At 36.6% G+C, this 72,089-nt stretch overlaps 5 protein-coding genes and 2 long non-coding RNA genes across 8 annotated transcripts in view; 1 reads left to right on the top strand and 6 right to left on the bottom strand.

Moving 5' to 3' along the window:
• Positions 1-1,988: 1,988 nt before the first annotated feature.
• LOC115968514 (alpha-L-fucosidase 2-like) lies at positions 1,989-10,736 on the bottom strand. The gene is made up of 10 exons (XM_031087921.1): positions 10,336-10,736; positions 9,248-9,393; positions 7,743-8,647; positions 7,249-7,381; positions 6,589-6,747; positions 5,329-5,553; positions 5,145-5,246; positions 4,884-5,019; positions 3,257-3,452; positions 1,989-2,541 (listed from the first exon to the last, which is right to left on the bottom strand). The coding sequence occupies exons 1-10, from the start codon at positions 10,541-10,543 to the stop codon at positions 2,238-2,240; spliced, it is 2,514 nt and encodes an 837-aa protein (XP_030943781.1). The 5' UTR covers positions 10,544-10,736; the 3' UTR covers positions 1,989-2,237.
• A 417-nt stretch (positions 10,737-11,153) lies between these two features.
• LOC115969139 lies at positions 11,154-13,772 on the top strand. Its single transcript, XR_004086875.1, has 2 exons — positions 11,154-11,576; positions 13,431-13,772. It is a non-coding gene; the product is annotated as an uncharacterized LOC115969139 (long non-coding RNA).
• Positions 13,773-14,151: 379 nt separating this feature from the next.
• Positions 14,152-16,159, bottom strand: LOC115969213. Its single transcript, XR_004086890.1, has 2 exons — positions 15,798-16,159; positions 14,152-14,710 (listed from the first exon to the last, which is right to left on the bottom strand). It is a non-coding gene; the product is annotated as an uncharacterized LOC115969213 (long non-coding RNA).
• A 27,679-nt stretch (positions 16,160-43,838) lies between these two features.
• Positions 43,839-45,472, bottom strand: LOC115967370 (probable polyamine transporter At3g13620). Its single transcript, XM_031086450.1, has one exon. The coding sequence runs from the start codon at positions 45,446-45,448 to the stop codon at positions 43,982-43,984; it is 1,467 nt and encodes a 488-aa protein (XP_030942310.1). The 5' UTR covers positions 45,449-45,472; the 3' UTR covers positions 43,839-43,981.
• A 7,991-nt stretch (positions 45,473-53,463) lies between these two features.
• LOC115966738 lies at positions 53,464-54,879 on the bottom strand. Its single transcript, XM_031085908.1, has one exon. It carries the CDS (start codon positions 54,877-54,879, stop codon positions 53,464-53,466), a length of 1,416 nt encoding a protein of 471 aa, XP_030941768.1.
• Positions 54,880-55,806: 927 nt separating this feature from the next.
• Positions 55,807-61,612, bottom strand: LOC115967517. Of its 2 annotated transcripts, none has more exons than XM_031086628.1 (4): positions 61,543-61,612; positions 61,276-61,347; positions 56,873-57,024; positions 55,807-56,783 (listed from the first exon to the last, which is right to left on the bottom strand). In XM_031086628.1, the coding sequence occupies exons 3-4, from the start codon at positions 57,008-57,010 to the stop codon at positions 56,355-56,357; spliced, it is 567 nt and encodes a 188-aa protein (XP_030942488.1). In that variant the 5' UTR covers positions 57,011-57,024; positions 61,276-61,347; positions 61,543-61,612; the 3' UTR covers positions 55,807-56,354. The 2 variants fall into 2 exon arrangements, with proteins under 2 accessions (XP_030942488.1, XP_030942487.1); XM_031086627.1 differs by having other exon boundaries at positions 56,873-57,504.
• An 8,944-nt stretch (positions 61,613-70,556) lies between these two features.
• LOC115967927 overlaps positions 70,557-72,089 on the bottom strand; it is a 2,009-nt gene continuing 476 nt past the window's right edge. Inside the window, exon 2 of the mRNA XM_031087085.1 lies at positions 70,557-70,733. Within this exon, the coding sequence (XP_030942945.1) occupies positions 70,569-70,733 (165 nt within the window). The 3' untranslated portion in view covers positions 70,557-70,568. The remainder of the gene's footprint in view (positions 70,734-72,089) is intronic.

Here is a 72,089-nt window from a genome sequence, read left to right on the forward strand (position 1 = left end):
CTCTTTGCTTCTATATTTTGTTTTCTCCTTTTTTTTTTTTGGGGGGGGGGGGGGGAGGTTCTTGTCTCTAACCCATGGCCATGGCCGAAAGCTCACTTTTTGTCAGGGTTTGTGGTTGTGGTGGTGGTGGGGCTTTCGATTTGGTGTTTGTGGGATATGGGTTTGTTTTGAATTGTGTTTTGGGTTATGGAGGACGTAGTGGTTGTGCGGTGGTGGCTGTTGGTTGTTGGCAGCTGTGTGGTGGTTGTGATAGTGATTTACCTACATTGTGTTTGGTGAGTTGTAAATATTATTTTATTTTATGAGATTTTGTAAATATTATTTTAATGTGTTGTATATATTATTTTAAGAGAAATGTTATGTCCACAACATTTTCATAATATTTTTATAACAAATTATAGGTAGTTAGTTGTTATTGGTTCAAATTTGAACTTAACACTAAGATTATTTTTTTTATCTCAACAATAACAATTAGTAACAACTTGTCACTTAAGATTTGTTGTAAAAATGTTGTAAAAATATTGTGGACATATCATTTCTCTTATTTTAATGTATAGAATTGAAAAACAGAACATGTGATGTATGGTGTATTATAAAATGGTGTGTTAAAATTAATAAAATAACTTTTTGATGTGTCAAAATGACATTTTTATGGAATACTAGATGGGTAGTTAGTGTGATTTGAATAGCTTGATGACTTTGTGGGTAGTTAGTGTTTGGCAAGGTTTCATTTGCACCTATAAACATGCAAAATGCAAAATGCTAAAAAAGAAGAAGAAGAAAAGAAAATCTTTGTGCTAGTTGGAGAATGGATGTGGAACACTGTATGGTGGAAATCATTGTAAGCATTAGATCGGGCTCATTCTCCCTACGCCAAGCAGGTTACTTTTATTAAAGAAATAAATTACAAAATTTTCTTATAGTTTTGGTTAGCTTCAAATTAAACTATAAGTTTTAAAAATTATCATATACTATAAAACGCACTAAACTGCATCGTGTACACCCCTAACTTCAACGAAAGAACTTATCAGAGTCAAGGATGGAATGGATTGGATGTTAGATAACCTTTATTTTTGGATGAAAGTGATCGTGGATAAACATGTTAGCGTGGCTTACCAAAAGTTGGCATCAATCTGGAAAGGGGTGTGCGGTGAGCAGGTTACTATTTAGTCCTCGTTCATGGTCTTGATCTGTTTCTTAACCAAAATTTGGCATGGAAATGCATCACTATTACACTACCAGTTCCTTTCCTTTTTTTTTTTTTTTTTTTTTTTTTTTTTATTTTTATTTTTTTTATTTTTTTTTATTTTTTAAATTCATTATTATTATTATTAATCATTAATCATTATACACAACTTAATTGTACACAGCTTACATTAATTGGCATATAAACAAGTAGCTGGTGATTGATGAAGGTATAAATCCACTTGGACCTTCCATTTGTATGCTTTAAATTTCCACTGCAGGACCACCTAACTCAGCCAATTTTTCTTTTTCTTTCATCTGAATGAGGCTCCTCACTATATATAGGAGAATTATACACAGTTAAGGGTTGGAATTTCGATACCCTAAATGAAGTTTATAAACTCATAACAAATAATACAGATTAATGAAAATGTAATCATTTTGTGAGTTTTTATTTTTTATTTTTTTTAATCACCTAGTAATCTTGTGATGGGCATCAAAACGTGCAATTTCTTTGATTTTTGGTTATTTCAGATAACAATGATTTTATTAAGGAACGAATTGAAATTTTTTTAAAAAATCCAAGATTTTAATGCAAACTTGTAAAAAATAATTAGGATTGAATTGAAATCACCCAATCTAAGTAACTAAATTTTGCAATATTTATATCCTTATATGCAGATTAATACATGCAAAATAGCATGTTTTGCATAAGCATGCTAATCAGAGAGAGAGAGAGAGAGAGAGAGAGAGAGAGAGAGAGAGAGAGAGAGAGAGAGAGAGCGAGATAGCCAATAATTAAGTAATGCTTATAATCAGATGCTTGTATAATTCCGCATGAAATTGTTATCATCAACAACAAAGATTCTCTCACTTCTATCAATCAAATTAAACCAACTCACAATGATCCAGACCAAAAAAAATGAAAGAGAAAGACTGAAAAAGAAATACAAAGGAATTAATCTGTAGAATTATTGCGCTATAAAATCAATGCTATAATGACATCAATTTGATCTTAAAAAGAAAAAGAAAAAGAAAAAGCCTCTTGCTTCTCAGAGTGAGTATGTCTTCACGCATTTTAATTGCCTATTGAATGTGTAAACCCTGCCGGATGATATACTTGCCTTGATTGTAGTTCCTCTATAATGTAATATTTGAAGAGAATTCTGGTCCTTCGACCAAAGGCCAACTTCGTGAAGATCTCCTTCCTGCCAGCAGATGTTGACTGTCACCCCACCACGTGCCTTCAATCCTTTTACGCAACCATTCGCCCATTTATCCCGGGGAAGAGCAGGAAGTAAGTATAGATCCTTCATGGTGCTCTGGACAAGCATTTCTGCTACTGCTGCCGAAAAGCTAACACCAAAATTACAGAATTGTCAATCATAAATACTATTCTTACTTGCGAGGAAGCTTTTAGTATACTTGGCATAAATATCAAGTGCAAATAAGGGTGTCACTAAAAAAAAAAAAAAAAATGATTAACCACCAATTACCATTATGATGATTTTTAATAGTTGGTATTCGATTCAGAATTCAGATGCCTGTGCAAGGTGAAAAACAAATGTAGGCTTCAAGCCTTATTTGCCTTGAGTACATAATTACTCAGGCACATAACTTTGACTTGAATATCCTGTTCAACTCCAAAATTGAAGTTTCTTCATAGTGAGACTGTTTATTAAACAGTCTGTTTAACGGGTTAAAAGTTTTAGTAAATGATCCTGTTATTTATTTAAATTGGCGGTAGGGCCACATTAAATAATATATACGTACAGATTGGAAATCACACATGCTCAAATTTAAGATTCTTGCTTATTAGTTCACAATTAAGAGATGCATAAATAATCTGCAAAGATACAGGTTGAAAAGCCTCATGTCCCGATAAGTGAATGTTTTTGATAATTCCTTGATTAGTAAATTTACTGCATCTGAACACCTACTTCTGAATTGATAAGTAAAAGTCCCATAATATTAAGGAAAGAAATTATCAGTTAGAGATGGAATTGATCACAGATAACCTTGTTTTTCGTTGGATTAAATGATCATAGTCAAACATGTTAGTGTGGCTTACGCAAAGTTGGCATCAATCTGGAAAGGTGGGTGTGCAGTGAACAAGTTACTATATAGTCCTCCTTCGTAGTCACTTTCATGATCTGGGTCTACCAAGTTAAATAAATGCTTAACCATCCTATATGCATGCTCACTGTTGTGAAGACGAGCCCATAATGCAGTTTTCCATGTAGTTGACCATCCTGGACCGTCCTCTCCTGTTTCATATTATGAGAATATAAACAATGCTACTATGAGATTATTATTCAAGGAATATTATACTTAATGAAGTTCAAAAACCTTGAAAATTCACATACAAACATATAACAAACTAAAGTACATAAAAAAAATTACAATTTGGCTAACTGATAAAATGAACTCTTGAGAGAAGTGATATTTTATTAAGGACAATCGGTTTACACTAATTGGCCTACGCTGGCTTGTCACAATTAGTTGACCATTGCTATAGTCCTATTATATTAATTTCAGCATGTGTCTGTTGTATTGCATTTATCAAAAAAATCTTTGCAGTTTGAAATTTACATACTGCTATCAACATAGATTGTTATAACTTGCTATTTATTTTTATTTTTTCAACTTTGCAATGGAAAGACCAGCTCTTGTTTTCTATTTTCCTATTTTTACTTATTTTAGGTTTTCTTAATGCCAAAGGAAGGTATACTCCTTGTCAAAGAAGTAATATTATATTTCTTGTTCACCATGAAACAGGAATTGGAGCTTTATATATATATAGGCAATCTTATTAAGAGTTTTGTGGCTTTGGTGCAAGAGATTCTTCAATCTGGGCATATGAGAAGACTCTCATACCAACTTTGGTTTGAGGGGAGAGGGAATGAAAGGAAAGATGATGAGAGAATCAGAGCAAGGAACAGATATCCATTGTTTGGTTGAGGTGAATTGGGTTGGAGGAAAGGATAAGGGGATTCATTTTCCTCCCAAGCTCTTTCCTCCCAAATTGAGAAAAATGGGAGAGAATATAGAGAGTGGGACCTGCCAATAGGCTATTTTTCTTTCTCTTTCCTCCTTACAAGCCAAACACTTGAAAGGAAAATTTCTTTTGTTTCTTTTCCCTTCCCTCTCCTCTCCCCTCCTCCCCCCTCCTCCCTTTCCTTTTTTTCCCTTCCCCCCTGTTTTCACCAAAGGGGGTTAGAAAAACACAAGTGGGTTTCTTTGAAGTGAAGTAGAGAGTTTGTCTATTGTTTGAGTGAGAGAGCAACATCGAATGTATTGATGTTTTTGGCTCTTGAGAGTGTTAAGTTGTGTTTTGGTATTTGAGAGTTAGTGTTGGGTATATTGGAATTTTGGTCAGTTTGTGTTCGTGAATCATGATGGGTTTTGAGTGTATTTTTGTTGTGTGAATCTATGATTTTTATTTGTGAGATTTGTTTGAGTGTGTTTGTAATTTATATCACTAATAATGGATTTTGGTTGGCATTGTCCATGGATTAGGCATGGAGGTGGCCAAAGCAAGTCAAATATTATTGTATCGTGTATATCTTCATATTTTTATTTGTGTGAATCCGCTTCCACTGACCTCAAATTCCAACAAACTAAAATCAGAGCTTCCACCACCAAAAGTCATAACAACTTGAATTTGACATTTAAACGGTCAATTATCACATACAAACCTCTTTTATAGAGAGTATTATCAGCAGCTTTACATAAGTCTGGAGTTTTCTCAACAGTGATTGTATGCCCTGGAAAGAGGCCAAAAAGGTGTGAGACGTGTCTATGATGTGGATCTGGGTCCTGAAAATCTAGTGCCTACGGTAAAATAAAGGCAATTTGTAAGCCCATAAAGAATTCAGATATTCCAGAGCATAGAATAAGACATACTAGCATATAACACCTTCCACAATAATTTGAGAAATTAAATTCAAGATGAGTACCCATTCCATAATGGAACCATCTCTAGCAATTTTTGTTGGTAATAGCCTAGGTTGAGCCGCAAGAACTTTTTTAATGAGATCATCCTCAGTTTTACCTAAAACCTGTTTGTCAGGAATAATTAGTAAATAGAGTTTACAAAGATAAAATATTAGGACAGATTTGGCCAGCACATAAGAGCTTCACCTCAGCAGCAGAAACAATTGCAGAGAAAACTTCTTTTATGATTGAGATGTCCATGGTTGATGAGTAGCTCACACTGGCAGGCTTACCATCTGGAGCAATAAACATGTGCTCTGGAGAAGTTGATGGGTTGGTTTCCAGATAGCCTCCGGGGCCTTCAATCAACCAATCCAACAGAAAGGATGCACATCCTTCCAACAAAGGATATGCCTTATTTTTTAGAAAATCCTAATTAAGCAGAAAACATTAGCAATCATATTTAGACTAGATATTTTGTGTCAGATATTACAACCAATGTAGAGAAAAAGTCATATACAAGTATAGGTAGAAAAAACATTTGAATTGTATCAATATCTCAAGGCTTTTGATTCCTCTTTTTTTAATTAGCCTACCTTAGAACAATAGATATTAAGTCAACCATCTTCAACTAGGCAACAACAGCAATTTATACGCTGTACCTCTTATCCTGACTCTTATGAATTGAGAGTTGAATTAGTCTCTACTTCCCTCATAATCCATACCATCTCTACAGAAATTATTTTCTGAAAGTGTGATTTTCTTTTATAAAAAGGAGCACCAGTTCTAGTTTCCAATGATTAGAGTACAATAACAGAAGATTCCAAGGCTATACAGACATTCTATTCTAGTTCGGAAACATTTCCGATCCACTCAAACCCTTCAAAAGATTTTGCAATTTATTTTATTAAGTAAAGAAAATTATTGAATCAATCAGAATGACACTTAGAGTGTGTTTGGGAATAGCTTTTAGCATTAGCTTTTAACTTTTACCTTTTAACTTTTAGCTTTTATGTACAACTTTTTAAAACCTCACTTTTTCCTGCATTTTCTCACTTTTTCAAAAATTTTCAAGGTATAAGTATACTTTAACACAGTTTTAGTAAAAAGCTAAATAAGCTGTTCTCAAATAGATAGTACACAAGCTGTGTAGTTTAGATGGCTATAGCCTACAGCATCAAGAAAAATTACAGCAATCAATAAAATCTAAGAAGTATAATGGGGGTGAGTGATGACATGGTAATACTGCCATCCAGTCAAACAAAACCCATAAAAGGATCATCCAAAAATGTTATAATTGATTACTGAAGGGCTTTGCTAAGTGGGAAGATTTCACTTAAAAAGTTATAGACATGTTTGTTTCTACAATATTTCAAATGCATGTGAGAGCTGTATGATGTCCCTCTCATAATGGACAAACTTCACTCCATTAGCCATAAACAATTGATGGATAAATTAGGAACTTACTTTGTCCATTTTGTACGTATAATGTTCCCAGAGATGGGTACAAAGCCATGCTCCTCCCATTGGCCACAAAGCCCACACAGCCTCACCTCGATCTGGTGATGTTTTCGCCCATATGTCAGACACTTGATGGACAACCCAACCGCTTGCTTCATAATTCACCTGTAATATTCAGCAACTATATAAGCAAAGACACACTTAGAGCAGGTAGAAAAGATAGAAACCCATTCAGCAAAAAGAGAAAAAGATAGAAAAATCAACTGTCATAATTAACATGGAGGTCATCAAGAGTCTAGATTGCTACAGAGATCATGCTGGTTTTAAGATATTGATGCTTCATGTATGTGCACCACCACAATCATATTAACATGATACAAAGAATAATAAAACCAAATTGCATCAGAAAATAAACAGTCCCCTTCCTTCTTCAGGGTAATCCAAGGCTCTCAAACTGTTTCAATAATTTACCTAAAGGCTCAATACTCCAACTCAAAATGTCACAGCATCAATTGATCTTTCAATAATGCTTTTTAATGGAACAATATTGGTTCAAATTAAGGTGAATGTCATCCAATAAAAGTTGGCATAAAAATAAAAGTTGATACAAAAAAATAAAATAAACCATTCAAAATTACTGTACACTGGAAAGGTGATTAATCTTACTTTTGCAGTTTTACTTCCATTGACTGACAGAGAGGAAATGTAATCAAACAAGGGTTCCTGGCACTCACTAAGGTTGCAAGGAAGGGAAGGCCAATAATTCATTTGAAGATTTATGTTCAAGTGAGGAGCACCGCTGAACAGAAAAGAAAGGAGTCAAATAAGTAATTGTCCAAATCAAGCAAATAGCCACAAGAATTGAAAATTATCACATTATATGTTTATGAGCTATCACTGAGAAGGTGCAGCTTAGCCATGCCATGTGTTTAATTTACGTCCATATAAACATGTCCATATAATTAAAATATAAAAAAAATAGGAAGGGGAGGAGGAAAGACGGATAATATTCTAGGAAGATACACTTTTATCACAATATTTTTGATTCTTGCCTATGTTCGTTACAGAGCCTAATGTTCTATACTTTTGGAAAATTAATACAGTATGACTTGGGGAAGGGGGAAGCACATGCGCACACACACACGCAGATGAATACATACTCCCATGCAGGCTCAATATCCTTGTTCCATATACCCTGCAGGTTTGCCACCTGAGTTCCAGGCCGTGAACAAGAAATAAGAAGATATCGCCCATACTGAAATAAAAGCTCTACCAAGGAAGGATCTTCATCAGTTTGAAAATTTTTCACCCTCTCTGAAGTTGAAATTTTCTCATGTTCACTCTCCTTGAAATCTGAATTTGTTACCAAGGACACAACTTTCTCTGTCTTCAAAAGGTTATTTCCTAAAATGCTCTTGGAGCTTTTTGAAAGCTGCAATGAGACACGATGGAAAAGATTCTGATAGTCATCCAAATGATGTGCATAAAGTTGAGAGTATGACAAATTTTTTATTGACTCTAATTTATTGAGAGACTCTGAAGTAGGATCCTTCTTAGAATCTGAAGGCTTAGTAAATGGCCCATCGAATGAAGATGAAGCCACCAGAAGCAATACAGCCCAATCTGAACCTTCCACCCTCAACTTATTGTCTTCCAAAACCTGTATCACCCCCTTGCTGTCACTAATCTGTAAATCAAGAACTGAAGAAAACTGAATTCCTTTAGGATTGTCATTTGCATTTGCTTTAGGGGGGGTCCTTTTACCAGGACAACTTCCTTCCATTATTATCTGATTTTTGCCATGCACATGTGAATTATGATGCATCTTGCTGTCTAAAGACACTGTAAATGACAGTGATCCTGATTTGCTTGTAGAAATCTTTGCCACAATCACTTGATCTGGTTTAGATACAAAATGTTCCCTCAAAAATTCTACACCATCCACAGAATATTTTACCCTTACTGTTGCAGTATCCAAGTCCAGCTCTCTGTGGTATGTTTCTTCAGCATACTTAAGATGTGATTCATCAAATTCAAGCTTGATGTCCCCAAGAAGTTGGTAAACCTTCATCAGCAAAATATAACAATTAGGATGTAAATCCAATAATTAAGTTTAATTTTTTAGTAACATAGAGAAGCTCATCTTCTCAAGTATCATTGGTAATAGAAATCTTGCCCCCACACAGGCTAATAAGTTGTGCAGAATAACTAATATTTTTAGATAATGTATCACATAACATATCTAAGGTCACCATCAAGAGGTAAGGCACATTACTTTGGTTAAAGTTAACTACACGGTTTGCCAGGGTTTTATTCACCTGCATGAGGCACTGTATGATTAGTAAAAGCCAAATGCATTAGGCAAGCAAGAAATGCCTAGCACCCAGACGACCCAAACTTTCATTTTCAGCAATTGAGTATGTTTCAGCTTTCACCACCCATTTGGGCAGTATAGAAACCTCAATTACAAAATAGGTTTTTCTTTGGTTGGACAGATTGCATACCCACTACTGACTAGCAACACAAAGGTTCATATGGCTTGTTTTACAAAATAGAATAGGCCAGACAACTCCAAAAGTTCAATCAAGTCAAAATATGTTCTTTCATATCAATTGAGCAACATAAATGATGAAGAAACAGAAAGCATCAAATGTAATTTACATACATCAGAAGGAGCTCCTGACAACTTGACTGCTGCTGCAGTGGCTTCAACATACTGACCATTATTGACTAGTTTTCTGACCTGAGTTAATGCCTCTGGAGCATTTGGGTTGGTATAGTTCCCTGGATTCCCAGTCCAAAGCGTGTCCTCTACATAAGAATTGAAATAGCCATTAATGTAGATGCAAATCATTCTACCTCACTTGTTCCATTTGGTTTCCACTAAAATATATGAAAAAGAAAAGAAATCTCCGTCTAGATTTCCAGACCACTTATTGTCTAAAGCCAATAAAAAATGAACCAGCGATTTTTGTAATTTAGAAACCTTAACAAGCAGAAAATTTTTATTCCCCCCTCTTTGCCTAAGGAATCTGAGCAACCTAAGACAGAGTTACATGACTGATCATACATATAAACTTATCAAAAACTATCCCTAAACCAGGTTGAATCAAAGAAGTGAATTCTAATTCAAGAAAAACATCACCTAAATCCACCAAAATTCAATCTCAGAGACTAAGTTGAGTGCACCAAGGTCTTGGTTAAACCAAGAACAAATCTTTCATTTCAAATCTGATCACTCCAAAGCATTTCAAGCCTCTTTGGTGTCAAATGATTGTATCATATCCACTGGTTAGTGGATTAGAAAGGTAATAACATGAACAAGTCAAAATGTCAAACCTTGGATCTTCAAAATAATGAAGAAGAAAAAGAAAAGTATAGATGTCATCACTGAAATCATTCCAAGCAGTTCATTTTGTTATTCAGAAAAAAGTACAGAACAAAAATATTATAAATAACTAAATATTAAATCTTACTACGCACCAAACCAAAAACTAAAATCTCATTCACTAATCAACAAAAGCACAAAGCAAACAACAAAATGTTCCACTCAAGCCCCTAATCAATTTCTTTCCTAATTTGAGTTTCTTCTTCAAGACCCAGAATTCTCTTTTCGTTTCTTTCTTTTCCCAACAATCAAACAAATAAAATCCCTACATTTTTTCCCCTCATTTCTTATACATTGGTATCAAAATTCAACTAACAGTTCATAGAAACACAAGGGAATTATGTGGCATTGGTTTGATTGTTTACCATTAAGCTGGAGAGTTTCTTCTTTGACGCCACCCCACACCATGGCTCCAAGGCGGCCATTCCCAATGGGAATTGCATCGGTCCAATGCTTTGCTGGCCCTGAAAACGTAAGCTTCAAAGGCTTAGAACTCTCAGTATCCACTAAACTCGGATTCCACAGGTCCCTCTCTGTAGGTGGCCGCACCATAACCCAATCACCATCCTCCATTACCTCAACAATCAAAACCCCACAAAAAGTACAAAGAAGAAAGAAGGAAAGAAGCTTTGTTATGCGTGTGTTATTGTGTTACAGTGTGTGTGCAGCTTCTTTACACTACCAGTCTGTGTGAGCTGTGGGAGAGAGTAAAGAAGATGATGGGGGTAGTTTGGTTTGTAAAATAGAGAGAGAGAGAGAGAGAGAGAGAGAGAAGGCATTGGCTTTGAATATCACATGTCGTGTAGTACTGTAGTAAAGTAGGAGGGCCTGCTTCCAAAAAAAAAAAAGTAAGAGGGGCCCACATAACACGGCATTTTGCTCTGTAAACGGAAAGTTTGGAGCTTTCTGAATATGTGAACGTGAATGTCGGGGTGACATGACATCATTTTTTCCTACATAGATATTGTTGTCCTCACTTTTTCTAGTTTCTAGTTTCTACTATCTTTTTTTGTTTTTGTTTTTGTTTGTCAAGGCTTTTGCCTTTTGGCCCAATTGAGAGGCGGTGAATAAAATATTAAAAAAAAAAGATCCCAGGTAAAATAATAATACTATATGAACAATTGAGCTTTTTTATGGATAGGGATCCTCTCCATTTCTATTTGAAATGGAGAGTGTCCAGTTTATGGTCAGGATCCGTTTGAAATAAATCTAAGGTCTAAAGCATGCCACGTCAATTAAAACCCAACTGACTTAACTCAGCAAGTTCAACCGGGGTTAGCTGTAAAGGTTAACTCTTCTCTCTGCCTTTCAGCTACCCAAACGAACAAAAAACTCTCTCTTTCTTCAGATCTTTCTCTACCCAAAATTCAAAAACTCTCTCACACCATTGCTCAATCTCCATGGCTACAGCTAGCAGCCACTGCGTCCCACACCTCAACTATGAAATAATGGTGGAACGTTCTCGAAACCCTTGGATATGAAGAAGGATCTCAGATTTTCAGAGAAAGAAGAGGATCGGTGTAAGGAAGTGGAAGAAGAAGAAGAAGATGGATCGCTCGACCGCCTTCTGCTCGTCCAGTCCGATCTCTCCTCTCTCGTCCATCAGGTAACTACTCTCTCTCTCCCCTTGCGATCTGTTTGTTTCTCGAGAAAATGATTTCGAAGAACAAGGATTGCATCTTGCTCTGTGTATTTTTCAATCTCGATGAAAAATTTGCTCAGTCTTTGTTTCATTCGGCTTTTGCAAGTTTGATAGGATTTGTATTTGAGTCTCTCTCTCTCTCTCTCTCTGTGTCTGTGTCAGCTTTTGTGTTTGTTTGCTCCTTTTCTAAATTTGGATTGACTATGCAGATGGGTATTTTGCTGGTGGATAATATATTTTGTTTCTTGTAGTTCATTTTAAAGATATAAACTGTGGCTCTTGATAGGTAATGAGGTACAGTGTTTGTGAGCTTAGAATAATGATTCTTGATTTGTTACGCACAACTAGCTTTCTAAGCTATATTGCTACTCACACTCTTATTTGCTATTTTTGGGCATGAGCTAATTCTTGGTCAGAGTTTATTTAACAGCTTATGTGACATGACTGATGTTATGGCTGGATTGCTATGCTCTCACCATAATGTTGTTGCATTGATCCTGACAAGTATATTGACCTGCTATTTAGAAACTATTCAGGTTCATAGCTTGGACATTTGACAATTTATGCTTTATTTTGAACCATGCTCGGTCCAGTTGCATATCATCTCCTAACTACCTATAGGCATTAGGAATCTACTTGAGGCTATATACACACACACACATTTTACTTCCTCTTTCTTTACTTACTACCTTGTGCCTTAAGACTCAAAACTATATCATTGCGGGACATTGGTTGTTATTGCACCTGACAGCCAAAATAATATTCCTTTCTTTTCTTCCCTTTTGCTAACAAAAGGTTTCTTAGAAACGTATTAATTAATATCTTCCAACATGTATATTATGTGTGGATAAGTGTTCTGTCTCAATTACATTTCTCTTTTTGGGTACATTTCATTAGAGCTGTTTTGTTTTGTAATTTATGATTATAGTTTATAGGGCACTTACATATGTAATAGTTTGGGTGATTATAGTTTATAGGGCACTTACATATGAACATGTAAGAATCTAATACTATCAGGGAAGAACAAAAACAGAGAGCAAGAGAGCAAGAAAGATGAAGAATTTCTGATTGTATTATTCTGAATGATTCTGTACATCAAGATTACATTTATACAAGAAAAATTAAGTTAACTGACTTGCTAAGCACTAAGTAACTAAGCACATTATATGGGACTTGTGTGAGATTTAGTTACAGATGGTTGTTGCATGTGTGAACACTAAGAAGATAAATAAATAAACAAAAAACGACTTGCAGCTTTGCTATATGTACAAAATACTTTCTGTCGTATAGCCTGTGCTTCCTCTCTTCTAATGCTTGTAGCTGGTTCACCTTCTTGCTTTTATGTGTTGAACTTTGACAGAACACATTCCATTGCTACAGGAATAATCAAGTGCATAGACCTGCAAAATCTGAAATAATTCTTGATGAAAATGTCCATATTGATTATGTAGCCTAAGTTCAAAGTGTTGATGCATAGACCCGCAAAATTTGAAAGAATGTTTGAAATTTTGGTGATGCTATTTTTCTTTTAATAAAAAATTGTCAAATATTTCTAGTTGAACTTTAATTCTTCTGGAGCATTTCTATGTTATATAGATATGGTATTCATTTATTAACTTTAATTCTACTTGGGCATTTCTATGTTATACAAATATGGTACTAATTTAGACAATAAAGCAGAAATTGCAGTTGGATTTGGGCACAATTGAGCTTATGAACAAGAGTTTGTTTATGCACTTTTTTATTTTCCATTTATTGTTGAAAAGGGTTCTATGGAGTAATAACTAATACCTATGTCTCTTGTTTTCTTATTAACAGGATAAAATATTAGCCTCTGCTGCAATGAAGTTCAATGGATCTTGCCAGAAAAATGTTTTGAAGCTTTCCATGAAGCATTGAAGCCATGTATCTTGCTGTCAATAGGCTAATTTTTCAGTATCAATGAAACACTGAATGTATTCTTTAGTTTTGACACTTACAAGTTTTCATGTTCATTTACAAAAACTTTTACATGGATTTAGAGTACAAACCAAGAAGAATGTAATAAAATATAGTTATTCTTTTATTAATATTGGTTTGAGAATGTAATAAAATGTAATTGATTGTGTGCCTTTTATTTCTAATTTCTTGTAATGCTTCAAATTGAACAATTTTGATGAACAATTTTGATGATGCCTGTACGGTCACAAATTGATGGAAGAGTTTGATCCAAAAATAAACAAAGCTTTATTAAAGTGTACACTTTGATTACAAGGCTATTATTTCACTCAAAATGAACCTAAAAATACGCACATTCATGGAACCTAAAAATTACATTCACAAATTCTACAAGGATATAAGTTGAAGTCGAAGTGTAATGAATAAGATCATGCCTAAGCAAAATACTTCCATTCAAAACAATTTTTGAATCATACAAGTGTTGAAGATTGTTAAAAGCTTGACTGTTGAAGAAAGTAATGGCAAGAATTGGAGAATGGAAAGAATGAGATGTTGGTTACTTCGAGGGTAACCACCTCCAACAGAGTAAGAACAAGAAAGATAAAGAAAGGAGAGTAACTGAATTGATTCCAAACTTGTTTATTATCATCCCAAAATTGGGGGTTATATACAATTATAATCTCAGTAATACCAAATGTAAAACTACCTAACTAACTCTCACTATCTGATCACTTACTAAGCTTCACATCATGCACCTGCACTGCACATGCCTCAATATAGCCAAGTACACGCACCCTTTATCACCACAACACGCACACCTCATCACACTACTAGGCACCACCCACACATTACTAAGCACAGCACACACACTACCTTAACAAAGTTTCTACATATATCCAAAACATATATTTTTCTACAAGATTTCACCAGAATGGTAGAACTTGTATAAAGAACTTATACAAGAGTGAGAACATGTGGTCTACACTAACAAAAAAACAATCTAAAATTTAGCACTAATCCCCCTCCACCTCCAGCAACTGCATTTTCTCGCTCTTGGTGGTAGAAAAATTTGCTCATAAGGACCGCCATTGTATAACCATTCACCAACGGAAGCAGCTTCCCATATTGGGTATAGCATCCATTTAATCATGCCATTCAACCTAACAAAATAACAAAGAGTGATTTCAATGATAAACATGTATCAAAATTTCAAACTAACAGCAGGCACAGGTGAAGCTATAAGATCACTATCACTACTAAATATGTAAATTTGTTGAGGGTTTAGCTTAGGAACTTCCATATTAAGAACTCAGCTAAAAGACCAAAATTAAAAGTGAAACTATGAAATACAAAGCAGATCATATAGTCTGAATGTTCAAGAGATACTTTTAATTTCTTCGTAATCAATGACAAAATATAATAGCTGCATAGCCCAAATTTAATGGGGGCAATCAGACAATAACAAATGTATTTTGCATTAAGGAGAAGCAAAGATGAGATATTCACCTACTAAAAAAAAAAAAGGCGCCGAAGCAAAATTACACTCCAATAACTGAAAAGGGGACCAAGGCAAGCTCCAAGGTATTTAGTGGCAAATGCAGGTGAAAATTTTTTGGCATGAATTTGATTTCAAGACAAGCCAATTAAATTCACAGTATGCTTAACTGTTTAAAGCTTCTGTGTTGGACAAAAACAAGAAATCAAGGAAAGAAAAAAATTCAAAAAAAGAAATTATTTATAGCAAAAAACGAAAAAAAAAAAAAAAATTTAAAGGAGGAAATCTTTGACAAAGAAATCAAGAAAGGAGGGAAAAAACTTTTTGATAAGCAAATAAGAGTGTGAGTAGCAATATAGCTTAGAAAGCTAGTTGTGCGTAACAAATCAAGAATCATTATTCTAAGCTCACAAACACTGTACCTCATTACCTATCAAGAGCCACAGTTTATATCTTTAAAATGAACTACAAGAAACAAAATATATTATCCACCAGCAAAATACCCATCTGCATAGTCAATCCAAATTTAGAAAAGGAGCAAACAAACACAAAAGCTGACACAGACACAGAGAGAGAGAGAGAGAGAGACTCAAATACAAATCCTATCAAACTTGCAAAAGCCGAATGAAACAAAGACTGAGCAAATTTTTCATCGAGATTGAAAAATACACAGAGCAAGATGCAATCCTTGTTCTTCGAAATCATTTTCTCGAGAAACAAACAGATCGCAAGGGGAGAGAGAGAGTAGTTACCTGATGGACGAGAGAGGAGAGATCGGACTGGACGAGCAGAAGGCGGTCGAGCGATCCATCTTCTTCTTCTTCTTCCACTTCCTTACACCGATCCTCTTCTTTCTCTGAAAATCTGAGATCCTTCTTCATATCCAAGGGTTTCGAGAACGTTCCACCATTATTTCATAGTTGAGGTGTGGGACGCAGTGGCTGCTAGCTGTAGCCATGGAGATTGAGCAATGGTGTGAGAGAGTTTTTGAATTTTGGGTAGAGAAAGATCTGAAGAAAGAGAGAGTTTTTTGTTCGTTTGGGTAGCTGAAAGGCAGAGAGAAGAGTTAACCTTTACAGCTAACCCCGGTTGAACTTGCTGAGTTAAGTCAGTTGGGTTTTAATTGACGTGGCATGCTTTAGACCTTAGATTTATTTCAAACGGATCCTGACCATAAACTGGACACTCTCCATTTCAAATAGAAATGGAGAGGATCCGGATCCCTTTTTTATGTGATTGATATCCCTTGGGGACTGTGTTGTGTTAAACAAGAAAGAATTGGTTAATAATAAAATTTTACGATATCGTGTCAGCAATCAGGGGGGGAATTAAGATTATTTTAAAATATAAAATGTGGAGCGTAATATGGGTTTAGCTGTTATCGGCTTGATTAACAACTCTGACTAACTTCTTGTGAGAACCTCTTATTTCTGATTGCAAAAACTTCTTGAAGACCTTTCCTAATATTTAGTTTGAACACACATTCAGTAAAAGACAATTAAAATGCGAATGCTTTATCTAAACTTGGAGTACCTGTAATTTTGTTATTTTTGATCATATCCTGAATAAAAGAGGAAGTTTGTTGTAATTAATAGATTTGTGGCCGTATAACTGTTTTTATGTTATGCCTATTTGACCATTTCTACCAAAAGAATATGGGTTTACAGTTGGGGGAGAAGCTTCCATTAATGGAAAGGAATGCATTTTATTAAAGGACACACAATAATTAACAATTTTTGAAAAAAAAAATTTCTTGGGAACTAAAAAAATATTGACAACTTTTTTAATTTTCGAAAAAATATTTCTAATAGAGCACACATTAACCGAATCTTTTATTAAATTTGTTTTATCATTTATGATTTCAAATTTTCATTTGAATGTAAAGGGGAGGGGGGGCCAACACGATGAGGTAAATAGCCCACAAAAGCTTTAAGCCCATCCTTCAACTTTTAAAGGGCAGAATCTCACTCCTTATCTACCTCCTTTGTATGTTACAACTTACACGTATGAAGGGAAAAGTATATGGTAAGTTAGGAAGCACATAAGATTTCAAAAGGAAGCAAAGTATCTGAAAATTGGATTTGCTATGTCTATGCCCCAAGGGGCAAGAGTCACCCTTAATTAAAGAAAGAAATTTGTCATTTTTGAATATTCGTAAGACATAGTGCCCTTCCATTGTCTTTGAGCTCACATGCCAAAACCATCCCCTATCTTCTCGTTTATAAAATGAAGAGAGCAAAATGTAATCTACCTTAATGGTTAGTTTTGAAGCGTTTGGGTTCGTATGTCGTATTCGAGAGACAAGCTCGAAACTCATGTTAGTCCAAGAGAAACTGATGGCTACTATCACACTTTGATAAGTCAAGACCCCCCAAAAAGAGACCATGAAACACAAAGGAAAGAGTAGTATAAATTTAACCGTAAAATAAAAGAAAAAAAAAATGTATCCAATAATAGGGTTAAAATGAAATAAAATAGATGCAACAGTTATTGTAATTGTGCATTTAACTCAATAAGTAATACAAATTTAACAGTTACAAAATTTATTGTTAGATTTATGATTAAGTGATTATTTATCTTTTATTTTTAGAAGCAAATTTATCGTTTTTTAATAACTTAAAATTTTGGAAGAATCAGTAAGTTAATATGATATTATGATGAATAAGATAGTATTCATTTTGTGACTTTGTCATGTGAGTTGTGAGTGTCTTGGTGTTAATTTTGATGATGTTTTAGATGATTTTGTATGTCTCTTGGCCCTTAAGAAGGTAGGAAAAGATGTGGGCCTTTTCCTTTGGGCATTGAGCCTGTACATACACTTGTTCCTAGGCCTCAAAAGGTTAGTCAGCAAAGGTTAGCCCATTTGGTCTGTCCTCCCAAAGAGCGTAAAAGGTGGCAACTACTAGGGTAGTAAGGTGTAGTCAGAATTGGATCACGTTCAACAGCTAACAGAGAAAGGGGAACTTATCCAACATTTCCTTAAAAACATTAAAAATATTATATTTTTTAACACACCAAAAAATTACTTTTATCTATTTTAACATAGTATTTAACATTAGAGCATAGCATTAGGTGTTAAAAAAAATGCTATTTTGACATATCGAAAAGTTATTTTATCTATTTTAACACATTACTTTACAATATACCATGCATTAAATTTTCTATTTTAAAATTACAACACAGTAAAATAATCTTAAACAAACCTCTCATTTATATTAAAATATTAACAAAAACAAATATGTTGAGTATATGGGGACTCATGAGAGAGAGAGAGAGAGAGAGAGAGAGAGAGAGAGAGAGAGAGAGGAGAGAGAGAGAGAGAGAGAGAGAGAGAGAGAGAGAGAGAGAGAGAGAGAATAAAAAAAACCAAATATGCTTAGCACATCTTAGCGTACACTCTTATTATTAGAATGGTATTGTAGCAAATGCCAAAATTATTTGGCATTTGACATATCTCATGAAGGTTATTTTTTGTGTTTGGTGTGCTAAATGCTATATGTAGGGATAAAGGCCCAAAATCATAAATTGAGAATTGAGCTTTGAGCTTTGTTCGAGGAGGTTGAATGGTTCGAGGACGGACAAATAGTTATGAGGGGTTCCACTTTAAAGTCTCATAAGTAAGGAATGAATGGAAGGTGGTCCGAGGAAGAACTCCTCCTCGGATATGATGAATGCAGCTCAAGTATGTATTCCAGTAATTAGAGTGACCCTCCAAAAAGCTCCAATGATAGAGACGTGCCTCATGAATATACGAGAAGGAAGGAAATCCAAAAATATCTACGGGAAAGCTGCTACCACCACATTAAATGCACTGTAGCTACTTTTCTGACCGCATTTATGTGGAAAAGACCCCTGAACAGTACTGTCTTGATTACCACCACTCACAGAAAGCTAAAGAGGGTGTTTGATGGGACAAGCACTCAAGTAAGGGCTCAAATGATCAACAAGTGTAGGATCAAGATGATCTCAAAGGAGCTATATAATGTGAAGGACCCTTTATGAGAAAAGAATCGAAAAATTCATCAGAGAGAACATTGTAGCAATCTAAATTGCACTTGTACCCAATTGTGATTAATTTATAAAAGTGAGACCTCCTCGGACTGTAAGTCCCTTGATATCAGAATCTCTTATTTGTGTTTGATTGTCATTTAATTCAGTACTAGCCGTTGTCCAACTCACTAAGGCCTAGTTCTTTAACACACTCTCTACAAATTCATTGTACAGGGCTCACTAAGCCAAGATCATACAACTTAGACTTGGGCTATGAAATGGGTCCTTACAATTGGCTCCGTTTGTGGGAAGAACTTGTGTGATAGTAAGTACGACATTTAACTATAGTAGGATCAGGTCCCCATCAGAAAGAATCCATGGGTTCCAGGTGACAGGATGACTTCCTTAACCTTGAATGCAAGCGAGATCAAGAAGGTAGCACACACACCACACATACTGGTAAAAGTCATTCTCGAGTTGGGACCCATTTCAAGAGCAAAACAAAAAAAGTCATGCAACAGGAGATTGACAATTTAAAGAAGAAGCTACGCCATGCACAACGAAAACGAACCCCTTCCAGTTCTGACGTCTCCTCCGATGACGAAGAGGATGCTAGTTACAGGCAAAAGTCAAGAACTCCACCAAGCGAGTCTTTCTCCTACAATGAAGAGCACCACCACAAGCGAAGATATAAGAGCCCGCCCCGTAAAGGCTTGGGAAACATCGCTACGAGCAAGGCGTTGAATCAAATCTCCAAATCACCTTTCACACGCAAGGTAGAGAGGGCAAAACTTCCTCGGCGATTCCATCAGCCCACGTTCACCATTTACAATAGTCGAATGGACCCTGTGGAACATGTGAGCTAGTTTAACCAGAGGATGACTGTCCACTCTAAGGATGAGGCTTTGATGTGCAAAGTATTTCCCTCCAGCTTGGGACCTGTGGTGATGAAATGGTTTGATGGTCTGAGGGCCAATTCCATAGATTCCTTTAAAGAGCTCACGCAGGCCTTTGGCTTTCGTTTTATCACGTGTAGTAGGGTACCTCAACCCTTGGACTCACTACTATCCTTATCTATGTGAGAGGGTGAGACTTGAAAACATACTCGAAAAAATATTGGGAGATATACAATGAGATAAATGGTGACTTTGATGACGTGACCATCAGTACTTTTAAGGTCGGCCTCCCTGCCAAGCACAGTTTAAGGAAGTCTCTGACTGGCAAACTTGTTACCAGTGTAATCCAACTCATGGACCGGATTGATAAGTACAATAGGGTTGAGGAAGACCAACAGTAGGGGAAAGATAAAGCGAAGGTTGTCCCTTAAGAGAGAAGGGATTTCAGGTCAGACTGATTCAATAATAACTGACCTCAGAGAGATTTCGCTGGATAATCAGGGTCTGCCAACACCCAGACGGTTAATGCTGTATTCTAAGAATTGGTGCATCAAGTTCTGGAGAAGATTAAGAATGAGCCATTCTTCAAATGGCCGAACAAGATGGCTGGAAACCCCATGAGGCGCAAACAAAGCCTTTATTGCCAATACCATCATGACCAAGGACACACTACGAAGGATTGCAGGAATTTGTGAAACCATTTGGACCAGCTGGTCCGAGAAGGAAAGTTGAAGCAAATGTTGCACCATTCTAGCGGCCAGGCGGAGTAGACAGGTTCGGATCTTCGGAGAAATGTTTCTTCAAGACCTCCTCTAGGAACGATCAATGTCATCTTTGCTGCTCTCTGTAGGACCGGTTCTTGTCCCTCCAGAGTGATGTCTGTGGCTCGGTTGTCCATCGAGGACAACAATTCGGAGTCAAAAAGAGCCAGAATAGAAATCCAGCCGATTTTGGGATTCTCAGACTAGGATAAGATCGGAACCATCCAACCATATAATGATACTTTGGTGATCACACTCAAGATAGGGGGTATGATGTGAAGAGATTGTTGATAGACCAAGGCAGTGCTGTTGAGATTATGTACCCCGACCTATACAAGGGGCTGAATTTGAAACTCGAGGACCTAATGGCCTATAATTCCCTTCTAGTAAGTTTCGAGGGGAAGACTGTTATTCCAAGAGGCCAAATTAGACTACCCATACAAATCAGTTCAGAAGTGGTGGAGGTGTATTTCATTGTGGTGGACACTTATTCACCCTACACAGCTATTGTGGCCAGACCTTGGCTTTATGTCTTAGGAGCCGTCTCTTCTACCCTGCACCAGAAAGTGAAATATCCGTCAGAGGGTCAGGTTAAAGAGATTATGGGAAGTTAGTCCATGGTTAGGCAGTGCATGGTGGCTACCATCTTACATCGACCTGAAGCTGAGTCTCGGCCTCTACTAAAAGGGGCTTATAGCAATCAAAGACTCCAGTGTTGCCCGATAATGGATCAACCGAGGAAGTGAAATGCAAAGATCTAGAAAAGGTTGTTGTTGGCGATGATCCGGAGAAATTCTTTCAAGTTGGTTTCTAGCTACCTCCCTGAGAGAGGGAAGAATGAATTGAGTTCCTTAGAAAAAATGTTGATGTATTCGCATAGAGTGCTTATGAAGCTCCGGGGGTGGACCCAAACTTCATTTGCCACCATTTGAATGTCAATCCATCTGTTACCCCCAAAAATCAACCTCTTCGGTGTTCATCTAGAGACCATTCTGATGTTGTCAAAGATGAGGTGACGAAGCTTAAGCAGGCAGGAGTTATTAAGGAAGTTTTCTACCCTGAGTGGCTGGCCAATATTGTGGTAGTAAAGAAAAAGAATAAGGAATGACGAGTATGTGTGGATTTCACAGATTTAAACAAGACTTGCCCAAAAGATCCCTTCCCTATGCCTCGAATAGACCAGCTGGTAGATGCCATTATAGGCCATCCTCGGATAAGCTTCTTAGATTCCTTTCAAAGGATACCATCAAATACCACTAGCCCTGGATGATCAAGAGAAAACAGCTTTTGTCATTCCTATTGGAAATTACCATTACAATGTGATACCTTTTGGCTTGAAAAATGCAGGATCCACCTATTAAAGGATGATGACTAAGATGTTTGAACCATAGTTGGGCAAGAGTATTGAGGTCTATATAGATGACATGGTGGTGAAAAGTAAGGTAGTGTCTGAGCATGTGGGAGACCTCAGAAACATTTTTGAAATTCTGAGTAAACACAAGCTACGCCTTAACGCTTCCAAGTGCTCTTTTGGTGTGGGATCAGGCAAGTTTTTGGGTTATATGGTGACTTACCGGGGAATCGAGGTTAATCCTGACTAGATTAAGGTGATAAACAGTCTACAACCACCTCGAAATCCTAAAGAAGTTCAGAAGCTAACCGGAATGACTGCTGCCTTGAACCAGTTTATCTTTCGGTCAGTGGATAGATGCAGACCCTTCTTCCTGTTAATGAATAAATGGAAGGGATTTGAATGGACCAAGAAGTGTGCTTTGGCCTTCCAGCAGCTTAAGGAATATCTCTCTCATCCACCTATCATGTCCAGTCCTAAGATGGATGAAGTTCTATTTGCTGATATTGCTGTGACCCCTCATGCTATGAGCTTGGTCTTGATTCAAGTTGATAGCGGCATACAAAGGCCGGTTTATTATGCGAGTAGGTCGCTGCATGAGGCCGAGATTCGTTATCTGCCATTAGAGAAGGCCGTTTTGGCTGTAGTACACGCTACACGTAAACTCCCCCATTATTTCCAAGCACATAAAGTTGTTGTCCTAACTCAGCTTCCGCTCAGAGCTCTACTTCGAAATGCTGATTATACGGGAAAGATTGCCAAATGGGGTACGATCTTAGGGGCCTTTGACATCAAATACATGCTCCGTACCTCCGTCAAGGGCCAAGTCCTCGCAGATTTGGTGGCCGAGTTCACTGAAGCCCCATTTGAGAATAAGATAGAAGCACAACACATGGATGAAAAATCGGTTGGTTCAATTACCTCGCAAGAACCTTTGTACTGGAAGGTGTATATTGATGGAGCGGCAAACCAAAGGGAATTCGGAGTGGGGCTAGTTCTGATCTCACATGAGAAGCTCACCATTGAGAAATCATTAAGATTGGGCTTCTCGGCTACAAATAATGAGACTGAATATGAAGTTTTGTTGGAAGGATGTTCATGGTTCAAAGGATGGGAGGAAAGACAGTAAAGATGTTCTATGACTCAAGACTAGTCGTCGGCCAGGTGAAAGGCGAACTAGAAGCAAGAGATGAGAAAATGCAAGGGTATTTAAGTCAAGTTAGGAATTTACAATCAAGATTTGAATCCTTCAGCCTACTGTACGTCCCTAGAAGTGGAAACACATATGTTGATTCCCTAGCCATGCTTGCAACCTCCTCGGCGTAGAACTTACCTCGGGTTATCCTTATAGAAGACTTGTGCAAACCCACAGAGGTAAAGGGAAAGGTGGTTCATGTTCACCAAGTCAGAGTAGGGCCTAGTTGGATGGATCCCATAGTACTATTTTTGAGAGATGACATCTTGCCAGAGGATAAAACAGAAGATGACAAAATACGGAGAAAAGCACCTCGTTTCTGGCTATCTGATGACCAAAAATTATACAAGCGCTATTTTTCTGGGCCGTATCTACTCTATGTTCACCTTGAGGTATCAGAGTTACTCCTTGAGGAATTACATTAAGGGATTTATGGAAGCCATACAGGAGGCAGATCTTTATCTCACAGAGCCATCATTCAGGGCTATTGGTGGCCAAATATGCAAAAAGAAGCGCAAGAATATGTGAGGAAATATGATTAATGCCAAAGATTTGCACAGAATATACATCAACCAGGAGGAGTCCTTAACCCCCTATCCCCTTGGCCATTTGCTTAATGGGGCTTAGATATCATTGGCCATTTCCTTAAAGCCGCAGAAAACAAGAGGTATTTGCTGGTCGACATGGACTACTTTACTAAATGGGTTGAAACTGAGCTCTTGGCGAATATCAAAGACATGGACACCAAGAAATTTGTCTGGAAAAACATTGTTACTCGGTTCGGGGTTCCTCACATCCTCATCTCGGACAATGGCCTTCAATTTGATAGCAAATCTTTTAGAAGATATTGCTGTGATTTGGGAATTACGAATAGATATTCTACACCAGCTTATCCCCAAGGGAATGGACAAGCCGAGGCTGTTAACAAGGTCATAGTGAATGGACTCAAGAAGAGGTTGGATGATGCGAAGGAAAAATAGGTGGAAGAGCTGCCACATGTCCTGTAGATGTATCAAACCACACCTCGCAAGTCAACGGGGGAGACTCCCTTTTCAATGACCAATGGAGCCAAGGCTATTATTCCTTTAGAAAATGGCTTCCCAACGCTAAAGACCAGCTCATTCAGTCCGATTAGTAACAAAGAGTTACTAGAAAAGAGCTTAGATTTTATTGAAGATAGAAGAGAAAGTGCAATGGTTCAATTAGCATACTACCAACACAAACTCAAATAAGGTTATGATGCCAATATAAAGTTAAGGCCCTTAGTGCTTGGTGACTTGGTATTGAGAAAGGTTCTGGGTATTGCAAAGAACCCAACATAGGGAAAGTTAGGGTCCAATTGGGAAGGACTATATCGCATCACCTCAGTGGCTAGTATAGGGGCATATTTTCTAGAAGACTTAGATGAGCATGTAATATTGCACCATTGGAATGTAAATAACCTGAAAATGTATTATTATTAATGAAAGTTTCTTTTGTCAATATGTTCATTTGTTGTATAAAGGCATTATACTTCCCATTGTTCAATCTTTATAACTGTTAAACAGATCCTAAGTTATGTCAGGTCTCTCGGACCACATACTTGGGTGAAATTAATACTCAATGACATCTTTATAAGTGTTAAACAGATCCTAAGTTATGTAAGGTCTCTCGAACCGCATACTTGGGTGAAATTAACACTCAATGGCATCTTTATAAGTGTTAAACAAATCCTAAGTTATGTTAGGTCTCTCAGACCACATACTTGTGTAAAATTAACACTCAATGACATATTTATAAGTGTTAAACAGATCCTAAGTCATGTCAGGTCTCTCGGACCACATACTTGGGTGAAATTAACACTTAATGACATTTTTATAAGTGTTAAACGGATCTTAAGTCATGTCAGGTCTCTCGTACCACATACTTGGGTGAAATTAATACTCAACGACATCTTTTTAAGTGTTAAACAGATCCTAAGTTATGTCAGGTCTCTCGAACCACATACTTGGGTGAAATTAACATTCAATATCTGATCCCTCAGACCACATACTTAAGGAAAATCAATACTTGATGGTATATTGCTAAGTATTAATATTGGGGTACTTATTTATTTTTCACTAAGTGTTAAACAGATCCTAAATTATGTCAGGTCTCTCGGACCACATACTTGGGTGAAATTAACATTCAATGACATCTTTATAAGTGTTAAACAGATCCTAAGTCATGTCAGGTCTTTCGGACCACATACTTGGGTGAAATTAACACTCAATGACATCTTTATAAGTGTTAAATAGATCCTAAGTCATGTTAGGTCTCTCGGACCGCATACTTGGGTGAAATTAACACTCAACGGCATTTTTATTAGTGTTAAACAGATCCTAAGTTATGTCAAGTCTCTCAGACTACATACTTGGGTAAAATTAACATTCAATATCTAATCCCTCAGATCACATACTTAAGGGAAATTAATAGTTGATGGTATATTGCTAAATATTAATATTGGGGTACTAATTTATTTTTCACTAAGTGTTAAACAGATCCTAAGTTATGTTAGGTCTCTCGGATCACATACTTGGGTGAAATTAACACTCAATGACATCTTTATAAGTGTTAAATAGATCCTAAATCATGTCAGGTCTCTCGGACCACATACTTAGGTGAAATTAACACTCAATGACATCTTTATAAATGTTAAACAGATCCTAAGTCATGTTAGGTCTCTCGGACCACATACTTGGGTGAAAGTAACACTCAACGACATCTTTATAAGTGTTAAACAGATCCTAAGTTATGTCAGGTCTCTTGGACCACATACTTGGGTGAAATTAACATTCAATATCTGATCCCCCAAACCACATACTTAAAGGAAATCAATACTTGATGGTATATTGCTAAGTATTAATAAAGGGTACTTATTTATTTTTCACTAAGTGTTAAACAGATCCTAAGTTATGTTAGGTCTCTCGGACCACATACTTGGGTGAAATTAACACTCAATGACATCTTTATAAGTGTTAAATAGATCCTAAATCATGTCAGGTCTCTCAGACCACATACTTGGGTGAAATTAACACTCAATGACATCTTTATAAATGTTAAACAGATTCTAAGTCATGTCAGGTCTCTCGGACCACATACTTGTGTGAAATTAACATTTAATATCTGATCCCCCAAACCACATACTTAAGGGAAATCAATACTTGATGGTATATTGCTAAGTATTAATAAAGGGTACTTATTTATTTTTCACTAAGTGTTAAGTAGATCCTAAGTTATGTCAGGTCTTTCGAACCACATATTTTGGTGAAATTAACACTCAATGGCATCTTTATAAGTGTTAAACAGATCCTAAGTCATGTTAGGTCTCTCGGACCACATACTTGAGTGAAATTAACACTCAATGACATTTTTATAAGTGTTAAACGGATCCTAAGTCATGTCAGGTCTCTCGGACCACATACTTGGGTAAAATTAACACTCAACGACATCTTTATAAGTGTTAAACAGATCCTAAGTTTTGTTAGGTCTCTTGGACCACATATTTGGGTGAAATTAACATTCAATATCTGATCCGCCAAACCACATACTTAAGGGAAATCAATACTTGATGGTATATTGCTAAGTATTAATACTGGGGTACTTATTTATTTTTCACTAAGTGTTAAAACAGATCTAGGATTATATCTAAACTCCTCGGATAGCTGGCTTTGTGCAAGCTAAAGTCCTTAATTATTTACCCAAGTGTTGGGCAGAATGAAGAGTACTTATCTTTATTAGATTCAGCCTTTATGATAGAAGGATCAGGTTACAGTGCAAATATGGGGTAAATTTCTTTGTTGCTGGCACTTAGTCAAATCAATTAAGCTGGTGGCAGGGTATTGCTGTTAGTTTCTATTAAAGTTAGAGTGGCAACAATTCAACCTTATTTGCAATAATATTAAACTTGAAAGCATATAAAGTAGAGACATACGAAGTAGAAAGAAAAGTCTGTTCATTAGTCAAAGGAAAATGCATTACAAGTGGTGGCTAAAGCCATAAGAAAAGAAAACAAAAAAGACAATAATAAAGAAAAATTGTACAACTACTTCTTTGCTGGTCGAGGGCCCTCTTCGGAATCAGCTACCTTCAGCTTGCCACCCTCAGCCTGAGATTTGAGCTCTGTGTCCTTGACCTGGGAGACCAGATCCCTGATTGTAAGGGCATCCTTGGAGGGCTTGGCCTTTATTGGAGGCTGAGCCTTCTCACCTACTCCAAGAGGGAGAGCTTGGGTGGTAGGGAGTTGCTTAGAAGGAGGGACCATATCTGAAATTTCTCGAATATCCTCCGGGAAGAAGATATCCTCGACCCTCCTCAGCTCGGAGTCTGCAGGGACTCCCGCCCGGTCCATCGCTACTCCTCATGACTCAGTGCAGTAGTCCCTGCACATTACGGCCACCTCCTCTGCCAATCGGGTCTCCGTGTCCTGCACCCCACGTTCGTAGGATGCCTTCACCGCGGCCTCAGCGGCTTCCCTGGCCACCTAAGCCGTATCCTTGGTTTTCTACAGCTCCACCTTAAAATCCAAAACAGTTTTTTTTTTGGTGGCCAGGTTTATCTCGGTAATGTGTAGCTTTTGGCGTTGATCCTCAAACTACCTCTCCGTGGTCTTTAGGCCTGCCTCGGTGCTTAGCTGAGCCTTGTCTGCCTCCTTCAACTTCTCGGACAGCTGGGCGTGCTCTTCTTTAAGGGCTTCAAGAGCCTTCTCAAACTCAAAACGGGAGTGGGCCTCAGTTTTAACCTCATTATGAGCGTTCCTAACCCACTCCTCGGCCACATAAACTTGTTGAGTGATCTACATGATAATAGCAAAGTGATCAAATATATGCATATGAATAAATTTGAATCCTAGCGTTAAACTCAAAAGGCTATTGACTGACTTACCATGGCGAGGTCCCTCTTCAATGACATGAAAAGGTCAAGTTGCCTAGTACGCCTGAGGCCTTCCATGTCTCGGGAGAGAAGAAGAGGTTGCTCTAGGGCCTCGGCGAGGATGGTGGCATACCCCCTTTGGGACTTTTAGATTGTGGCATCCCAAGGAATGGGAGCACCCTCCACCTCTAGCCGAAGGGCCCAGAAGCGCTGCCCTTGGTGCACTTCAGCTTCATCCCGACTCTCCATTGATTTGGCCATTTTGTCCTTGGGATCCTTAGCCTTCTTTTGTTGCTTAGCCCCCTTTTGAAGCGCCACCTCACCTTCCTCCAGATCCTCAACTGTCCTTTTCTTCCTTCAGTTTGGATTGGCCTTCAGTCCGAAATCAGTAGGGGGTGGGGGAGGAGGAAAAGGAAGACTGGGAGGAACATAGGTCTTGAGAACTTCTTTTGAAGTTGACCCCTTGTTCCTGTTCGCCAGCAAACCCTTTAAGCCGGTCCTTGGCTTCAAGTCCATGCCTTCTTCCTCAACTTTTGAACTAGTATCAATCCGAGCAACAATTAACTTCGAAGAATAAGCTGTCGAAAATCTGTCGGACTCGTGTTCAGAATCCGAGAGCTCCACAGGCTTTTCTGGCGCTCCTTTTACCTCTTCGAAGTGAAATCGATCGATTTCGACGTCGAGGAAGTGACGAGAAGAGGCGACGTCGAGGAAGTGACGATAAGAGGCTGACTCCTCTCTCAAAGCAGCTAAATGTTGAGGAACTCGTTGAAGAGGCAACTCAACAGGAGGAACATCTCTCTGAGCCAAAAAAACCAGGCTTGGAGACGTCTATCTAAGCTAGCCTAGAGTCACTAGCCCTTATTACTTGACCAATGTCCTGATATATGCGTAAGATAGGCTTGTACTCTAATATCAGATAAACGGCTCGGAGTTGCCCGTCCTTGCTTATGAATATTTCAGACCGCAGCAGTTTATTAAGACCTAGTGCGTTGACAAAGCTAAGCCTCGGAGCAATATGATTTTTATTTGCAAAAAAACCCGAGAAGAAAATGTTGGTTAGATCAGTAAAAACCACTATCTGAGGAGAGGAAGTGCTAAGCACGATTATAAGGAAAACTTAGAAGACTAAAGTCCCTGCCAAGGGACCTAATCCTATGGTACCCCACTTGGTGTTCTCGCCCGAATTGGGCAATGAAGACCGTCGTGCCACTCTCCGGAGACGACCAAATAATTGTCTTTCAAGCCCTTGTTGGACTTAGGAAGACAGGATATTAGTCTAACCACTTCAGACCAGGACTTGAGGTAATATCCCGCACTGGCAAGGGAATGACATTCGTACATGTGAACGACATCGTGCCACGTGAGTCCTAAGTTCATCTGGTCATTCAAAGCATCTACGCTCCCTAAAACTTTAAACATGTTGGGGGCGCACTGATGGGGGCACAACCGGTGGTTAAGTAGGTAGTCTCTGGTTATCCTACCCATGGGGAGTGTCATTCCTCCCTCAATAAAGGCGATCATTGGAATGACAACTTCACCCTCCTCTCTATTGGTAAGTATTCGGTCTGGGGAACAATATTGTAACCCCACTCCCTGTGGGATATGGTCTTTGGCCCTAAAATCCTCCATGCCAACCAGAGAGTGAACTAGATGTTTAAACCTACCCATTTGAACAAACTAAAAAGACGCGAAAGAAATTTTTTGGAAAGAAAGAAGGTCGAGGAGTTGGCCTAGGAGAAGAAGAAGAATTTAAAGAACTAGAAACTTAAGGGAGTAAGTACTGGTATTAGTCCTTGAAATCTTAAAAAAAAAAGGGTTTTCAAAGATCTCTTGAAGAAAAAAGGGTAGTACAGTTTGGAAGCTTAGAAAGCGTTGTGAGCTTAAGTATTTGGAACCTCTAAAAGCTTGAAGACTTGTGAAATGAGAGAAGATTTCCCTCAAACTTTATATAGGGGATGAAATTGAGTGGGAGTTATCCTGCTCAAAATTATAGGGAAAATATCAACCATTGGATTGGCGCCTCACCGTTGGATGCGGGGAACATAACGTTGCCTGGAGCAATTAACGACGCCTCGTGGGCTAGGAAGAGTCAGTAGTGTTAGGTTCTAAAGACTTAGGTTTTTATGTATTTAGAATTCTAATGTGTATTGTTGGTAAAACATGATCAAAACAATAGGTTTAGTTGTGTTTAGACTTGCTCAAAGTTGTATCTTTTATGTAAAGTTGGAATCGAGCTGATGTAGAAGTTACTATGCATTTCGGCCTGGCTCGATCGATCGAAGCTTAGGCTCGATCAATCGAATCTTGGGCAGAATGTGTTTTTTTGCAGAATTCCAACTCAGCCCTAGTTTGTTTAAAACGTTTAGGGTTTCCTAATTTGTCCTAAGTATAAAAGGCAAACCCTAGCCACGTTTTAGTGTTGCTCATATTGCTGTTTGTGTAAATCTCTTGTGAGATCTAGAGGAGCTTTCCTTTACACAAACTTAGGGTTTTTAAGGAGGAGATATTATCTACACCTTAATGATCAATTCAGTTGCTGCCATTGAAACTTAAAGAAACACAAGCAGGTGTGCTTGTATCTGGTGGTGAATCCAAGAAAGAAGGAGTCCGTGGATTCAGAGCTTGCACGTGGTTGTGTCAGTAAGTTCTACTGGTGGGTAGCAATAAAAAGTCAAGCGTAAGGGCTTGTAAGTCTTATTGTATGAACTTCAATTCTTTCAAGATAGTGGATTTAGGTTTACCTTGAGGATAGCTAGGTTAAATCCTCCCCAGGTTTTTATCGGTTTGGTTTCCTGAGTGATCATATCATTGTCTTATTTATTTTCTACTACCATGCATGATATGATTGTTTGATTGTGATAACCTAGACTTGGAATTTGGACTAAGTAATAACTTGGCCAATTAACTAGGTTAATCCAATTGTGTTTTAAGGGGTCTAAAAACCATCAAGTGGTATCAGAGCAGGTTGCTCTTTTATTGTTGATCTTTTGATCACTGAGCTGATCCTTGACCTCTGTTGTCATGGTACACGGACACTCTCTTGTTATTCCTCCTCACTTTGATGAGAATAATTATGCTTATTGGAAAGTAAGGATGAAAAAATTCCTAAAATCGATTGATGAGAGAGTCTAGAACTCCGTTGAATACGGATGGGAGAAGCCCACTACTCCTGTTAGTGAGTGGCAAACTTCTCAAAAAGAAGCAGTCGCGTTCAATAGCAAGACTATGAATGCTATCTTTAACGCTGTTTCTATGGAGGAATTTAAGAGAATCTCTAATGTTGAGATTGCTCATATTGCTTGGAATATCCTCCAGACTGTGCATGAAGGCACAAAGGCTGTCAAAATCAATAAATTGCAGCAGTTAACTTCAAAATTTGAAAGCATTAGGATGTCTGATGATGAATTTTTTGATGAATTCTATGCTAAACTGAATGATATTGTTAATTCTGCTTTTAACTTGGGTGAAATCTATGATCAACCTAAAATTGTTAGGAAGATTCTTAGATCATTAACTGAAGACTTTAGACCCAAGGTGACTGCCATTACTGAGAGCAAGGATGTGGACTCCATCCCTATTGATGAACTTGTAGGATCTCTTCAATTCTATGAGTTGGACCTACCTAAAACTAACAAATCCAAATCAATGGCACTTAAGTCAATTGATGATGTTGAGGTTGGTGGATTTGATGATGAGCTCTCTGTTATAGAGATTGCTTACCTTGCCAAGAACTTTAGAAACTTTCTCAGGAATAGTAACAGAAAGGCAAGAGGTATGAACACTGCTGAACCTAGAAACTTTAGAAAGAATGATCCCACTAAGGTTAACAATAATGATAAACCTAGAGAAAAAGTAGGTCAATCTTCAAGTAATTCTATGGGTCCTCAGTGTTTTGGATGTCAGGGGTATGGTCACATGAAATTTGAATGTCTTACCTATTTGAAGTCTAAGGGTAAGACTATGACTGTAACCCTTAGTGATGGTGAAGTTTCTGATGATGAGTCTGGATGTGACAAGGATGGAAACTTCATTACTTTCACTGCTATTGCTGTAGTCAATGAGAGCATATTGCTAAAGAGAACCCTTCTGATGGGGAACTTTCTAAAGATGCAGATCTTCAAGAGGCTTACAATAAACTTTGCGAAGTTGTTGCAAAGGATGCTATGAATGTTGAACTTGGCCTGAAGAAAATTGAATTTCTTGAGCTTGATAAGAAGAATTTGCTTGTAAAATTGTTTGATGCTAATGAACTTTTGAACAATGTGAAAACTGAGAATATGCTATTGCTTGATAAAATTAAATCCTTGGAACTTGATTTATCTGTTACTAGATCTGCTAGTTCTAAACTTGATCAAATGCTGAGTGTTCAAAAGTCTCCTTCTGACAAATCTAGATTAGGTTTTTTTGAAAGCATCTCTGTGTCTACTCCCCATTCCACAAACTTTGTCCCTTCATCTTCTTCTGAACCTTCTGTGAGTGAGATTATGAGTGAAACTGTCAAACCCCCTATGAGTGAGGTTGTCAAACCCATAGAAGTTTCACCATCTAGAAAGATTAGGGTTGATCTGAAAGAGTCTAAACCTAAGCAGCCTACCCTTTCTAAGGACAAATTACATGATAAGCCTACATGGGTTTGTCATTTTTGTGGAAAGTCTGGACACATTCGTCCAAACTATTACAAGCTGAAAGCTGCTAAGAGAGCAAACAAACCAAAAGTACCTGTACCTCAAGCAGAAGATCCTATGGTACTCATTGGTGAATTGGTAAAGGCTTTAAACCTTTATTCCAATCCTGGAGTTGGAAACCACTCTAATGTGAATACGAACTCCAATGCTCGTGGTGCATCTAAAAGATTTTGGATGCAAAAGACTCGAACTAATTGAGTCTTTCTGACATGGTCCTTGTGCTTCATTGCTTTACCCTTTGTGACCATTTTTTTTCGGTTTTTTTTTTTTTTTTTTTTTTTTTTTTTTTTTTTTTTTTTTTTTTCTAGGATTTGCATTGCATAGCATTCATGCATTTCATTCTAGGTGTTTTTTTTAATAATAAAAAAAAAAGGGAGAAAAAGGAAGCAAATTGTGTTTTGCACTAGTTTCTTGGTTTTGAGAATAAGGTTGGTCAATTTATTTTCACATAACATGTCTTTTGTACCTTGTTTAGCCTTGATGAGCTTACTTATTGCACTTTACTAGTTGAAACTTTGTAGTGCATGTTGTGTGGGAAAAATGTTTATGATTTTGATCACTTTGTCTTGATCTTGAAGTCACATGTTATTTGACTGTCAGATTTGAACTTTTAGAGAAAGACATAAATAACCATTTCACTACTGTTCACTAGCCAATCATGAATACCTTAGTGCATATCGTAAGATTTTGTGCTCGAAAAGTGTAGCGCATGCACAAAAAGAACATAAGGTGTAGCCTCGGTTTAATTACTTAATGCTTAAAATTGGTGTGTACTATTAGGCCTGATGCCAAATCACATAATTAAAATTGATGTGTACATTATTCTGGCTTTTTAATAAGTTTCTGAATAAATTAAAATTGGTATGTATATGATGAGGAAAAATTCAAGAAACTTCCATGATTGCAAGGTTATGTTCTAGGAGATGTGGGAGTTATATGATGTAACTCTTTAGGTGATAGTCTCTTTTAAATTTTATGTGATGAATTTTGTAGACTTTGTGATTGATTGCTTTTACATATCACCTCACATGTATTTCAAGCTTTTGCTAGTTGCACACACTACACGAGTTACTCTTTGCTAAACATTGTACATGTTATTGTGTGTGTTTTTGGTCTGACCAACCAAGTTTGCAAATACTTTGAATTTTGTGCAAAATTGATTTGATAATTGAAAGTTTATGGAGAATGTAAGAAATTTTAAATTTGGGAAATTTGGGCTTCAATTCTTGTTTTTGAAAATCATATCATCACGTACTCATGCATTGTGATTCCTATATTTCTATGCTTTGAGTTGTTTTCAAAACTTTTTCAAAAACTGTGTTTTTTCTCAAAAATTTTGTGAGTCTCTGTCTGTTTTGATTGATCGAAATTTAAAAAAAAAAATTTATGTGAGCCTCTGTTTGTTTCAATCGATCGAACTTAATATTTCGATCAATCGAAAATCGTATGGGAAGTTTTTTAAAAACTGATTTTCAGTTGAGACAAACACCTTTTCAAAAAGTTGTTTTCTTTTTCTCTGTCCATACGACTTGGTCAAGGCTCAATCTCAAATTTTTGTCGTTTTCGTCCATCCTTTTTGCAAGGATTCTCTCTCCCTAAGCCGGTATGTCTTTTTTACCCTTCCTTTTGCATTGTTTTTCACATTTTCATGCATTAATCTCATGGTTTTTGGGTAATTTTCAAACTATGCACTATTTGGGATTTTTGATTAATCAAGCCTTGTTTTATGAATTTGATCAATGGGTTTTGTTGCTACAATGATATATTCATGATCTATGTTGGTTAATTTGATAAATTTGGGGTTTTATGAAAAATAAAAAATTCTAGGGCTTGTATTGAATCCGAATTAGGGCTTTTTGTTCATATTGGTTCAATTGATGAAATTGGCTTGTTGAATTGATGTAATTGGTCATTATTTTCTGAAATCTATCTTGTATGATGATCAATTCGTCAATTTCTTACAAATTGATCAAGTGGTTTTTCAAAATTTTGGGTTTTTTTGTTAGAAACTCTATGCTCAAGCCAAATTTGTGAACTTGAACTTAATTGCACTGCATTAGGTCATGCATCACTACATTTAATTTGTTCATGCATCATATAGATTTTTGTTCTATATTTTTTTGTGCTAACTTGCAGTCTGCCCTTTGGTTTTTTGTTTTTTTTTGCTTGCTTTGTGTCTTGGTCCTTATCCTAGCACTATGCCTAGGAAAACTAGAGCCCATAGGATCCCCTCCACTTCCTCTGAGTCTCCCTCTAGGAGTGAGGTGTTTAGGAATGACAAAAGCAGAGAGGCCTTTGAGAAACTGAACAGTAGGCGTAAGATTTGGGCTGAGTGTTCTGTGATTTTAGATGAAATTGATCTGGCCATTAGGGCTAACTTTGAGTCTAGAGGTTGGTTGTCCCTATTAGAGATAGATTATCCACCCCTGACCGCCCTGATTAGAGAGTTCTTTTCGAATTTCTCTTGCCACGTCTATGATTCCAACACTCTTGTTAGGAGTTGGATACGAGGTGTTGAGTTCACCATTACTCCTCGGGTAGTGGCTGAAGCTCTTGGGGTTTCGGTTGTTCGGGAGCTTGACTATCCCTATGATGAGTCTCCACCTTTAGATGTTGTCATGTCATACATCACTGGGTCTTCTATCCAGTGGGGTTCTGATCCTCGGATCACGTCTGCTGAGCTTACCGAGATTGCCTATCTTTTCTTTAGGATAGTGTGTCATTCTTTGTGGCCTATTTCTCATCTCCACACCATCCCTCTAGAGCGATATGTGTTTTTGTACGCTTTTGTTTCTGGTGCGTCTATCAGTTTCTCTCATCTATTCCTTTGTTCTTTGAACGAGGTTCATAGGAGTTCTGCCGTAGGGCATGCGCTTATCCATCCTATTTTCATTCGTAGGATTTTGTTGTTTCTTGGTTTAGATGGTTTTCCTTCTGGTGAGCCTGTTTATGTTGTTGCTCCCATAGGTTCCACATTTCTTAGGTAGAGGGTTGCTCACTTGAGAGTTAATCCTTCGCGTCTTAGAGGTACGTCATCTGGTGCTGTTCCCCCTCCTCCCTCTTCTACAAGTGCTGATGCTGCTGAGGCGTCTAGTGCTGTTGATGTTGATGTTCCTCCATCGACTACTTCGGATGATTTGAACATTCGATGTACGTTGGATCATGTCTTGACTGTTCAGGTGGTTCATGGACAGATTTTGGTGGACGTGCTCGATGAGATCTGTGCTTTGCGCGCAGAGTTGGCACAGTTTAGACGATCTTCACTGCCACCTCCTTTTTGATGATGGATTTTGATTGCCCTTTGGCATTCCGTCACAAAAAGGGGGAGTACATATTTGAGCTCTTGTAGAGTTTTGTTTTTAGGGGGAGAGTATTTTTGTTGGTTGGAGCTTGTGGAGTTTAGATTGTATCTAGGTGTTTCACATTGTATTTTATCTTTTTTAGCTTTTGCCATACTTTTGTTGGGTTATTCATGTTAGGGGGAGTTACTTTTATTGCTTTATATGTTACTTGTTTTCAACTACTTATTGATTTATATTTATGAGTTATTCATTGATATATGTCTTTATTGTGTGTTGTTTGAAATCTAGAATTTAATTTGTTTACTTGTATTTTCCACACATGTGGTTATGCATTTTGTTTAGTGTTTCAGGAAATATACAGGTTGATTCAATTGAGTTGCTATCTACACTTGCAACTGATGGATAGTAGTTAGGATTGAGTTTGTTTTATGAGCATTTGTTTTGTAAAGGGCTTTTCTTTGTAAACTTTGAGCTTCTAGTTATGTTTTGTCACGGATTGCCAAATGGGGAGTTTGTTAGGTTCTAAAAACTTAGATTTTTATGTATTTAGAACTCTAATGTGTATTGTTGGCAAACCATGATCAAAACAATATGTTTAGTTGTGTTTAGATTTGCTCAAAGTTGTATCTTTTATGTAAAGTTGATGCAGAAGTTACTATGCATTTCGACCTGGCTCAATCGATCGAAGCTTAGGCTCGATCGATCGAATCTCGGGCAGAATGTGTTTTTCTACAGAATTCCAACTCAGCCCTAATTTGTTGAAAATGTTTAGGATTTTCTAATTTGTCCTAAGTATAAAAGGCAAACCCTAACCACGTTTTAGTGTTGCTCATATTGCTGTTTGTGTAAATCTCTTGTGAGATCTAGAAGAGTTTTCTTTTACACAAACTTAGGGTTTTCAAGGAGGAGATATTATCTACACCTTGATGATCAATTCAGTTGCTGCCATTGAAGCTTAAAGAAACACAAGCAGGTGTGCTTGTATTTGGTGGTGAATCCAAGAAAGAAGGAGTCCGTGGATTCGGAGCTTGCTTGTGGTCGTGTCAATAAGTTTTACTGGTGGGTAGCAATAAGAAGTCAAGCGTGGGAGCTTGTAAGTCTTATTGTATGAACTTCGATTCTTTCAAGATAGTGGATTCAGGTTTACCTTGAGGATAGCTAGGTTAAATCCTCCCCAGGTTTTTACTGGTTTGGTTTCCTGGGTGATCATATCATTGTCTTATTTATTTTCTACTGCTATGCATGATATGATTGTTTGATTGTGATAACCTAGACTTGGAATTTGGACTAAGTAACAACTTGGCTAATTAACTAGGTTAATCCAATTGTGTTTTAAGGGGTCTAAAAACCATCAAGTAGCAATTATGGGATGCGCAAAACAGTAAATTCACATGTGTGAGCCAGAGAAATAAATGGTCTCGTCTCTTAAAAATCAAAACCCCACTTTTTCTCCTCGGATGAGAGGGAAAAACTGGAGTTTTGAGGGGCTATTGTAGGGATAAGGGCCCAAAATCATAAATTGGGCTTTGGGCTTTGTCCGAGGGAGTTGAATGGTCCGAGGAGGGACAAATTGTTATAAGGGGTTCCAATTTAAAGTTTCATGAGTAAGGAATGAATGGAAGGTGGTTCGAGGAGGAACTCCTCATCGGATATGATGAATGCAACTCAAGTATGTATTCCAACAATTAGAGTGACCCTCTAAGAAGCTCCAGTGATAGTGACCCTCCAAGAAGCTCCAGTGATAGTGACATGCCTCATGAACATACAAGAAGGAAAGAAACCAAAAATATCTACGGAAAAGCTGCTACCACCACATTAGATGGACTGCAGCTACTTTTCTGGTTGCAGTTATGTGGAGAAGACCTCTGAACAGTACTGTCTTGGTTACCACCACTCATAGGAAGCCAAAGAGGGTGTCTGATGGAACAGACATTCAAGTAAAGGCTCAAATGATCAACAAGTGTAGGATCAAGATGATCTCAAGGGAGCTATATAATGTGAGAGACCCTCTCTGAGAAAAGGATCGGAAAATTCATCAGAGAGAACATTGTAACAATCTAAATTGCACTTGTACCCAATTGTGATTAATTTATAAAAGTGAGACCTCCTCGAACTGTAAGTCCCTTGATATCAAAATCTCTTATTTGTGTTTGATTGTCATTTAATTCAGTACCAGCCGTTATCCAACTCACTAAAGCCTAGTTCTTTGACCCACTCTTTACAAATTCATTGTATTGGGCTCACTGAGCCAAGATCATACAACTTGGGCTTGGGCTATGAAACGGGTCCTTACACTATAAATTTCACATTTAGCATACCTAATGCTAGTGCTTTTATATCCTACATCTCATCTCTTATTTTAACACGTCACCCATTAAAACAACCTAAAATAACACTCACCATCTATTAAAAAAAAAAAAATATATATATATATATATATATAGAGAGAGAGAGAGAGAGAGAGAGAGAGAGTTAGTAGAGAGAAGAGAAATTATTAAAAATTTTAGCACATACTAGTAGAAGTATACTGTAGCATGTGTTAAAATAATATAGCATATGACACATGTGATGGAGGTATATTTTTATGTTTGGTATGCCAAATTCTACACTTGATGCCCATGCTCTTACATTGCATGCATGGTTTTAGAATAATGTTAGAGATACAAATTATTTTACAAACTGTTGATATAGTGAGCGATTATTGGTAAATGAAAAAGTGATATTAATAGCGAACCTAGATGAAAATTAATAAGATGTTGGCCATATCAACATTTTGTAAAAATGTTATAAAATAATTTGTGACTGTAACATTACTTTTTTACTCTTTTAGATCTAACTATGCCCCAAAAGGCCGCCCCTTATAAAGAATGATAGTCGTAAAGGTTGTTAAATGAATTCCTTTTAATGCTGAGAATTAATGCTAGTATTGTAGTAATAAGAAAGGACTATTTTTTTCCCTTCCTTTTTTTAGAGAGAAGAAAAAGAAAGAAAGGGGTTGATTTAAGCTTGCGTTAGTGATTTAAGCCACATCTGAATGATTAGTAAATTTGAAACCTTTAGTAAAAATTAGTGTATGAAAAATCATTACGATGGTTAGAATTGTATAAATATTTATAACTTCTATAAGCTGTAAAAGGAGAGATTTGGGTGAATCATAGGATTTAGAAGATAACAAAGTGATTGATTTTATTCCTCTTTTTAACATGATGTTGGGAAATTATATTTGGAGCTCAACGTCCTAACTTCTAAAGTAAGCTTTGTACAATTTTATTGTGATATAACCTGCAAAAAGACATGGTTCCTTAGCACTGGGGGTGTAGCTAGATTATTTAACTTGGAGAGGCTGAGTTACAAATTCATATGTTAGTCATAACTATCTATCAAATTCAACATATTAATATTATAATGTTTCTAAACTCAAATTAGTATGCAATATTTGTTCAATTTTCTAAATATTTACAAAACAATAATTAAAAAAACCTAATATCTCCCATCAAAATTTTACTCGGCGGTGATCTTGGTATAATAAAATTCATCCCATTATCATTTCCATAGAAAAATTCTTAGCAATTATCTTTTATATATATAAATAAATGTACCTTATTGGCAACCTAAATTCTCTTCTTAAAAAAAAACCTTGATAATTTGAAAAAAGTAGAACTTTGAGGGAAAACAAATTGCGATGATGAGAAAAGATAATTTTGTGGGAAAAAAAAAATGATGATGATGATGAGAGAGAGAAAGAAATGAACTTTGAAAAAGACTAATAATGCCAAAAAAAAAAGTCGCCTGTTTAAGCAGTACACGATAGTTTTTCACGGTTGGACACAGACAGACGTAGTGCATGCACTTTTGGTTTCTTTTAGACAAAAATTAAAATAAAGGGCAACTGGAAAAAAGCTTGGAATTTATTAGGTTTTGGTATATGAGTATTTTGTTGGGTGAAGTGCACATGTGAGAAACTAAATATTAATAGGGACCAATTGTAACAGTTTTCAATTTATAGTCTTATAGGGAACCAACTTGTTTTCAACTTTTCATACAATAGTATAAAGTTTCAAGAGCTTTTTAGCAAGGGGGGCAAGGGTCCCCAAGCCAATACGTGGTTCCACCCCTGCTTAGCACACGTAGATGTTTCTATGGTAATATCTAAAGTCTACTTGTTACTGACATAATTTGAGGAGGCACTCAAATATTTAGGGTCCACCTCTATGGCAAATTTTTGCATAAAGTGTCTGAAATTGTTGTGAAATAAAAGAAATAGCAAGATAAAAGAGAAAAATTTTAATGGATGCTCTAAATATATTAATTTAAAAAATATTTTTATAAATTTTTTATGGAAAAAAAAAAACTTGCTTTTTGATAATTTTTTATATTTTTCATAAAAGTAGTATTAACATTTTTCTAAAATGGTCTATTAATTAATACCTTAAGAGCATCTGTTAACAAAAACTAAGAAAGAAATATAAAAATGAGATTATAGCTTAATTTCTTCCACCAAAAAAACTACTAGTCTAATCCAAATCTATAATGATGTGCCAGAAGATACAACATTTTTGTTATTTGACAAACCATCGAGAGAAGTAAATACTACAGGTACGCTAATCAATTAGATTGATAAAGTAGCGAAAGCAATGGTAATATTTCTAATCCTCCAATCTATCAAGTATCAACAAAAGAAACTATATATCATTTGATCCCTGCATTGCTGTCAGCAAAAAAAAAAAAAAAAATTCATTCACTAGATCATATTATTTCTAAATTCTAATGCTAAATGATTATGAATAATGCTAGAGACATAATATTTTTTACAATAAATTTCACACATATTGAGTTGATAAATTATCATTGATTCTCATATAAACCTACTGCTAATTCTATTTTATTATCCATTATTAACAACTTACCACCTCAGACATGCCAAGAGACAATAAATAAATAAATAAATAAATAAATAAATATATATATATATATATATATATTCTTGGTGTGTTTTGTAGAATTATGTTAGGGGCATAACTTTTGGCACGACCTTGTTGTGCCACAACTTGCCATGTGACGAGTTGTGATTGGTAAAAGTGTGTCCTCACGTGATCCATTTATATACTTTTATCAACCATAATTTGCCATATAGTGAGTTATAATATAAAATTGTGTAAAAAACTGTGTCCCTAGCATTATTTGTGTTTTGTAACAAAGGATTGCTGAGTCACAAGTCACAAATATATAGGAGGGCGTAGACCTTAAAGCTTAGGGACCAAAGTCCTTTTAAGTTAGCAGTACTAGTTGCGTAGATTTTTGGAGTAAGTTTTGTGGGGAGTAATTGGGGGGTGGTTCTGACGTCTCTCTCTATAGGCTATGGCCAAGGCTACGTTCTTTTTGTACTTGGTATGCCTTTTTTTTTTTTTTTTTTATCAATCAATGAAATTTCCACCTTTCTCTCCCCCACCGAACTCTCCGTCTGCATTTAAATCTATTTTATTAAATAATTTTCTTTCTAATTTTAAATTTCACATACTCACTCTTTTTTTTTTAACACTCAGATAATTTATTTTACATGACAATTTTATTAAAAATATCAAAAAAAAAATTTTAATTTTTTTTTGCAACACAATAACTATCACTCATTCTATTTATTTATCCTTAAAAAACTAAATGCAAAATAAAAAGTGTCAGTGTAAATTTACACGAATATTGTAATAGTCATATATTTTTATACAACTTTACATGACCTAATATAGGTGAATTTTAGACTTAATTAGTTAAAATGTGGTACTTTTTCTATTATGATGCGAGGGCTCTTATTTGCCATCTTTCTTCTCACATTTTCTCTCTTCTAATTATGTTTTCATTGAACCAAATTTGATCATTATTCTCTCTCCATTTGAGTAGGAAGAATGGGCAAGGTAGTGCCTAGGTTCGGGTTTAGCAAAAGAGAAGGAAAATTTGAGTATCATACTCGGCAAAATGAATGCCAAATTTGGTGCCAGACTCTCTCTCCTCAATTCCGTCAATAACTTGCTAGATATTACTAATAGGGAAATGTTATACAATGCCCTAAGAGCATTGGTTTAGGAGCTATTTTTAGAAACATTTTATTAGGAGAATAATAAAACAATAAATGTTGTTGATGACTTTTTATATTTCCTATAAAAGTAGTGTCAAAACTTTTCTATTATAATTTATTAATAATTGCCCTAAGGGTATTAACATGATCCTTACTAAAAAACACGGTTTTTACCGAAATCCAACCAAAAGAGTCATCTTGTGTGTGTTTGTTTCTATATATATATATATATATATATATATATATATGAAGGAATAAAAGAATCATCCTTAATGGAATGGGGAAATTTTTGTTTTGTTTTTTTAAATCATAGTTTTATTTTTAGGACACACTAAATCTCACATTTTTAAATAAGCACTTCAAATTCCAATATTTCATAATGTACCAAAAAAATAAGCCTAAACAAACTCCCACCCTCACAGGCTCACACCGTCAGTTCTCATAAGAATGAAACAAAATTAAAACCCCAAATCCAAACAACATATAAGAGAGAGAGAGAGAGAGAGAGAGAGAGAGAGAGAGAGAGAACCTTACTATAAGGTTTTTTGGTAAATTTTTGAAAGCTTGAAATATAAAGTGTCATATTTAAAAGTCCAACATCTGTGTCCCAAGATAAAATTATGGTGGTTTTTTTTTTACTTACCCCTAAGACTTTGTCTAAGAGTTTACGAAAGAATGAAATGAAATAAGTAAATCATAAAGAAATGAAATATATTTAAGCAATGCAAAGGAAAGGAATAGATGAAAATTTAGTAATCTTTTTTTTTTTTTTTTGGAAAAAAAAAGAGAAATGAATGAAATATAACAACATTATTATTAGAGCCCTGTTTTGAAATAAAAGGTTGAAAGTGTAGGGGTGGTTTTGGAGTTTTAGTGAAATTTTTATTAAACCTAATTTTATTCCATCCTATTTTCCTAATTTTTAGGAAATGGAAAATTGAGATTTTGAAGGAAAATGAAGGAATGAGTGTTCCCTCCAACCTTTTCTATTATCTCTAACTTATATAATTAAACTTCCAAATAAGATAGTAGAAGGAATACTTTACAATAATTTTTTCCATCCCAAATTGAGTGTAAAAGAATCTAGGAGAGAATAAAGGAAAGGACACATCAATGAAATATGATTGATCATAGACCAATTATTTTCAATTCTTTACATGATCTAGTTAGGAGAAATTCTTTTCAAGTTGACATGAAGTGTGGAAAGTTTCACAAGGAAATCAGATTCTAGGATCCAGTTAGGAATTCGATTAGTATTCAATTATTTTCATAGTCGGGTCACCTGAATTTTATCCAAATACCTTGATCAATGCGATCCGATGTTGATTAAGAAACAAAAATTTAAAGATTTTTTTCTTCAAATTCCACTGCATGTCCAATAATTGATCAATTAATTAGGTTTTAGGTTCAAATTATGCCCCCATATTCCATAGTATCTTTATAATCAAATGAGAAATTACTCCATTCCATATGGCTTTGTATGCATGCATTGATGTAAATGAATGCAGTTGTAAGCTGTGACTGGACTGCTGCTACTTATTTATGTGTACAAGCACCTAATGTGCCCCATGTGTCAATTTGTATACATAATGAAGATTAAGATCCAGATTTATTTATTATTGCTTCTATCAATTACATATGGACTGAAAGAAAATCAACATCTGCAAATAGAGCTAGAGATTACAACTCCTTATGATGAAACTAAACTTTTTTGCTTATAAAGTGCAAGTTCAAGTGTCGCCCACAACTAGGAGCTTCAATCACAGAGTTCAGTTCTTTCTAGTAGGATGAACATGTCAGAAGGTGTCAATTTGTAATAAATGACCTGCCACCCTCTCGTGGTCATTTTCTTCTACTACAACTTCAACACCAGTGTTGAATTGAAACCACTTCCTTGACTTACAAAGTTTCATCAAGTAGTACCATCCAATCCCAGCAACTGTCATTATACCACTCACTAAATAAACTTTCTTAGTAGCAATAGCCATTATCACTACCAAAAATCCACATGGTATCAAGCACATGACCACCAGCAATGGCAGCCTCATTGGGACCCGGAACGGCCGCTTCAACCTTGGGAACTTCCTCCTCAACCAAACAAATGAAGCAAACTCCAGCAACATGCTCAAACTATACAAGAAATTGGCTGAGGATATAATGTCAGTGAAATTCATGTATGAAACCCCTAGTGAAATAGAAGTTGATAACAATATTCCAACCCAAGGGGTGTTGAACCATTTAGACCTTAGTCCAAAAAACTGAGGCAAAGATCCAATATCAGCCATGCCCAAAAGTTGGAAAGCACTACTGCTTAATTGGGCTTCAAAAGGCCCAATTGCTGCTAACATAGCACCAACTTCAAGAAAGATTTTCAACCATTTCCCAGCAATCAATTCTGCAGCCTGGGCCATAAACCCAGCTCCCCATTCACTTGGCTCCACAGAAAGAGCTCCAATGACGGCCAAAAGTGGAAACACGTAAGCCAAACAAGTGAAAATCACAGTAATAAAAAGAGCCCTTGGAAGAGTTTTCTGGGGCTGATCAACTTCTCCCGCAAAAGTACTAACATTGTCCCAGAAATTTAAGTTCCAAAAAAGGGTGTTAAAGAACAAGTTCCAATCTTTCTTAACATCTTTATGTTCCAAACTGAGCCACCTATGAGGTTTGATCTTCGGGAGGGCAATCAAGCACATGAATATAAATGGCAAAAGTGAAACCACAGCAAGTACCACAGAAGTATAACCAACAATTGTCAAACCAGTGTAATTAAGAAAAGAAAGGCCTAAAGTTGAACACAAAAGTGCGAGGTACCTTGGCAAGCCAGACTCAATAGCAGGGATTATTTGCTTCATATAGTCTATGCAAAGAACTGGGAAAGCAGCAATATTGATAACGCTACTGAGGAATTTCCATGTTCCCATTAGTGAACCCCAGAAAGGGCCGAAGGCACGCTCTGCCCATATAACAAAGCCACCATTGCCAGGATAAGCAGTGGAGAGCTCAGCTGTGACAAGAGCTTCTGGGATACTCCATATGAAAGGGAACACCAAGAAACCAATGATAGTTAAAAGGGGTCCTGCTGCTTGTACTGCTGGCTCCTCTCCATAAGGCCCACCTGCTACTTCAAAGTAGATAAGAAATATGAGAGGTATCAAAGTTAGCTTCTTTGTGTTTGTGACTGTGGTTGTGGTGGTGGTGGTGGTGGTGGAGGTGATAGAGAGTTCTTGAGGCATGTTTGGTAATTTTGAGGATGTTTGTTGCATTGTAACTGGTTCTGTTGTGTTGAAGTTGTAAGGCTGGTTTTGAGGTGGTGTGGGTGTTTTCATGTGGAAGAAGTACCTTTTTTATATTGTAAGGGAAATGGCTGAAGTTTAGACTTTAGAGTAATAGTTGTTTAAACTAAAATGTGACTTCAAGTCACCGTTTTATTTAAATTTATTTTTTTACACATAACTTCGTGTTAATTCAATTTGTTCATCCAAAAACTCGTGTTAATTTTTTACAACATAACTTTGTGTGTAACAGGTTATATGTAATTGACATTACTCTTGGTATAATATCTCTAGTAGTTAAACTGCTATAATATGTCACAAAAACATTACAATATTACATGTGTTGGTACCAATATCGTATTGGATTGTATCAACATCATGTTACTTACGTTTCATTTAATGATTCCTTTATTTCCTTTAGTCACATTGGATAATATGGACAATAACTACATCATGTTTGTTATATGTGTGTATATATATATATATATATATATATATATATATATATATAACATTGGTGGTAAATAATTACTCTCTTTGTCCCAGTTTGTTTGTCATCTATTCCATTTTGGAATGTTCCAAAATATTCTCTTGTTTCTAAGAGTAAAAGTTATTAATTTTCTAATGTTCCTATTATACCCCTATTTTATTTTCAAAACTATTTGAAAAGAAAACTAACAAATATTTAAAAAATCAATCTAATCGAGGCACCTTTTTAGTTGTCTCATCAAGAATAACTCTTTAAAAAAAAAAGCTAATAAATTTATTTAAGGGTGATTTTGTAAACTTATACATTTTTAAAAGGTAGACAAAACAATAAATGATGTTCCCTTAAAAAGTTTGACTTTTCAAACATGAAAAATAAATTGGGACGAAGGAAGTATTTGTTTTAATTTGAATCCACCAATGAAATTATTTTTGTGTCCACTTATAGTAGCCAATAATAATTTGCCACTTAAAATTTGTTGTGAATGTGTTGTGAAAACGTTGTGAACATAAAACTTCTCATATATATATATATAGAGAGAGAGAGAGAGAGAGAGAGAGAGAGAGAGAGAGAGAGAGAGAGATTTAAGATACATCTGGTGTAAATATAAATAATGTTATACTATTTAATAACGTTTGATTAGATTAATATTTCAAAAACTCACCATTTGATTATATATTTTCTATGTTCTTAACAAAATATATCAAGTTTCGTGTCAATTATAGTGTGTTATATATAGTATGATTTGTTTCATCTTCCCTTAAAAGTTACCATAATTTTTGTGTAAAGTTTGTGATATGCCTTTGTATTAGAACCTTGTCCCCTCTCCCTTGTGTGTGTGTGTGTATGTTTCTAAAAAATAAAGAATATTACATAAAAAATAAAACCTATAGTTTAAAATAATGAGTTGAATACATATAGGGATATTTTGAAAATTTTAGTGAAAAACTTATTAAACCTAATTTCATTTTTTCCTATTTGCCAAAATTTTTGGGGAATGAAAATTTGAGGTTTTCAGGGAACATAGAGAAATAAGTGTTCCATCATATCAATTTTATTTTCTTCCACTTATACTCTCAAACGAGAAAATAAAATAGATATTTCAAAATATAGATATATTTTTTCATTTTGTTCTTTTTCCTACCCCAAAAGGAGTCTTAGGCCGTTTGGTTGGAGAGAAAGTGGGGGGATGAAAAATAAAGGAGAGAAAATATGTGATATTTTTGGATGAGAGTAATGTTTGGCTGGAGTGATTTTGGAGGGGAGAAAATGGTGGGACCTAGCAATTTCAGAAAATAAACATAAAAATCTTATTTTAACAAGAGCATCAACAATGTTCAGATATTTCATACTAGGAAGAGTCCTGCAACATGCTGGAGGGTTATACAAAATCTAGTGAGTTTTTCGAGGGAAGCCAAGAAAAATTAATAAGTCAAATTTAGTGAGCTTTAAGCCTCCAGTGCCAATTAATAGAAATTGAACAATGTAAGTTGGTGTTATTTTACGTCAAATCATTTTGATTTATGTCAAATTTTTGACTAGTTTTATAAAGTGTAGTGTCAATGGAGTTAACTTTCTGAGTTTTATTTGTCACTTCAGTAATATTTTTAGTCCTCTTATCAATTTTTTTATTAAGTGGACTTTATAATAAATCATCATTAACAACTAACAAGTATCTTAAGGTGTCCATTAACATTTTCCTTAATTATTTTAGCATTAACTTTTTTTTTTTTTATTTTTTTTTTTATAGTTTTTTAAAATTTTCATTTTTTTTTTCATTTTTTTTTCACTTTTTTCAAAATACAAGTACACTTAAATACGCTTTTAAAAAAAAAACTTTTAGCAAAATGTTAGATAAGCTATTTTCAAATCGACAAATAAGAAAACATGGTGAGAAAGAAAGAGTCAACTAAAATGGAAAGAATCAACTAGGAATAGTTACATAGCCTGATGAGAAAGAGAGTCAACTAAAAAGTCTAAAATGAGAAAGAGAGAGTCAACTAAAAAGTCTAAAATGCAAAGAAAAATATGGAAACATTTAAGACACATCACGCAGGTAATTTCCTACCAAAACCAAAAATTTTCTAAGGCATTTTGAAACATTCATTAGTCTATTTTCTCTTCTGTACCATCATCATGCAACCATATATATGAAAATAATTTCAGGGAAGTTGCTTCAAAGCATAAGGCCACTTTAGTTAGGGAATCACTTACGTCTAATAGAAATGTGAGCTTTTTTTTTTTTTTTTTGGGGGGGGGGGGGGGGGGGGGGGGGGGGGGGGGGTTTAAAAGGACACTTGTATATAAAGAAACTAAAGAGCAGTGGCCGAAATTATATATAAAAAGGAACTTATATATAGAAATGTGAGTTACGTTATATTCTATTTTAGGTATGTATAATTCAAATTTAAATTGTTTGAATAGACAATCACTGGCTTAGGGTGTAATATCTGAACAATTTAAAATTAATTAAAAGTCATTCAAAGTTATATTAAGTTATTAACAAATGTTTTAATGCTAAGAGTTTTATAAGTTAGGATTCAAATCGCTCTTCCCTATCATTGTAATTATTGTAAGGATAAATTGTAAATTACACAAAATTTGGAGGTGATTGGATTTTATACCCTGAAGTTTCAGAATTTGGATTTTACCCCCTGAAGTTTGGTGATATTTGGATTTTATACCCTAAGAGCATTCACAATGGGGATTGTAAATGGGAAAATGTCGGGGAAATTTAGCATCAAGGCAAAAAAAGAGCCCAGCAGCCGGACTTGTAAAATTTGAGAATTGCAAATTTTTTGCAATTGTGCTACAGAGCCATCCTACTAGACATGGCAATACGAGTTAGAATTTTCTGACCCAACCCGAAAAATACTTGACCCGAACCCAATTTTTTGACCCGAAGTAAAAACGGGTTGACTCGTAACCCGACCCGATTTTTTTACGGGTCAATCCGACCTGACCCGGATAACCCGTGACTCGACCCATTAAAAAAATTTACTAAAAAAATATATAAACTACGTCTTGATACTAGGTGCTTAAAGCACAAAATATCAAAGATGCTTAAAGTACACATAACATATCTTGTGAATTCCTACTGTTAAATAAATAAAAAAGAAGCAATCAAATCATAAAGCAATAAACATAAATAAGTGAAGGCAGGATTTAGTAACCCTCAAACTCAGAATTAACTGTAAAAACTAAATTTCATGGTGGACAAAATACGGTATTGACTGTGTTTTTTTTTTTTTTTTTGAGAAAGAATATTGATTGTGTTTATAATAAACATAATGTATGGTTTATATATTAGAGAACTTTAGGCTAACTCTAGATTAACTCAAGTTTAGTTTGCTTATTTTACAAGTACATAAATCTACAACAGAATTGGAGACTTCTTCTCTGTACGCTGGACAAGGCCACGATAGGAGATGACCCAATGATACTGATAAGAACCCTAGCAATTGTAGCAAATACACCCATGCTAGCTCGATCATGGACAGCGATAGAAAGCCTATTGGTAGATGTGTTTAGGGAATAAACAGGATAGTGGCTTGGAGGGAGTATGGAAGCAGTTGACAAGTGCATGGGGCAGCCATGAGTTCAGTTACCACCTTCATTTGTATGGGGTGTGAAGTCACCTGTTTCTCACAAGTGCCAAATCTCATCTCACATATTTTGTTTTGCTTTCTTTTGTCTTTGTTTAAAATAAATAAATAAAGAGAATGGGGTAGTCATAGGAAATGGCGCACTGCAATAGTGGTGAATATATTCCTAGCTATAGGTTACATGAAAATATACCTCCTGCATGTAACAACTAACAAGGCCAAATGTGGACAAAATAAGCAAAAAAACTGGCTCAAAATGATTCTACATCTATCCTGTACATAGTATGATTGCCTATAGAGTATGTGACGTAGGACAACCACACTAACAATAGAACAAAAGATAAACCCTAGGAGTCAGCACCTAAGGGCTGCTTGGAGTCAGCACCAAGCAAACTGGAGTCGGCACCAGTGAAAGAAAACACACGTTTATTTTTAATAATTCTCCAAAAACTGTCTTACAATAATCTGAAAAATTGTTTAAATAGCCAACAATAAAAACCCTAAAGAAACCCTAATCATTAAATGTTCGGGCTTGCTTAATTTCAAGCCCAATAACTAGTATGCTCCATCCATAAGGCCACAGGCTGGGCCGTCTTCTTTTTGCTCTTCCTCTTATACGTGTGTGTAATTGGGGGCTTGTACCTCGTGTCCGCACCAACTCCCCCCGGGTGAGAAGAACTCGACCCCGTCGAGTGGAAATCTGAAGAGCTCTGATAGTACTCCAGCAAATCAGGATCCAGTCGCAATAGCTCATCTCGAGTAATCCATGTGCAATCAGAATCTGGTCGCCCTCGCCACCGAACTAAGAAACGGTGAACTCCTCCATCCCTGGTAGAAACAATCTGTTCATCTAAAATAGCATCAATAGATTCTTTATGTGCATAGGGCAAATTTAAGGGTAAAGGAGTGGGAATAGGGGCATCAATAGGGTTAGGCAAAGACTCATCAAAAGGGGTATCAGGAATAGTTGTGGGGCTTTTATAAGCAACTAGATCCTCAATATTAAAGGAGGAGCTAATACCATAATCATGAGGGAGGTCAATGACATATGCATTTGGGCCCATTCGTTTCAATATCTTGAATGGTCCGGCACTACGAGCCTACAATTTCTTAACGGTCCCAGAGGGAAACCGTTCAGGTCGAATCCGAATCATGACATAATCCCCTACCTGAAACTCTGCATGACGTCGATGAGTGTCAGCATGAATTTCATATTGAGAATTACTTGCCTGAATTTTTTTGCGAATCTCATTATGCAAATCATGAATATGTCGTGCAAATGCCTCAGCAGACTCAGAAATCCTAACATGTGGGGACATGGGCAAAAGATCTAAGGGCTTCCTAGGTGTATATCCATGCACAACCTCAAAAGGACTAGCACCTATAGACCTATTGACAGAGTTATTATATGCAAGTTGGGCTACTGGAAGAATAGAATCCCAATTTCGATTGGCTTCACCCACTAGACACCGAAGGAGGTTGCCTAGACTACGATTAACTACCTCAGTTTGACCATCAGTTTGAGGATGAAATGCCATGGAAAATTTCAATTTGGTGCCCACTAAATGCCACAAGGTCTTCCAAAAATAACTCATGAAGCGAACATCCCTATCAGACACTATGGTTTTGGGAAGACCATAAAGTTTGACAATCTCATCAAAGTAGAGTTTTGCAATCTTAGAAGCATCAGAGGTCTTAGAACATGGTAGGAAATGAGCCATCTTGGAGAAGCGATCAACAACTACTAGAATGGAATCATGATTCCTAAAGGTGCGGGGCAAACCTAACATAAAGTCCATACTCCCATCCTGCCACGGGCGATCTGGCACAGGTAGAGGTGTGTACAAGCCAGTGTTTTGCTTGCGATGTTTGGCTAGTTGACATGTACGACATTGACCAACTATCTTGGCAACACCCCTCTTAAGACTAGGCCAATAGAATTGACGTTCCACTTCCTCAATTGTCTTGTCTCGGCCAAAATGACCTGCCAGGCCTCCCGCATGTATTTCCCAAACTAGGAAATCTCTTACTGAAGACCGAGGGATACATAACTTGTTGGCCTTGAACAAGTACCCATCTTGAAGGGTATAATCATCCAGGATTGGTCGTGGGGCATTCCTGAGGCTAGTGTAGAGGTCCCCAAAATCTGGGCATGACTCATAATCATCCTTGAGTCGTTCAAACCCAGTAACCTTAACACTCATGATGGATAGCAAAGACACCCTTCGACTTAGTGCATCAGCAGCCTTATTCTCAATTCCCGCCCTATGCTTCACTACAAAGTGGTAGCGCTGCAAAAATTCAACCCAACTACCGTGCCTAAAATTTAGCTTCTTTTGGGAATGGAGATAGCGCAAAGCTTCATGATCAGAGTAGATAACAAATTCTTGAGACAACAGGTAATGGCGCCAATGCCAAAGAGCTCGAATAATGGCATAAAACTCTTTGTCATATGTGGAGTACTTTTGCTTAGCGTCATTCAACTTTTCACTGAAATAAGCAATTGGGTGACGCTCTTGACTAAGTACTCCCCCTATACCAATACCTGAGGCATCACATTCCACCTCAAAAGGCTTGGTAAAATCAGGGAGATGCATGACAGGTGCCTCAGTCATCTTTTGCTTTACCTCATTGAAAGCTTTAGCAGCAGCATTAGTCCAAACAAACTCCCCTTGTTTCATGCAGTCAGTGATGGGGGACATAAGGGTACTAAACCCCTTGATGAATCGGCGATAAAAGGAAGCGAGCCCATGAAAGCTTCTAATTTCATGGATATTTTTGGGCTCGGGCCACTCCACAATCGCTTGAATCTTTTGGGGGTCGGCAAAAACTCCCTCAAAGGACACTATGAAACCTAGGAAGACGACTCTATTAGTGAAGAAAGAACACTTCTTGAGGTTGCCATATAGACTCTCCTTCCTAAGGGTAGTACAAACTTGAGTTAGGTGGTCTAAGTGTTGTTCCCTAGACTTACTATAGATGAGGATGTCATCAAAGTACACAACCAAGAATTTCCCCATAAAAGGCTTGAGCACTTGAGTCATCACTCTCATAAAGGTACTAGGAGCATTGGACAATCCAAAAGGCATCACCATCCACTCATATAAACTATCCTTCGTCTTGAATGCAGTTTTCCACTCATCACCCGAACGAATCCTAATTTGATGATAGCCGCTTTTTAAGTTTATCTTAGAGAAGATCATTGCTCCAGCCATCATATCTAACATGTTATCCAACTGGGGGATAGGAAATCGATATTTCACAGTGATCTTGTTGATGGCACGACTATCAACACACATCCGCCAAGTTCCATCTTTTTTTGGAGTTAAAAGTGCAGGGACCGCACAAGGACTCATGCTTTCACGGACAAAACCCTTCCTAAGTAGTTCTTCTACTTGCCTTTGCAACTCGGCATGCTCTACAGGGCTCATCCTATAATGAGGCAAGTTAGGTAGGGCCGCTCCGGGCACAAAATCTATGACGTGTTGTATGTCACGCATGGGTGGTAAATGATCGGGGAGTTCCTCAGGGAAAACGTCCTTAAATTCCTGGAGCACTAACCTCACTTCTTCAGGTTGCTCCTCACTGGTCTCTCCACGTAGTTCCCTAGCAACTAAGACAAACACAATGGACTCTTGAATTGCTACCCTTTCAAATGCCCTCGGACTTATGATGTTCAGGCCTTTCGCCTTTAGTACTTCTGTCTTCTTGCTCATGCCAATTGGCTTGGGTTTCAAAGGAGTGAGCACAATCTTCTTACCTTCAAACATAAATGAGCAAGAATTGGATCGCCCATGAAGGGTGACATCCAGATCATACAACCAAGGTCTACCTAAGATGATATGCCCTACATCCATGGGAATCACGTCACACCATATTTCAGCCTTGTAGGTGAGGAATTGAAGTGGGACAACTTATCTTTCTTTTATGGCTATGGAGGAAGTATCCACCCAAGAAACTTTATATGGGTTAGGGTGTGGGGTCAATTTCAAGCCTAGGCGGGAAACAACATTAGAAGACACTGCATTAATGCAACTTCCACTATCTATGATAACCTTGCAAGTTTTGTCTCCACACTTAGTGTAAGTTTGAAAGATGGCACTCCTTTGCCAATCATCAGTGTCTCTTTGCTCTGCCAAGGCACACCTTACCACATTCACTCTAGGGACACCAAAGTTCTTGGAGTCATCAACTTGGGGAGAAATGGCTTTAATGCATGCGAGATAGCTAGGATCATCTTCCCATTCCGCTTCAACATCTTGGGTTTCTTCAACATTTGGATCATACACTAGCTCCTCAACATCTTCTACCTTTTCATCACCCTCTTGAATGACAAGGGTCCTAGAGGGACATCTAGCAGCGATGTGTCCAACCCCATTGCATTTGAAGCATTGGAGGCGAGATCCTAATCTTGAAGGCTCATTGACCACACCTTTTCCCTTGTCCTCTTTTTCTAGTGGGGTGCTATTGGGGTTGACCTTAGGGGGTAAGGCAAGTCTAGGTTTGCTACCAAAAGGTTGAGGGTTGGCGGGAACATTTCGGGGCTCAGAACGTCGCCAAAAGATAGATTTGGATGCTAATTCACAATTCCTAGCAAGGTCATATGCTTCTCTTAAGGTAGTGACTCCACGGGTGATAATCTCGCCTAGTAGGTTAGCATTTAAACCTTTCTTAAACCTATTGAGTGTGACAACCTCTTCCTCGACTATTCGAATTCGCCTCTTGAACTCCTTGAACTTTTCTATATACTCAGTCACAGGAGTAGTGCCTTGCCTTAGGCGATCCCATTCCTCAAGGAGGGAGCTCCTATAAGTTGAAGGAAGATAATTCCTTGAGAGTGCACCCTTCATCTCAAGCCAATCAGTAATGGGGGGCTCATGTCGTCGCCTAATGCTATCCTCAAGGTCCTCCCAGAAAAGGTCGGCTCTTCCAACTAACTTCATCCTAGCATACCTCACTTTCTTATTCTCAGCCCAATGGTAGTAGTCAAAGAATTTATCCATCTGACGTAACCAATCAGTGAAAACCCATGGGTCCAGGCAGCCGTCAAAGGTGGGTGCTTCTATCTTTTCCTTGAACATTCTATCATCATAATCCCTAGGGTCATTGTGATTATAGTGATCATGTTCAAAGTTTGGAACCCTATGAAAGTAACCGTGGTGATTTTGCCTAAGCAGGTTATCTCCTTCATGGTTAACGGTCTCTCTTTGAGATGCTTCAATTTGATCAACCCTATCCATTAAATTACGGACATTTTTTGCTAGGTCATCTATGGTTTGCTCTAAGGAGGACCTAGACTCAGAAGTGGATTGATGTTCAGAGTTTGACATGATGCGACCACTACGTAGATGCATGCACATTATATTTATGAATGCAATTGAGATTCACAAAAGTTCAAGTAACCAATTCTCAATTTAAAATTAGGGTCAGGCAAGAGTGCATGTGAAGAAATTGCAGTCAAGTAGTGACAGAGTTCACAATATTGAGAGATAGCCCAAATAAAAGTCAATTTTCAATAAGCTCCACAATTAATAATGAGGATCAAATATTTCAAAGTTTTTTTTTTTTTTTTAGAATGGGTACAAAGCACAAATAATAAAATAGCTAATTTGGGCACAAAATGGGTAGGCCAATAATATATGGTGGGATATGCACATAAAAAATATAAAGATAATATTTCAATGAGACAAAACTGAATCCACCAAAAAGAGAGTAAGAACCGTACCCTTGTCCGTAGCTAACTTACTGCACTTGATTCCTCACGTGAGTGGGTCTAATAGGACAAAATGGATCTGTGACAAAAATAACAACTTGCCCATACGTGTAATGGGCTGGCAGCAACATCACGTTTTTTTTTTTTTTTGCAAAATAATAAAACTACACTGCTGTGATGGACTTAAGAGGCTACAGACCTTAAAACAACTTCAAATGACCGACTCTAACAAAGAACACAAGCTACGCTAAAGAAAAGAAAACACAGAAACTAAAAGAGACAACGTGAGCAGCTCGGCGATGGACGGCGGTGCTAGTTGTCGACGACGGCGGCGGCGCAAGACGGGGAAGATTGCAGCGACGAAGTGGCAGCTGCCTGTCTCGGGGCTTGCATTGGCGGTGGCTTGACGTCCTCAGCGGCAGTGGTCAGGGGCGAAGATGGTGTCGACGGCGGTGGCTGATCTGTCTGCAGCTGGTGGTTGATGGGCTGCGGCAGCTGAGGGTTGATTTGTGGGTCTTGGCTGGTGGCTGATGGCTTGCGTGGGTTTTTTTTTTTTTTTTTTTTTTTGGGCTTGTGGGTGTGGGTTCTGTGATCAGAGGCGGGCACAGATGGTGGTCATCGGCTTGGGAGGCGTCACTGGCTTCTCTGTTGGCTTGGGGATGAAAAACTCATGTGGGGCTGCGGGGTATACACGGATTGCCGGGGCTGATTTGGGTTTGTTCAAGATCTCATGGGGCAAATACTTGAAAGGTACTGACATATTTGGCTGGCTTGCTTTTTTTTGATGGTTTTGCTTTCTATTGGTTGTCTACGGTTGTGTTGTATGGACCGGAAGTTTGCTCTGATACCAAAACTGACGTAGGACAACCACACTAACAATAGAACAAAAGATAAACCCTAGGAGTCAGCACCTAAGGGCTGCTTGGAGTCAGCACCAAGCAAACTGGAGTCGGCACCAGTGAAAGAAAACACACGTTTATTTTTAATAATTCTCCAAAAACTGTCTTACAATAATCTGAAAAATTGTTTAAATAGCCAACAATAAAAACCCTAAAGAAGCCCTAATCATTAAATGTTCGGGCTTGCTTAATTTCAAGCCCAATAACTAGTATGCTCCATCCATAAGGCCACAAGCTGGGCCGTCTTCTTTTTGCTCTTCCTCCTATACGTGTGTGTAATTGGGGGCTTGTACCTCGTGTCCGCACCAGTATGTATGATTATTGCATCATCTACCTCATCATCTGATTTGGAGAATTTATCAACTTGGGGCATAAGATCAGATTCATTTGCCATCTTTATTCTTTTCTTCATTTCATCTAGCTCAGCTTGGACAGTTGATAGTTGTGACATTAGAGCAGATTTTTCTTCATTCCAGATAGTCTTCTCATCCTCATGTTCTTCTTCGATCTTACCCATTCTTCGTTGTAGTTGAATGCACACATTGCGAATGAGATTTAGCTCATCAGTTTGTCTATCACCAGTTGCAGCTGGTTCATCAGCCCAGTGGAAATATTCACATTGCTAGCAGCGTTAAGAACAAAAATAATGCAAATCAACAGAAATCTTAACCAAAAAAATTTTCAATTACATGAAAAGAACGAAGTACTTACGTCATGAAAACCCTTGGAACAATTATAGAATAACCTAAATGGATTCTTGGGAGTTTCAGATACTCTCAGTTTTGCAGGAAGCCCACAGGTGCATTTCAGCTCATCAGATTCTTTAGAATCCACAGGTGTACTCATCATGTAAAATATGAATCCTGTTGAAAATGAACATTCTTTGTTGCGAAATATATTGTTTATGATATATTTATCTATTTATTTAAAGACAAGAGGCCCTAGAAACTACCAAAAATTACAAGGAAATGCCACAATACAAGTGCCTGCACCAATCCTTCTACCAATCCTCGAGGTAAAGCTCCGATACCAAAATTGATACTATGAAATTGTACAGTCAAATTATACTAAATCATCCACTGGTCTATAGTTCTCATTGCTAAAGGAACTTAATTTTAATTTTAGTAAAAATCCAAAGAGTTCTTATTTGTATCAAAGCATTATCAATAGCTTTGCTTGGCAACAATTCCTGTTAAATCAATATTAGTCACTAGTTCGATAAAACACGGCATGTTGTGTGCCTATTCTAAGAAAAATACACCAAAATCCAAACCCAACTTATTGAACAGTAAGTACTAACTGAACCATGAGCTGCGACCAATTATACCATCCACTGCCCTAACCTGTCAGACAATCCAATAAATTTCCATTATTCGCTTAGCAAGAAAAATAAACCAATAGCTGATGTATATTTATCATTACTTGCAGTTACATCCTTATTCAAACAAACCTGAGACGATTTAAAGATAATGATACAGATCATGGGTAGTTTCTTTATACTCTACAAACTCATCTACATATCCCAAATACCTATTTGCCATGATCATGTAATATCAGAGATCAAATCAAGGGGGTTGGGGGTGAGAATTTATTGGAATCTTTGCTTGCAGTGAAGCCACTGATTTAGCAGGTATAGATTAGCAAATCAAAGGAGAAGGGATTTAGTAACTGTCTGTCCAGTCATGAAATTCCATCATGTATCAAGTAAGCAAAACCAATTTTAGTAATTGAATTGTTGATTTTCTATATAATTTTTTTTTTTAAAATACAGTCATTGTATTGTTACTTCATATAATATATCAAAACATTTTATAATAAATCGAAGAAGATGAGAGAAATGAAAATCAATGACAGAACAAAAAAACTCAAGAAAAAATTGAGCATTGATGTCTTGTTACTTGTTTGGTTCGTGTAAAAACATTTCCGGAAAATATTCCATTTTCCAGAAATGCTATTTTCCGGAAAGGAAAATGTTTTCATGTGTTTGGTTGCATTTCAAAAAGTTTTCCAGAAAATATTTTCTGGTGTTTGGAAAAGAAAAAGGAAAAGACAAACCCAGGAAAAAAATCATCAACGATCGCGATCTCGCCGTCGATCACGATCTCGATCCGGCGCGATCTCGCAAAGGCGAGATCGCGATCGATGCTTTGCGAGATTGCGCTGTCGATCGCGATCTCGATCTCACGAGATTGTGATTGACGGCGCGATCTCGCGACGGCGTGATCTCGATCTTCGCGAGATCGCGATCGACGCTTTGCGGTCGTCGGACTGGAGCTCGCGAGATCGGCGCGGACTGGAGCTCGGAGTTCGCTGGCGATCATTGGACTGACTGGAATGTAACTTCTCCTCTCGCGCGCGCTCGCTCTCTCTCTCTCTCTCTCTCTTTTTCCGGAAACACTTTGAAGGGAAAATGGAAGTGTAAAATGATTTCCGTGGTCAAAGGCATTTTTTTTCGGTCAACGGATTTCAATTTCCGGAAAATAGAATTTTCCGAACCAACCGAACAGCTTCATTTCCGGAAGTGATTTTCACCCAAAACAAACACACCCTAATGGGCAATTTATGACTATGTCTGCACATGGTTGAGAGCTGCACATTTATTTTTTGATAGGTAACGATGTGAAAGCTGCACATTTATCTAGCAGAAATGAATGTCAAGGCACATATTTAGAAGATAAACTGTATATATATTGTCAAATGATGGTCCGGAACATGCACAATTACAAATGGAGTTTACTAGAAAGCTGCACATTTTTTTTTTTTTTTTGATAGGTAACGATGTGAAAGCTGCACATTTATCTAGCAGAAATGAATGTCAAGGCACATATTTAGAAGATAAACTGTATATATATTGTCAAATGATGGTCGGGAACATGCACAATTACAAATGGAGTTGACTAGAAACACTCCATTGTGAAGCACACTCTTAAATCAATATCGTATAAAATCTTGACACAAATAGTACTAAATTTTAAATTAAAATCTAAAACAAAAATCAGTACATTACTGGCTATCCTCCTTTGGTTAGTAACACTAATTTAGTAATTTTGTGGAAGCTTGCTTTGAGTTCCTAACACAGCCCAAAAGATATGAGATCTAACGAAGCCCAAAAGATATAGGATGCTTGGTTTTTGTTTAAGTTATTTTAAAAATGAATATCATCTTGTTAAAGGCACTATATGTCAAGAATCCGTCACCCCTAACATAGGGCATAAACCATGACAATTGTTCACTGTTACTCAAACTCCTATGGGTAATTGATCGCACCCATTAGAATCAGTTACCGGGTAATCCAAGGACTTTTCACCCTTGACGGGTTAAGCAGTTTATCCTCCCTCAATAAGGAATGACATACTTAAGCTTTCATTTGATGTCCACAAAACACATACCAAAAAACCAATGTAGGTTTCTCTTAAAATGCAACTGGAAAATTTGCAACTTATAAAAGGAGATAACTATAAGCATCCCTTAAGCAAAAGGTCATTCAAAAGATAATTCTTTCTACTAATCTCTAACAAGCTATTTTCATGGGTGTTATTTAGAAAGCCAAGACATGCATTTTCACTTGTGAGAGGTATCCCTTAGGACTCCTGTTTTCAAACAACCATTTTCCATAAGAGACCAAGCTACCATTTTTTAAAATTACTACACACCCTACTTTGTCTTATCGTAAATCTAGACATAAGCTAAGCGAATCTGTCTTCCCATATATTATGTTCTACTAAGGAAGAAGGGAAAGTGAGAAATCTATACTCTTCAGGGGCTGTATCAGCAGCACTCTTGAATAGTAACACAAGAAAGATAATAAGAAAAGAGAAGCGAAAAGAAGAAAAAGAACAATAAGGTCAGTGAGCCTCAATACTCAAAATGCTCAATATTTTTATTAATCAACTCAGTATAATAAGATGCATAAGACTTTAGATCTTAACTTTTTTTAGGATAACTAGAAATCCTACTATGACTAGTAAACAAACTCCTAATTAGACTAGTAAACTAAAATCCTAATAAGGTGATAAAAGGCTAACTTTGACTCAAAGAAAATATACCAAAGATACTTAGGATCTAATCCGAGACTCAATTGAATTACCTAATTACCCTTAATTTGCAGTAGTTATTGAAATGACGGCTTTGACCATGATTACAAAAATGACTGTAACATGTAAAATAAAAGCCCAAAATTAAAATGGTTTTAATCCTAAAACACATAACTAAACCTTTAAAACTGCATGATTTGTATTTCAATTGGACTTCACATGGGGACCCCATTATAATCCTGAATAGACGAATTTGCAAACTAGTAACAAATTGACCTTCCATGGCTACATCATAATACCTTAAAACAAACCAGTTTTATGAATGAACTAAAAAAAGTGCTGAATTTTACAAATCTAGACATACCACAAGTTCATATGGCATAAACCTATTAAGATCCACACTCAAAACACATTCATCCCTACCATATATACCTTGTCCATGATGGTTTCAGGTGTAAATCATTTCCCAGAAGTGTACAAAGTACTTTTTTTATCAGTGTAATTAATTATATGCAAAACACAAATAATTTTATCAGAAATTGGTTGTTAGGTTCTTGGTAAATTACCAACATGAACATATATATTATGGGTTCCATCAATTGAACTAATTGGGATTTTATTTTATTTTTCTTTTTCTTTCTCTTTCGGTATGTATCTATGTATGTGTATGCAATAATTCTACAATTATGAGAGGAAATACAACTTAACACAAAAGCCAAGACCTCAAATTTTAAGTTCTAACTGTTTTTTTTTTTAATACATGCCATAAAATTTTAACTCATATCATTCACTCCTTGATGATTGTTTTTTCTTATTAAGTCAAGATACCAATTAATGGTTAGCGTAGGCGGGATTCAAACCCTAGTCTCTTATTCGACCACAAAACACTTTTACTAATTAAGTTAACTAGAATCCAACTTCTAACTGTTAAGTTAATCAAAACAGCCAAAAAAAAAAAAAAAAACATATATATATATACATACACACACAAAAACAAAAAGAATTGCAGTTTAGTGAAGGTCGAATATAGTAATTTAAAACAGAGTGAAACAAATTATATAGATTAAAAAAACAAAAAACCTGATGAGGGATAATCATAATCTTTCAATTCGTCCCAGAAGAAGATCTTTCAGCTCGACCTCAGAAAACAAACTGAAAAAAAGACGGAGAAGAACTGAGAGAGACATAAATTTAATTTAATAATGAGGAAGATAACATGTTTCTTTCTTTCTACAAGAAAAACGAATATATGAGGCGAGGTCCAGATTCCAGGCGGTGGCAAAAAAACATATATATATATATATATATATATATATCCCGCTTAAGACCATGGTAACCATGCCTAACCTTTTGAGTTTCCCAGGCCTTATCCGTTTCTCTATTTAATCTCTCTCTCTCTATAATGTCATTGTGTCCTTATAGTTTACATAGAGAAGGAATGCTTAGCGGTTAAGACTTGAAAGAGTTTATCGTGTATCGCTTTGCTGTCATAAAGTTCTTGAAACACGATGCGCCACCCAAAAAGATGCTTTTCGAAATATCAAAAAAATGTTTGTGTCAGTTAAGTTAACAATGCTGTTGAATTTTTTATTTTAAAGTTAAAGATGTGTTTTTGCGTAAACTTACTTAGCGGTTAAGACTTGAAAGAGTTTATCGTGTATCGTTTTGCTGTCATAAAGTTCTTGAAACACGATGCGCCACCCAAAAAGATGCTGTTCGAAATATCAAAAAAATGTTTGTCAGTTAAAGTTTTTTTTTTTTTTTTTTTGATAGAACACACAGTGAAATATTACTCCTATTAAACATTAAGAAACAAGTACATCATAGATAAGAGCTTGCTGAATACAGTAAGGAATCTCTTCAATCCAAATTACATCATTGACAAAACTTAGAGCTTGTCGTGCTAGAATGTGGGCTGATTTATTACCAGTCCTTCGTACATGAGAATAACCAACTATCCCAACATCCGGACTCAAAACATGAATTCCTTCCACAATGGCTGCAACTGAAGTAGGAGACTGTACAACATTCTTGAGGGCATTAGAAATAATCAGAGAATCTCCTTCCAATACACCATTCCTCAGCCCCAAATGTCTGGCCAACAAAACCCCAGCTTCATATGCCTTGGGTTCAACTTCAAGTGCCCTCATTTGAGCTCTAATTTTTCTGCATAATGCAGCCAATAATCTGCCTTGCTGATCTCTAATGACCACACCAACGCCAGCCAACTTCTTTGTGGGAAAAAGAGCACCATCAACATTTATCTTGCATTGACCCGAGTGAGGAGGGACCCAGTCAGAATTTTGAAGAATTTCATGTTGTCACCGAGAGGCTGAATCAGATCAGAGGCAGAGGCTTCATGTGTCTCAGTTGCCGACCAAAATTCCTGCAAATAATTTGCTGCTGAGCGAGCCACTTCCAGTCCGGTTTTAGCTTCACCTTGATGGTAAATTTCATTCCTATTGCACCATAATTTCCAAGCAACCATCACCAGCTTTGAACATTTGATATCCCCAGCATCATTGGTCATCAGTTCAAGCCATAACAAATCTTGGAATGAGTCAATATTAGCATTAGGAGGCATCAGAGTCAGCTTTGAAGCAGACCAAGCCTCCTGTGCAGTCGGACAACCCCAGAAAATATGGCCATTCGTTTCAGCATTCTCCAAACAGCAAACACACAGAGATTCAGCAGTAACATTACACCTCATCAATTTGACTTTTGTCAGTAAAGTGTCACAACAAGCACGCCAACAAAAATGACGCACCTTATGAGGAATAGACAATGACCACAGTTTCTTCCAAAATCTTCTTAGTAAAGTACCATCAGAAGTAGTACCACGACACTTGGATATGAACATGGACACTGCCAATTTATACGTACTCCCAATAGAGAACATTCCATTGTTAGTTACAGCCCAAACCAATTTGTCCTCCGGCAAAGTGACACTCAAAGGAATACTTTTAATTAAGTCAGCTTCAAAAGGTAGAAAAAGACAATCAAAGACATCATTCTTCCATTTTGCTGTGTGTAAATCAATTAAATCAGTAACCCTTGTATCAAGACTCATGAACAACCTTGGAGAAGTGACCCTATAAGTCAAACCCCATGGCAGCCACTTATCTTGCCAAACCTTTATATTTGCTCTATTACCAACCCTCCATCGTAAACCTTCATTAACTAGGCTTTGGGCAGATATCAAACTCCTCCAAGTATAGGAGGGATTATTTCCAATCGAGGCATGGATAAAATCACAAGTTGGGAAGTATTTAGCCTTAAGAACCCTATAAAAAAGAGAGTTGCTGCCCATTTGAAGATTCCAACCCTGTTTTGCAAGCAAAGCCTTATTGAATAATTTTAAATCCTTGAATCCCATTCCTCCATCACACTTAGGTTGACACATTTTCTCCCAACCCTGTTTCTCCTCTTTCTTTTGTCCCCACCAAAAATTTCTAATCATCATCATCACAAAGCGAGTCTGGAAGTTTGAAGCAACTCATTGTATAAGTCGATATTGCTTGGGCCACTGCTTTAATTAAAACCTCTTTCCCCGCCTTTGAAAGTAACTTCTCTTTCCAACCCGCGAACACTTTTCCCAATTTCTCCTTGATAGCATTGAAGGTAGTTCTTTTATTTCTCCCAACCAAAGAAGGTAAACCAAGATACTTCTTATGTTGCTCGATTATTTGGGCACCAAACCAAGTCTTTATCTCCTCTTGGACATCTCTTGAGGTATTACTACTGAAAAACAAAGAAGTTTTTGCACGGTTTAATTGTTGACCAGAAGCTTTCTCATACACCCCAAGCAATCTTTGTAATTCATCACATTCCTCAAGTGTTGCCTTGCAAAAAATCAAACTATCATCTATAAAAAAAAAATGAGACAATCTCGGACCTCCTCTACAAATTTTCACCCCCTCCATTAGACCCCTATCCACCGCTGATTGAATCAAAGCAAACAAACCTTCTACACACAAAAGAAAAAGATAAGGTGATAAAGGGTCTCCTTGACGGATCCCCTAAGATAGAATAATGTGCCCCCTCAGTACCCCATTAATTTTTACTGAATAAGTGACCGTAGAAACACATCTGATGATCAAATCCCGAATCCTATTAGCAAAACCCAATTTCTCCATGACCTTATTCAACCAAACGCACTCCACCCTATCATAAGCTTTACTCATATCTAATTTAAGAGCCATTTCCCCAATCTTACCCCCCTTTTTCTGACTAATATGGTGCATTGTTTCAAAAGCCACCAATACATTATCTGTAATCAACATTCCATGAACAAAAGCACTTTGAGTGTCACTAATAATTGAGGGTAAAATTCGTTTCAGCCTATTTGCAATAGCTTTTGATGCAATCTTACACACAACGTTACACAAACTAATAGGCCTATAATCAATTAACTTTTTTGGCTCTTTAATTTTTGGAACAAGAGTTATGTGGGTGTCATTAAAATTTGGCGGAGAAATACCAAAGTTAAGGAAATCAAGTACCGTTTTGGTGACCACCACACCACTAGTGCTCCAAAAATGTTGGAAGAAAAGAGGAGGCATCCCTTCCGGTCCTGGTGCCTTCAGTGGGTACATTTGTTTCAAAGCTCCTTTGACTTCACTCTCTACAAAAGGGCGAACCAGCCAATCATTCATGCCTTGAGTTACTTTAGGTTTCATGGCAAGGAGTAATTCAAAAAATTCCACCAGATTACTCGTTGAGAAAAGATCTCCAAAATACCCAATTGCTATCTCCGCCATTTTATCCTCATCAACCTACCAAACCCCATCATCATCTAATAACCCATTCATAAAGTTCTTCCTTTGTCTTGCGGATGCCTTGGCATGAAAGAAGCTTGTGTTTCTATCACCATTTTGGAACCAATTAATCCTTGATCGTTGCTGCCACATATCATCCTCTCTATCCAACCAACAATTCAACTCAATTCGAGTATGTCTCAATGCTTCCACTATTTCCTTAGAAACAGGTTGCAATTCTAACCACTCTAATTGTGTTTGAAGCTACACAATAGTCCTTCCCACATGACCAAATTCAGAAACATTCCAAGCGGATAAATCAATCTTACACCGCTCCAAACATTCTTGGAGAACCCAATCCGACCCAACCAATTGCCCACACTCCCATGCATCCTTAACAACCATTTCACACCTTGAATCCTTCAACCACATTGATTCAAACCTAAACATTTTTCTATTTCTTTTTTTCTTTTGCCATTGAATCAAGTGAAGAGATAATGGAGAGTGATCTGAAACCAAAGAAGACAAATGATGAAGCTTTGCCATGGGATAAAGAGACCTCCACTCCAAGTTAGCTAAAGCTCTATCCAATCTTTCTCTTATTTGAACACCACAAGTTGTTTGATAGATCCAAGTAAACTTAGACCCAATAAAACCCAAATCACATAATCCACAATAGTCAATAGTTGACACAAAATCCTCCATCTGCTTTCTAGGACGAATACATCCACCCTCCTTCTCCAAAAGACCAACAATCTCATTAAAATGACCAATAACCAGCCATGATAAGGAAGATGTACCTTTTAATTGTTTTAATTTAGCCCAAGATTCATGCCTCCTAGGTGTAACAGGATGACCATAGAAACCTGTAAAGTGCCACCATCCAAGTTCTCCACCATCCACCCAAGCATCAATATGATTTTGAGAAAAAGTTTGTACATCAACCCTTAAATCATCTTTCCACAACAAAATAAGACCACCACTATTTCCAATACTTGGAACAACAAAACAATTTTTCATTCTACATTTTTCCTTAATTAACTCCAGCCAATCTTTTTTCAATTTTGTTTCCATAAGGAAAACTAAAATGAACTCTTCTTTATTAACCACCTTTGCCAAGGCATTAACTGTTCAGAGGTTCCCAAGCCCCCGACAGTTCCAACTTAAAAGACTCATTGTGCTCAGCGGGGCTGTTAAGCAACCTCCGCCGTTTAAGTATTGAAGCTTACCTCAAATTTCTGCTTCTTTCCTTCTGTAATAGAGTGATGTTCTTCACTTTCAGCCCCTTTTCGTTTCCCCCCCAAGTCAAGACTCCCATATTTTGTCTCTAAAGAGTTCAAAGTTTCAACGGCAACTCGTTTCCATGTTCTTTTAGTGTTACGGGTAGGCTGAGCAAATTTGCTAGGGGATGAAAGAGTTAAAGTAGCAGTGTTAAACCTTGCTTCCTGTACAGATTTCTTTGGTCTCCCACATGTGCCTTACTTTTCTTTATTAATGGGAGTCCAGCCCACTTTAAATTTATCAGCCCTAGTTGTCTCCAAAGAGTCCACTTCACGTTCAACTTCATGCCCAATGAAATCTGAGTTATTCTTGATCGCATGCACTGGTGCCTTTGACACGTCCACAGATGATGTGTCATGAGAAATTATAGGAATATTGATTGAAGGAAAGCCAGTCCGATTGAAATCCAAGGAGTCCATCTCACGTCCAGCATCATGTCCAATAAAATCTGATTTTTGCTTTTGCATAGGTACAGATGGTGTTGACACATCCAAAGATGAAGTGGCATGAGAAATTAAAGGATTAGCCACTGAATGAAAGCCACGAAAATCAGGTTTCAATTTAAAAGACCTAGGGGAGTAGTTAATCTCCTTATCCAATGCACGTAACTGCTCCTTAAAACTCAGATACTCCTCTGCAGCATGCGTACCATCCTCCAACAGCATCATTGAATTCCTCACCAACGAAGAAACATTAACCTTATCCTCCATACTCCCTCCTTCAAGTGGATTTATATCATCATCAGAATTAATGTGAGAAGTAGACGGGGTAGAGAGATTATTCAAATGGGAATGAGGCTCAAACGCATCATGAACAACACGAGTCCCTTGGAAGGTCATCAATCCCTCCATACCATAGTTCATAGTATCATATCCTTTAACTACAACAAAAGCCTTCTTTGTCGAATTAAAAAGAGGAAACCAAATCCATGGACCAAATTTCTGATCCTCTATTTTTAAGGTACCCTTGCTACGCAGCCATAGTGAGCAATCCTTATCATCATGAGATACAGAACCGCACCAATAACAGATATTAGACAACCTCTCATACATGAATGCAGCCCAACCTTCACAATTAACATCCCAAGAGATCTTTCTTCCCCTACACAAAGGCTTTGAAACATCAACAATTACCCTTAATCGCATAAAATTTTCCCCTAACATTTCACCCAAATCTTTCGGTTTGATAACAGAACCAATAGTTTCACCAATACTGATAGCAGTGTCAACTGTTTGTAGAGAGAAAGGTAGATTATGAATTTGTACCCAGAAAGCGGTCTTTTTGAACCCCAAAGATTGAATCGAAGTATAACCATCAAACCTTTCAAAAACAACAAGATGTCTATCAAAAGCCCAAGGTTCGCCTTGAATAACTCTTTCGGCATCAACCTCCAATTCAAAAGCAAACAGAAGAATGTTTTCCCCTCCAATAGTGACATTGAAACCACCCTTCATATGCCACAATGGTCTGAAAGTTTTTGCAACCGCCTCAACATTGAGAGTTCTACGAGTGAAAAATTTTCCTGCAAGAACAAACTCCCTCTTCTTGCTACTAGATCTCAAGACAACCCGATTTTCCTTAGATTCAGACAAAGTTAATTTCTTCCACCGAGTAGATAATTCCTCCATTGAACAGTGAAGATAACAAAGGACAAAGAAATAGACAAAACTAGAGAAATAAAAGAAACACACTAAATCTATAGATAACTAAACCAGACAATACGGTGCACACCAAATCTCTAAGTATATAAGAATACTAGAGAACACATCATCCTTCATACAAAGAAGGGAAATTGCTTACTACAAGGAAGAGAGAGTTAACTACCCTTACTTGAGAACGCCCCTTATCCTGGTTAGGGATAGCTCGGTTTCATTATTATTCCTATAATTTGTGTCAGTTAAGTTAACAATGCTATTGAATTTTTTATTTTAAAGTTAAAGATGTGTTTTTGCGTAAACTTATTTTGATTGGTTTATCTTATTTAATAATAAATGAATTGTATTTATTTTCCTTTACTTTTCTAGTCTTTCAAAATTTTAAAATATAAAACTTAATTCTTTAGTGTATTTTTCATCCATTTATTACTTTTTGTCTATTTTCAATTTTAGTCCATTAAATATAAGGCTAGTTCGATTTTAGTGCCTTAAATATGAGGTCAATTTAATTTTAATCCCTTAGGTATGGGATGCTTCAACATTTTATTAGTCACACAAACAAAAAAATAGAGGAAATACTAAACTGTTAAGTTTTAATTTTTGTTAGTCACACAAACAAAAAAATAGAGGAAATACTAAACTGTTAAGTTTTAAAGTTCTGAAGGATCAAAATCGAACAAACTATCGAACAATAAACATTAAACTATACAAAAGGGATTCAGATCCTCTAGATTTCCTTAAATCCTAACCACTCTTTAATGATTTAATGGTCAAGATTCTGCTATGTCAACATTCCACTAACAATATTCTTAAAATAATAAAATAATGTTGCAAACAAAATAATTAAGATTATTGTTAGTGGAATGCTGACATGACAGAATCTAGACCATTAAATTATTAAAAAATGGTTAAAATTTAAAGAAATCTATTTGATAGAGTACCCTAAGAAATCTAGATGATCTAAATCCTAAATTTAACATAAACAAAGCCTAAACAAGGCAATTGTTTTTTTTTTTTTTTTCCAAATTTCAATGGAACATTTTTCACAAAAATTATTAGATGTCCTCCTATACAAAGTTAGTGAATAGTGTTCTCAAGTGCATAACCTCTCTCACTTCAAATTATTATAGTGAGTTATAAATTTATAATAATTGTTATTTATGTTTATCAATGACTTACTTATCAATACTAATGATTCTTTTAATTTTTCTTAATGTGGAAGATACAATGATTAGCTAATTAATAAAAGATTTTGTTGCGTTTAGCATAGGCAAAACAAAAATTGGATTGTTTTTGTTGTGAGGCTTGTGGATTCTAAAGAAAGATTTATTTTCTGCAAAAAGCCTCCCTAGGTGCAGAATGATAAGAGGAGCATTTGATTTTTTAGGAAAGATTATATTTTAGCATAATTACAAAATTGGGATGATTTTGCCAAGAGTTTTATAGCTTGACTGGTTGGCACCTCTTAGTGTTTAAGATATCCACGATTCAAATATTCTCTCCCCTATTGCAACTATCGAATTATTAAAAAAAATATTCTGGTGTTTTTGTTGTACAGTTTAACAGTTCTACAATTTAATGTGTTAGATATTTAAAAGAAGCAAATGAATTATTTATTGTATATCAAAATAGAGCTTGTGAGCCTCCATTTATATTTTGTACTTTCTAATCCAATTAAAAGCCTAACTTCTTACCAAACGTTATGATAGAAAACCCACCATAATTAAATACAGTTTTGAGGTATGGTTATCTCTTAATCTTGTGTCCCAAATGAGATTCGACATGGTTAGGATCATGCCCGACTAGTTGTTCAGAGCCAAGTTTGGGAAGCATTGGCTTAGTTTGTAGCCCAAGTTAGGCCGATTTTGATATGCCAAGCTACTTAGGGAACTTGATATTTATTATTGATTTTGATGTATTTTAATTGAGAGAAAATTTGAACTCTAGATATCTTAATTAGAATCAATAGCACTACAAAAAAAAGTCCCATAGCCGCATTTTTAAAACCCAGCTATAGCTCCTAAAAACGTGGCTATAGGACGATTCGGCCTATAGTTATGTTTTTTTAGCCGCGTTTTCAGCTGTGGCCTAAAATCTGTAACTACAAACCTAAGGGGTCTATAGCCGTGTTTTTACAAACGCGGCTATAGCTAGGACCAATGGCCATGTTTTTTATAAACGTAATTATAGGACATACTCCAGCTGCATTTTTCAAATGCGGCTATAGTGGACATCTATAGCCGCATTTTTTAAATGTGGCTATAGGGGACATCTATAGCCGCGTTTATAAACGTGGCTATAGGTCACTTGTTTCCGTGTGGGAGACATATTTTAGTCGCGTTTTAAAAACGCAGCTATAGCTGTCACCTATAGCCACGTTTTTAAAACGTGGCTATAACCCTTTTTTTTTATTTATTTATTTTATTTCTAGCCAGATGGCAAATGCATTTACAAACGCTACTATAAGTTTTACAAATGCTACTATAGGAAACCTGTCACACATTAAACAAGTCGGAATTTCTCAAATATCAAGCTAGAATTTTCTCAAACCTGTCACAATGTTGATTCAATCAATCTTTAAGGAATATGGAGTTCAATACAGCAACAAAATGGAAGAAAGTTTAGGGTACATTTGACACAAAAAGATGCAGCAAGCATCAGCACATGATTTTGAGATACCTCAACTGCAAACATTGGGTATGCACATGATTGTCCCTAACCTTCCTATGGCTATCCCGGATGCTTCTTGGGGTGCCTTCCCATCTCCAAGCTCTTGTCTGCAAGTGGGGCATAAGTTTTGTACCCTTGTTTTATAGGTAGAACACAGTGTATGTCCATTTTGGCACTGTAAAAATATAAAGGCAGCAGTCAGCTATTTCGAACCAAGCAAAGAACTAAGAAGAACATAAGTTACTTCATATAAAGAAAACCTTGACTTTTTCAAAATTGAACGCTATGATTAGTGAAGTTAGACAACTTTTTAGCACTACCAAATGCAATCTTATATAGCTTCTATACTTTCAATAGTTCTCTAAGAAATGATAGTGGCTTGGAGCAAACAAATTAAGGATGAATATATGGGAGTGAAGCATTGCATCTTTCAAGTATTGGTGCCTAAATTTGTTTAATATGTTACAATTAAAGTGGGTGCGTTTATATGGTCCTAAACAACTTAGCAAACTCCTTTCTTTTCTCTTTTATCATTCTAATCACCTAAGAAGACTCAAACTTCAGTAGGAAACAAACTCATCAAAAGCACCACAAACTCAAAAGCAATGCAAATTCCATAGAATACCCAATTCATGTTTCTTCCTAAACAACTAAGCATACTCGTCTTTTCTTTTTTTTATAATTCTAACCAACTAGGAAGAGTCTATAACTTCACTCAGAAACAAACTCATCAAAAGTAATACAAATTCCATAGAATACCCAAGTTATGTATCTCCCTCAATTTAGCAAGCATATACTTCACTCTTCACTCAGAAACAAACCCATGAAAAGCATCATACGCTTAGAAGTAATATAAATTTCATATCATTCCCAATTCATGTCTCTTCCTAGACAACTCAGCAAGTATACTTCACTTATCACTCTTAAACAAGCCCACTCGAAAGCAATACAAATTTCATTGAATACCCAATTCATGTTTTTCCTAAACAACAACAAAAACAACTCTTTTAAAAGTGCTAATATACCTGCAACTTGTCAAGGTACTAAGGCTAACCATGACCTCTCTTAATGGTCCCAATGAGTTCCAAAATCCTGTCAGCAAGCGTAGACTTGCCATGATCAACATGAGCGATAATGGAAAAATTCTTATCCAACAAAATCACACAAATGGAACTAGCAAAAAGTACTAAAATAACAATAAAGAAAAAAAAAACCAAAAATTACGAAATGGTATTTATATATTTCAAACTTACCGTGAGAACAATGCATGGCTTCCTATTTAGTCCTCTTAGACTCTTCTATATTGTTAAAGCATCAATGTAGTTGTCTACATATACAAGAGATTCAACCAAAAAGTTTTGTTCACAAAAAAGGTTGTCAATTTTTGAATGGCATGATTGACTTGTCTACATATCAACCTGTCTATAATATCAAAATAATATTCATGTCTACAATATTCCTTCATGAACAACCAAAAAGTAATACAAAATAATGCCATTCAATATCCATGAAGAGTCCTCATTTATATGCA

This window comes from Quercus lobata, chromosome 11, assembly GCF_001633185.2.
Source record: "Quercus lobata isolate SW786 chromosome 11, ValleyOak3.0 Primary Assembly, whole genome shotgun sequence".
Classification (NCBI taxonomy): domain Eukaryota; kingdom Viridiplantae; phylum Streptophyta; class Magnoliopsida; order Fagales; family Fagaceae; genus Quercus; species Quercus lobata.

Coding starts and splice junctions, on each gene's coding strand:
- LOC115968514 (XM_031087921.1), bottom strand. CDS start 10,543: ATGGAGGATGGTGATTGGGTTATGGTGCGGCCACCTACAGAGAGGGAC. Junction 3,453..4,883: donor TAATACTCTCTATAAAAGAG/GTTTGTATGTGA, acceptor AATATGAAACAG/GAGAGGACGGTCCAGGATGG. Junction 2,542..3,256: donor CAGATTGATGCCAACTTTGC/GTAAGCCACACT, acceptor TTTTGGTGTTAG/CTTTTCGGCAGCAGTAGCAG.
- LOC115967370 (XM_031086450.1), bottom strand. CDS start 45,448: ATGCAACAAACATCCTCAAAATTACCAAACATGCCTCAAGAACTCTCT.
- LOC115966738 (XM_031085908.1), bottom strand. CDS start 54,879: ATGTCAAACTCTGAACATCAATCCACTTCTGAGTCTAGGTCCTCCTTA.
- LOC115967517 (XM_031086628.1), bottom strand. CDS start 57,010: ATGATGAGTACACCTGTGGATTCTAAAGAATCTGATGAGCTGAAATGC. Junction 56,784..56,872: donor GTTCCAAGGGTTTTCATGAC/GTAAGTACTTCG, acceptor TAACGCTGCTAG/CAATGTGAATATTTCCACTG.